Genomic DNA, 64764 nt, shown 5'->3' with positions numbered 1-64764 from the left:
AAGTGACAAAATTTTGCAAATGGTGTGGCTGCATAATGCAAAACTGTTTTAGACGTAAAAGTTTAATACTCACCCAAATAGATTTGAGAAGATCCTAATTTTAAAAGGTTGCTAGATTATTAAACTCTTTACCTGACAGTTCCTTGCAGATATATTTACATACCATGAACATTTGAACACATCATGTTAGTTCAGCGACTGTTTCCCTGCATTCAAAACACACACTTCCTTTTATGGTCCTGCTCATTGAGTTCTCATCACTAGAAAGGCTCCAGGAGCCTGAGGTACCTCGACTGGATTAGCCCGCACTTTCTCCAGGCCTTAATCCCGTAAAAACTCTCTGGGATCAGTTGAGTCGCCAAGCAGCGCCTTGAAACTCTGTACCCCACAACCTCAATGACCTGAAGGCGGCTCTTCGGGAAGAGCGGGACGCAAAGCCTCTGCAGACCATAAGTCATCTTGTGAACAGCAGGAGACGTCAATCTGTAATTGATGCTCAAAGGAACACGACACATTACTGAGACGCTGACAGTTTAAGTCATGGCATATCCTCCGCTGCCGTTGGCTTTTGCTTGAGGGCAGTGTTTCAGCTGAGGAAATCATTGTATGCTTCAATTTAAATGCAGTGTTTTCACAATTTAATATCCGAAGGACTGAAGTGAGTAGCCTAGCCGAGTTCACAGTATTACACAGAACAATCTTTCTTTCAAATACTTTTATTTGTCCTCATGGAAGTTGCATGTTTTTCTGCATTTTCTGTTGTTTACTGATTATTTTATTTGCGTACAAGCTGTGCTTTGCAATTCAGTTGTAAAATCATGTCAAGCCAAGAAGATGTAGGGCTTCGTGCATGTGTTATATGAGAAGTGATCATCTTCAAAGTTATTTTAGGCAGTTTGTACAAATTTTTATTACAGGGAGAGGACACTCTGTGAAAACTTTCAGTATGCAGAGTGCTGCCTGCATCATAAATCATGTCTATCTGTTAACATGAAAGTCTAAGAGCATTTTCTCCCAGACGTTTAAAATAACACAAACTGCATTATGTTCATCCACCAGTTGGTTTTAAACATCATAAGAATATAATTTAATTTGCATTTAAAGCAATACTAGCCAAAGAGCCCTCAAAAATAAACTGAAAATAAAATAAATGAGCATTTCCCAATAATCAATAAGTCTGTCTGAGTTGGCAAAACGGAACAATGGTGGCATGTAAGGAGTGGGGAAAACCAATTCAAAATCACCAACCGTCATGTCTGAGAAGATGCTTCGCTGCTGTCAATACTTGGCTAAATGATCTACTCTCTGCTAAGAGAGAAGACTCATCTGGAACAGATTTCATGTCTGGCTGAATCATCGTGGTCATCTAATAATTCACACCCTGTGTCATCTTCCATGGCTGCTCACAGCAGTCTGGTTCAACTTAGTACAGCGAGAGTTCCTTCTCCTCTGTGTGACAGCCCACTGGAGAGACATCCCAGTTTACTGATGCTCTGCCAACAGAATCATGCACACAAAAAAAAAACACTGGGTGGTCCGAAGACTGCATATGCTATCAGGAGAAAGAAGATGATTATTTTTATTAAGGCACACTTAGCTCTGGATGACCCTATGTTTAATGGCAGAGTGTAGAGCGCAACCTTGTGGCAGCTTGTATCATCTCATCAGTCTTACCTCAAATGCACCACCAGTCTTTCTTCAGTTTTTAAGATTAAGATTTACAAAGACTTTAATTTCTATAAGTTATCTTGTATATTTACAATGAAATATATCTAAAAATATATAATAAATGTAGTGTTTCGTCACATTAAAATCACAAACCAATGTCTTAACTTTATGTGATAGACACAGCAAAGTTCTTTCAAAATTTCTTACAGGTTAACAGGAAAAGTGTGCCAAGCATTTGTATTCATCCTCCCCTTAAACAGTACTTTGTATAATCACATTTATCTGTAGGACCACAAGTACTTAGTTGTTCTTATCCAAATTTAAAATAAGCTGAAGGTTAAATGAAAAGATCCTCAGAGTCCTCTCATAGAGTCCTCCCTTAAGAGTGTTTCAGCCAGCTGCTAAGAATTACTCTGAGCAAGGAGATGACAGAAATTCCTTTCTGGAAACTGTGATTGGTCGATACACAAAACAAAAGAACATACAAAAAAAAAAAAAAAACATGCCCCTGCAGGTAATTGATAGAAATTTTATAATCTAGACCGGATAAAGAAAAGTGTCATGATGGTGAAACGTTGCAAAATTGGGTTAATCGGCCAACATAATAAAATTGTTTGATCGCACCTTAGATACATCTTTATCTGTCTTTCTTTTATTTTTCTTACATATTCATTTTTATTATGATTTGTCATGGCTTCTTGCCAAATATAATCCCTTTACATTTTGTGTTTCCAGTGTAGCAAAATGCGAAGAAATTCTAGGCATGTGAATTCTTATTTAAGGCAGCGTAACAGCATTTGTAGTGCTTTCTCTTAACATAACACAATACTGTTTTATCTCCATCATGATCATAACAAGTACTGACGATGTCTACACTAGTCATATTCCCAACCAAAGAATTGGGGCAAATATACTTTAGAGTGCATTTGAGAAGATGCAAATTAGAGGACAAGGAAATAAAGAACAGAAAGAAGGCATTATCACTCCATTGTACATAGTAACATCTTTATATGTGACTATTTATTTTTCCCACAATGTAATAAAATACGCTCCTGCTGGCACATAGAAAGTATCTTTGAGACTTGTCAAAACACAGCGGGACACAGAGATGAGAAGGTTTCTCTCTTGGTTTCTCACAGTTTCGGTGGTAACTCATGTTACAACTGCAGCCACGCCAGGCCCATTACCACCACGTCCCCCCGGATGAATGTTCAAATTTATATTCCAGCAGGCTGTCTTCATTACAAACCCGTGAAAATCTCAAAACAGAAACCGCGGGGAGTGAGAGTTTTAAGGAATTCAGAAAAATAAAATATTTTATAATACAAAATAACAATGGAGGTAGGGAATGTTATATACCACTGCAACACTTTAGACTAAACCTCATAGAGTTGCATTTAATAATCACTGAAAAGAAATGGCTCAAATAAAAAAATATATATAAGATCTGTAAGTATAACCAGACCAGTCTGTGTCGCCATCTGTTGGCTATTAGACAAATCAGCAGGAGTGTTTCACTGTGTAACTGAATCCCAACCAGCAGGTTTGCAGTAAAAAATGCCAATGCAAATCACAAAGGCCTGGGTGCGTGTCAGAGGAATTACTCTAGCTTTTAAAACCATTGTTTGTTGTTGTTTTTTAGGACGGGCAAATACTCAATCCAATTTAGAGATGTAACTTTTGGTACATTTTCCGTATTAAGCTGGAGGAAGATCCACTTGTTGATGTAATGGACACATTTACTTTATTACTTGAAGAGACAGCAGCCAGGTGGGGGCAGGGCGACTCTACTGTCAAGACTGGACGTGTCAAAAAAGAGAGAGAGAGAGAGACTGAGGTCATGTGACACAAAGGATGGAATTTATTTCTGTTTTCTGTTAGGATTTCCAAACTTATTTCTGTGTGTCAAGTCCAATAACAATGAGAAGTGTCATTTTTGCGGTAGACATTTCTCTTGGTTTATCACTTTCTTGAAAGTTAGAAGGTTACATTTTTCCACGTAAAATGTAAACTTTAGGATCCCTGTAAACAATCAGGAAAGGCTTTGTAAACATCTGCTAATTTATAACATTTTATTTAGATGTAGGATGCGTTATAAGGCTACATTTTTACTGCCCTGCCCAAACCAGGGCAGTAAAAATTTTAGTGTAGCAACTTGAATCTCGTGGGAAATCTAAAGATTATCATGATGGCATAAAGTTTGTCCAACTTCAGAGATTTGGAACTCATCTCCAAAAAGTCCATGTCAAAATACCAAAGATCTGACCAGCAATTAGCTATAATATTAATAAAGATTTTATTATTATTATTATTATTATTATTATTATTATTATTATTATTATTATTGAGAAGGAAATACATAATTCCCAACATACCAAAATGTAGTAAAATATAAACAAAAGCAGATTTTCCCCAAAAACTGACACTCCTTTTACCTTATTTATTAATCTTGGAGAGATTCTTGTCACATTTCCTACATGCAAAGTTCTTGGATCTGTGGTTTAAAATTTGCCTGAAAACCACTTTCTTAAACCAAGAGGAACAAATTCATTGATAAATAAGGTTGAATTAATTTCATCCCTTTCATTAAAAACCTTCAACTTGTTGAGCGTCTCTAAATGGCTGTGCATAAATCTCTTCATATTCTCGTATCCTTCTGTGCCGGCAGTGTTTTCAGCTCCAGCCAGTCACTGATCCCTCAGACAAGCTACAACATGTCATCATTCTGAGAGGATTTCACTGCTAAAAGGGATTACACCATTTGACTTTTTTCCCTGCTAAACTGCTTAGCCAATTTGATTGGGGAAAAAGAAAATAATAACTTGACGACGACAGCAAATCAATCTGTAATATTTTTGGAGGAGTTGACATTGGTTTGATGAGGTTCGTTTGAGGACAGAGACGTAAGCGATTAACAATGTATCACTGAAACTATTACTATCGCAGATGCGACCAACAGCAACTCATCTATTGATCCTGCATGTACAGTTATCTACTGTTGAGTAGCATCAATAGTTACTTAATTTTAAAATAAAATTGTGGATTAGGAAGAACTTGATGAACCTGAAGAGGTTTTGCAGAAAGATTTTTAAAATATAAAGTAAACAGGCTTTCATCACACAGGCATTTTAATATATAACATTATTAGAGACTGGGAGTTTACAACCTGAAATCTGAGTCTCTGAACCTTCTATAATGAATCCGATAATAAATGTTCATCAATAAAGACTTATTTTAAAATAATGTTTTTTTTTTGTTGTTTTTAATAGAGTACTCATACTGAATTTCAACAAATATGGCAGTTTTTCATTTTCTATAAGTCTATCTCATAGAAGAAATCGTTTCCATCCACATGTTGTAACAGTCTTCAGTCAGAGGTCTCTTCAGATTTGTTGCAAGACTGACTGCTACCAGAGATCCTTCGTGTCCACAGCAGCACCATATACAACAACTCTTTGAAAATACTTCTCCAATGTGTGTTATGACAACATTTAATTTTCCCTCTTTAAAGCATTTTTTAATTTAATTGGTTTCACATGAAATGCCCACCATTCATAGATCTTTTAAGTATTTTGGAGACCATGTTTCCACTCTTTTCCACCTCATACTACTTACTTTATTTTTTTGTTAGTTTTTTTTTTTTTTTGTTACTCATCAAATAATACACCAAAGTTTGTGGTTGCATCTTACAAAAGTGAAAAAGTTAAAGATTATCCGATCTTTAGGAGTTATATTAAGTTCTTTATCATCAATGTGGAGGATTAAGAAGAGAATTATATGCTGTGTTTATTTTTGAGTAAAACCTCTCCTTCTTAAGCTGACTGCCCTGGCCAGACTGAAATAATATTTGGATTTTGTGTTTGAATGGAATCTGTTTTTATAATTTTGCTTGGTCTAAGTATTTCTTTGGACAGTTTTGATTCATGTCACCCAACAATTCTCAGCCAGCAGATTCCCTTAGTTGCTTATAGATTCCTCCACCCCACTTCAAGTTTTTAATTAAGGTCATCACACCTATCCTGATATCACTATTATGCACCTTCATAATCTCCAGTCTTTGTGTTATTTCCTGCTTAATTATTATTGGTCCATGTCTCGATATCAGTTTTTGTTTTGTTTTTTTGTTTTTTTGCTTTATTTTAAATGGACTAATCTTCCTCCTGGTGTTTCTGTTGCATGTTTTCTTTTATTCAATCCTCAAACCAACTTTCTTATGACATAATTATCAGGATCCATAATTATTTGGTGAGACAATAGCTATAGTTTTTTATGCGTAGCAACCACAGGAGTTGACTGAAATCACTGAGAATTGAGCTCAATCAGGAAAAGGAAGACGGGGATTTTATCCCAGCACTCCATGGCCTTAATCTGTGGGATTAGGCGACCAGGAAGTTCACTCCAGGGTGTCTGTAGGTGTGCTCATGCGCATGCCAGTGTATGCTTTATTTTCCCCTTTTTCACTACCTTAAAAAGAAAAATATGAGAAGCGGCATGCACTTGCATGCTTTTGTAAACCGGCTACCAGGATGATTGAGTTTGAGAGCTGTGGTAGTCAGAGCCACATGTGTAGCAGCAGCAGCAGCAGCAGCAGGCGAGGAGGGAGGAGCCTGCGGGTTAAGACCTAAAGCCGCTTGGCCCAGATGAAGATGGCTCTCAGGCTTTCTGCCAATCAAAGTGCAGCCAACAACCCACTCTCACTGACAGGGTAGGAGAACAGCGAGTTAGATTAACATGAACGTTTGACGTTTGCGGTGCTCACAGTGCCACAAGCTCAGTCTAACATTCAGCTCACAACTGAGTTTCAAAGGAAGATTCAGTCCTATTTACCTTGGTAGAGTAGCAACAATCCCTAATGAGCCTAAACAATCAAACAGGGAAATCATTTAGACTTACAAATAAAAGTTTTAGAAATACTTCTAGAAAGTCTTCAGTATTTCATTGCTGACAACATTATAAAAACAATGACCACAACATCAACTGAATTGTACTAATGCGGGAGGGGGATGCTAGCAGCTTTTCAAACTAAAGTTTATTTAGAATAAAAGTCCCCTTTTTTATTACAGGTTGATCTGCAGGAAGTGATTCTGTTAGCCTTTCAAAGTAAAGCCCTCAAACTTTTTAAAGTAAATGTCGCGTTTTACGTGGTTTAGAGTTAAGATCAAAATTAATTGTACCTCTGTGGAGGGATATAAAGATGAGGGTGATGGTAAGTAGCTCTTCCATCCTCAGATCAGATACTTTAAGTTAATTACCAAAGAGAAATCATTAAAATACCAGAGGAAACAGATTAAAATATGGTCAATATAATAATCAAGTTTTGACTGCATGTTTGCTGTGTGGCTTTAGGCAGAAGCTTGTTTTACTTTTTTTGTTGCTTTTGTGTTTTGCTTATTTTTTTTAATGGCTACTTGTCTTTCTTCCTTAAAGGTCAGAATATTGGAGCTTATGATTGATAGTTAATGAGACAAGAAAAGATTCTCTCACCTGAGCTGTAGATCTCTGCAGCTCCTCCAAAGTTGCCTCCCCCCTTGACTCCTTTTTTTAAAGTAAAAGTCCTTCATCTCAATGACACCGTTTGTCCAGTAATGATCTCAAACAAACCTCTCATCCCTTTGCAGAAAAACTGTATTATGTACTTAGATTAACGTATTCATAGAGGAAACCTCAGAGAGATGGATGCCAAATAAAATGACACCTTTTCCGGTAGGAAATGTAGAAAACCATGTATTCTTTTCCATTGTGTGAATTATTTTGTTTTTAATTAATACAAGAAAACTAAGTTGAAATTTGAGTTCTTTATTCTAAGTTATAAGTTATTATCTAAGGTATTTTTAACTAATTTATTCAACTTTTTACTATCTACCTGCTTTTATAAATCATCAAACATGACAGAAAAATCCCCCCAAAAAATAAAACATTTGTGGTTGTAGCATAACAAATGTGATAAAGTTTTAAGAGATGAAGATATATTTGTAAGGCTTTGTTTCTCATACTGAGAAATCTCAGTCATCCCAAATCTGGAGTCCACTCTAAGTTTAGTTCAGAGAAAAGTTAGATGCAGTCGATCCCAGGAGGAGATGAATGTTGCTGGTTTCTGTTAGTTAAATGAGCAGCTGTCAAACTGAGATCATCAGACTAGAGATGCATGCAGTTTATGGTGATGTAACATCAAGCAAACAAATAACCACAGATTATAAAAGAAAAAAAAAGCATTTTCTCTCATTTCATCCATTAAATGCCAGTAGTGTTTTGGTCATTTCATCCTTATTGTGAAGCAGGTGGTGTGGATCAGTTGAGCTCAGTAAACATAGGTCAGCGAGATAAATGAGGCTGGATAAATTGCAAATACTTATTCATTAATTCTGCCGGGCGATGTAACTTTGCATTTATCTAATAATGCATTTTCACTGGATATTATGAAGTCCTCAAGTAGATAAAAAATAATCCCTATAAATCAAATAAATTAAGTTTTAGGTTGTTCAGTTTCCCGGTACTGCACTCTAAATTTACTTGTAATGCTTTAAAGCAGTACTAAACATTAAATAAATAAGAAACTTTGGGGAAGTGGCTCCCACGCACTCCAGGAGTCGGCTTGCACTCCCAGACAATTCAGCCGATGCAGGGGGTATCAGTGAGAGCTAAGTTCACTGAGTTACAAAGTGTAGCCTCCAGGTAGTTCACAGATAATGGGCCAAGACCACGAAGATGAGTATAATAGAGAAATGTTGCAATATAGAAAAAGAGAGAGGGATGACCACACAGTGACAATATGCAATACGGTCTTCTGTCTGAAAAGCACATCAAAAGAGATGCTTGATCTGAGGAGGCAGCACTCCGAGATCTGACGCGTATCGTCTCTGCCTCTCAATCCCTCTCTGTCTACCTCTCATGATGAGATGATCGTGACGGAGAGGAAGAGATGGGGGTGGGCGGGTTAAAAACCTCCTGAATACACGATGAATGTAGACACGAGGCTTAAACTGACTGGGAGGTGAGTGGCGCGCAGAGGCTAAGAGCGTGCATGTGAGTGGCATCGTGCACCAGCATCCACTCTCCCCTGCAGCGGCTCTCAGTCTCTCTGGACTCCTCCTGATGAGAGACAGAGAAAATCAGGCACGTTAAAAAAAAACATAAAAAATAAGAAAAAAACACAAAGATACAGCTTTAAAATTTGCACAGCTTTCAACAAAAAATAAACAAATCTGTAAAGTGAGGAAAGAAATACGTGGAGGGACGCAGAAGTCTCATCTTTGGCTCCAACCTGCTGAGAGTTTGTTTCCCTGCCTGCTGAGGAGAGGAGATGGAGAATAACATGACTGACTGTGAAGAGGAAGAAGGGGGACCCACCAGCCAGGGTGAGTGACGAAACCGGTCATGGACTGATGTAAGACGAACATGTGTCACTGAGCCGTGTTGTGGGAGAATCAGTTTGAGCTTAAAGAGTTGCTTCTGTGTGTGAGTTGTGGATTAATTGGACAAGAATCAGATATATAGGACATGCAGGCCAGAACTGGACTTCTCTGCTTCCTTTAGGTGTGTAAAACAATAATTTAAAAAAAGAGCAGCAAACAATTTGGGGGGTAAATTTTAGATGAGTGGAGACAAACATTGATTTAAATGTCACTTCAATGAAGACTCAGTTCGCGTTACAGTACATATATGTAGCTTTAATGGGCACCAGTCTTTTTCCTGCTGCATACATATCATTGGTACTTTGCTTTAATTTTGTTCTTGTAACCTTGGTTTAGGAATTCTTGTGTGTTACTCCCCTTTTTATTACTTGACTTAAGAAGCTCTAGGCCAGAAACAACTCTGTTAAGCCATCTTGTGTAAAATGAAATAAAAAATCCCACCCCTGAGGAATATAAGCCTTTAATTGTCATCCAAAGTTTTTGGAAACGTGGTATAATAGAGTAATAAAAAAAATATGCCGTTATCAACACAAATAGGTCTCAGAAAGTACTTTTCCAAATACTGTTTGGTGCAAAAGCCTTTAGTCATCTCACTATTTCTTTCACTTAAGTTGGATTTATGCAGTGGAGTGATGTTCCAAGGAGTCACAATATATTGTGATTTTATTAAAGCGATCTCAAGAAAAAGCCATTTAGTCTCTCTTTATGTTTGTCACACACTGTGGGTGAGCTGGTGAACCCAAAGAAACACAGAACACCAGAGAAGTGCCAGTACTGAGGGAACTGAGTGAAGGGGAAAGGAAACAGCAATGACAGACAGGGAACTAAACATGATTCAAAAATGACCTAACAGTATACCGAGGGAACCAAATACAACTTCTTCCTGTCTCATGACAATATGCTCCTAGGCACTGAGTTCCCTGCCAGTCAATATCTGTGTGTAAATGTGTTTGTCTGTGCAAATGGGTGAATATTTTCTAGTGTAAATTTTTTTGAGTGGTCAGTATGACTAGAAATCTGCAATAATAAAATAATCCATTGACTGTTTCGCTGAAACGTCATTTAATGTTTAAGTCACAGTTTAAGTCACAGTGATGCAGCTGAGACCACTTTGTCTAACACTGAAGTGTTGTAAATATTTTTTTTTTACTCTAGAAAACATAATTTTTCTATCTCTCATTATGGATCTTTGGACATATTTTTTATTCTATATTTTCCACTCTCTCTTAAAGCTGCAGGAACTTTACCGATTTTTTCGAATGAGATGAACTCATTGTTTTCAGGATCTGTACTTTTGTTTATTTTTATTTGTGAGATGGGCTTTTTTGTGATGTCTTTTTTTTTTCAGTGTCTGTCGTACTCTTATTTTTTTAAATGAAGTTTGTGATGTGGACCCAGCAAGAACCACCTTGCTGGATCCAAGAACACTATAGAAAAAAAACAAAACAAGAACAGAATAAATAAAACTTGGTGGAAAGGTGATCCTTAGCTCTAAGGGGAAACTATTTTTTTCTTTTTTTCCTTTTTTTCTCTTTTTTTACTGGGGAATTAAAGAATTAAAGAAAGTCTTAGAAATTAAATTAAACAGTGATCATTTTTGTTCATATTTTCATCAAAGTGGCTATAACTCCTAACTTGATGCAGCAGCAGACACAGCTGGAAATTACTGGATTATAAAATACTTAACATAATTACTATAACAGTAATTAAAGTCAATTTTAGTAAACAAAGCAAACTATTAAATTTTTGTTTGTGAAAATAAAAAAAATAAAAAAATATATATATATTTATATATATCAGCTAAATATAAATATATATTTAATTCAAATGGCAATTAAATCAATGTGATTAAATCAAATCAGTAAATATAACTAAATAAAAGAAACTTAACACTATAAATAATGAATTAAATAAAAAAAAGATCATTTTATTAAGTCAAAAAAGAAAATGAAAAGTAATTAAACAAAACAAATAGGTTAAATTAAATTCAAATACATAAAATTTTAATACAGAAAAATTATCAAATCTAATCAATTAAACTAAACAAATTGCTTGAAAAAAGAAATAAAAGCAGGGTATGTTGTGGATAGGTCAATTTCACAGGGAAATATTAAGACATACAAAAAATAAATGGCCTAATACTTAAAACTAGGGCACTTTTTCAAATTTAGAAGGCATAATCTACACAATATAAATTATAAAAAATCTTTTAAACCTAATGCTTCTCCAGTAAAGATAGGCTGTGGATGAATTTTGCTTCATACAAACAAGAAAGTACAAAAAAAAAATCTGCTACAAATGAATAAATGAATTTCCTCATGTCCAGTTTTATCCATCAAACATGCAACATCTCATCTGTTTAATCCACATTAAAGGTCAAAGTTAAACTTCAATGGAATTTATGAGCAGGATTAAACTTCAGTTTCTATACAGTGAGAAATAATCTGTTAATTGGTTAGCTTTAACAACACTGTTGGCCATATTTCTGTTAAATGGCCAACAGCCATTTAACAGAATGGCTGTTAAATGGCAAAAAAGCAAATGTTGGCCTGTTCTGCTGAACTTAGTCTGATACATCTGCCCTCACTGAGATGGATTTAATTGGCTTGCCAGATGTCGTCAGATCATCCACTGGTGTTTGAATCTGAATCAATCTGTCTGATTGCCCATACATTAATGAAGATTGTCCACCTGACACATTTGCGCAGCCCGAGCATCGTTCTTTGCTTCTGGGTTACAGTCAGGAACCAGTGTGTTTTGTCTGTGTCGCTGTCCTGAATGCAGAACTTCATTCAGCCTGAACTCAGCTATCACTTCAACATTCACTTGATGCTATCTATTAAAAATATGTTTTGGTCAGACTTTGTATTTGATCGTGTTTTTAAAAATTAACCGTTTCCACACTGGGTCAAAGTTTTAAGCAAAAGGTCAAACTTTATATATTTTAAATGAGTCCTGCCAAGAACAGAGGTCAAATATCCGTCCAGAATTATCATATTTGCTTATTTATGAAAACACAAACATGTGGTCGAAGTGCAACTTGCAAAGAAACACATTTTAGTGGGGATGTGTGGATATATTTCAGCCTTTGTGTTAAAGAAACACAATTAAAAAATTTTAACTCACACACTCAGGTTTTACATTTTAAAAAATTATTGAAGTTTTCTGCTATATCATCATCTGATCCTTGAAAAAGACTAGTGCAGTTGTATATTTTGAAGTCAAAATTACCCTGCCTATCCACAAGTCAGAATTCACACATTTACCTGTTTGCAGATTTTCTTTTTGTTGAGCATATCTAAAACATTCAAAGAAAATGTCGCTTACAAAGTTGAAATACCTGCGATCAATGCTACTTGACATGTCTGTTTGCAAATTAACCAATCCAGGATTATCCTTTCCTTTGCTCTGATTGGCTGTAGCACTAAAGAGCAGGGATAGAAAAGACTGTGAATGTTAGCTTGGCATGGTGAGGTACATTTTGTGTTTGAATCAATAAAATAAACAGTTTTAAGTATTGCCTTCTGTATTTGCAAACTTCAGCTGTTCACAGATAATAATATTTATATAAACAAAAAATATAGAACTGGAGCAGAAAATGATTTGTTCTCTAAAAGTTTACAAACAAACGGTGACATTGTCAAAATCACATAAAATATCTAAAACCAATTTTCAATACAATAATTTCTTTATCCTAAAAGACTCCACACATGCACCTTGACTCGCGCATCAGTCTGGAAACATCCAAGGCTTTGTTGATTATCAGTCAGCTGGAAGTGTGTTCCACTGATTTAGAGCCTTAAAAGTAGACAATGATTTCCCAAATGATGTTTAATGTCATGGGACACAGAATTCTTTCTAAAGCCGATTTAGTGACTATGCTATAAGTAATTTTACTCTTAAAAATCATTCGTATGTTAAAAGGTCACAGATTTGCATCATATTTGCTATAAATATGAGATTAATTGTGTCACTATATGGCAGGATGAGATTAAGTTCAGACTGAACTGAAATTTGACTTGGATTGGACATTTCAGTTTTAATGTGCAGTTCTTGAAAGTGCTGTGATTGCGAAAAGAAAGTATGCCCTCTCAACAGATTTGGTGATTTAATATGTTAACTATTAGATTAATGATCCTGGTTCTAAAATTATTTAAATTTTACCAACAAAAAGGTGATATTTCTTTTGACTGTGGCTAAAATGTTAGAATGTTGTACTATAAATTTAAAAACATGTGAAATATCTTTATTTTTGCTCCAGTTAGAGCTAAAATTAAAAATTAAAAAAAAACTTTATATTTAACACACACAAAAATAGTTTACGTATAGCATAATCCCAAAATCTTTGTGGAAACTATTATTTGTGTCTTGGTTTGACCTGTTTTTGTTCTGTAGATTGCTGTAGTTAAACAAATTGTTTTTAAAATGTGCTTTATAAATAAAATGGATTTGGATTTGCTGAAAATCTTTTTTCTCACTTGGGAGTTCAATCAGCACATAAGAGAAAATGTCCACATATCGGTGGAAACATACTGGTCAGCAATCATAGAAAGATTTTTTTACTGCTGTATTTTGTGATCAAAGATTTTTCCATTGTCTATGGGTATGAATAATTTTAAACAAGCATTTTTTTTCACCAAAATGTTATTAGAAAGAAGAAAATTATTGTTTCATTTTTTTAGTGTTGTTTGAGAGATGCCAGTTAATTTCTGTTCACAAACAAACTTCTTTAAGATTATAATTTTAATCTAAATTTGCCAGGCATTTGGGTAATTGTGGGCTCAATGTCATAATGTGCAAACGAAGGCTCTTGTATTTATGAGAATTGCCTAATTGTGAAGCGAAACAACATTTTAATTATTTTTTTTAATAACATTTGAAAAGTGTGTTTTTTTAATCGTATTCAGAACCACCTTTGATTCCAATTAGTCAGCTTGTCGGTATAGATGGAAGACCATGTTTTGGGGGGTCTGCTGTCGTCTTTCTGTTTTTTTATGATGACTTTAAGTATCTGTGACTTTTTCCTGACCTGCTTGATCTGTCCCTTGGTCGTTATGATGTTGTTGGTTCACAAATGTTCACAAATCTAACAAACCTCTGAAGCCGTCAGATGTTTTTGTTAATATGACGGTTTAATATTGAAATTAAACTACACAAGTGGACTCGATTTATTACATTTGTAACTTCTGATACAGATTGGTTGCACTTGGATTTATTTAGGGATATCAAAGTTTGAAAACCATGAATTCAGAGTGCCACTTAACATATATTCACTATTTGATGTTGTTCTATCACAATAAATACCAACAAAAATAAGATTGCATGTTTTTATGTGTTCAAAAAATACTCTTTTGTCATGTCTACATTCTACAAGGAAGAATATAAGTGAATTTAACTGTACATGTATGCAAACAGTCAACTCTCAGTGATGGGACATAAAACTCTACAATTTCATTGTTGACCAAAGCTGTGTGATGGATACCTAAAATCATAATTCAGAGCTTCATTTATGGAAGTTGTAATTTTTATGATTCTTTCCTTTTCTTGGTTCTGTTTTTCTGAAATCTAACAAGCAGCTCCGTGCCCGTTTTGCCCCCTCCCCCCGCCCCCTCTAGAGGCTGACAAGCACAAACAGGCAGCAGAAGAGTGAGTGAGACGATGAAATTAAATTAAATTAATCACTTTATGGAATTAGCCTTAATTCCTGGTTACAGCGGGTGAGGTGAAAATGAATGTTGGTGTCGCTTTCGCGAAGCTGATTGGTGCTCTTCTCTCACGTGAAGAAGTTCATTTCAGCGTTCCTCTATGGACTCCAGCAGCTGCTGGATAATCCTGCTGAGCCTGTGTCCTATTAAGCTTTAAAAAGCTGGTATGGACTGTCCATTTTTTAATAACCATGTCACATCAAGGGTATAAATCTCCACCCTGGACTGCCTTTCGTCTGCATGATGCGGCCGAACAGCGGCCATGGCATCAGTACAAACATTTCATCTTCTGCAGCAAAAATCCTCTTTATCAGCTGATCTCTTCTTACCATTTTCATACATGAACAACACACCTAAAGAAAGTACTAGGCAGAGTTAATGGTAGCGGGGTTATAGAATGCAAAAGTATAAAATTGTTGAATTTGACTTTAAACACTCCTCCAGTCTTACTATGCGACACACAAGAGATTGTTGCAGAACACAAACAGAACCTTATGGAAACTGCTTAGGTACTGAGTAGCCTTGCTGACACGTTTTTGTCTTGTCTTTTTTTTATCATTTTTGGAGAAATTTGTGGGGGGGAGTTTCTCCTCATATTTCTCCACATCTTAATGATTGATACTTTTGTACATTGATATTTTAGTTGTTCATTACTTCATTGCAGATCTTGCCTGTAAATAAGGGGCATAAATGTGTAAATACCATGAAATTCTTACTAGTGCAGATGAATTTTGTTTCAGGTTCATCAGGTGGAGAATAATTGCTGCGACTTGAACACAAGTCACAGTTTAAAACCTTTATAGTTCAAAGGTGTTCGACATTTGACCGAAAAATAATTGCACTTTTTAAAAATGTAAAAAACTGTTTAATTCAGCTGAATTTTACTGGGTGAATGCCACTTTAAATGTGAAAAGGCTTTGAACTTTTTCACCCCCTTTCAACATTCCCATATTATAACTTGCAAGAATGATCTGAATTCACCTCCATCTACCTTCCCATCAACTCAGACCAGCTTGCCTGTTCCTCCTTTAGAAAAGATTCCAACAGCCTGATGCTGCCACCACCGTGTTTAACTGTTGGGATTGTTTGTATGAAATGTGAGTTTTCAGTCACACAGTGTTCAGTATATAGGCTAGGAAGTTTTTGGGGGGAGTTTTGTCTGACCAGAGTACCTTTTTCCATCTGTTTGCTGTGTAAGAGAAATCCTTGACATAATGGAAGCTTTTGTTTGTCATACCCGACATCTTGGCTGCTGTGCAGCTGCTTTCAATGTAACTTCGGCAGAATGTCGCCAGCTGCTTTTGAGAGACGTAGTTTATTTTTTCATTATTATGAAGAGTCTAAATATGTTTCTGCTGGGCCTTTTTTTTAACCCTTTTATGTAGAAATGGGGTCCAACCGACCCCACACACGTAAAACTTGTATCATTTGCCATAGTCCTCTACGTTTGCTTCAGTCCTCGCACGCACAAGGGTTAAATCAACTCTGCAGAGTTGTAGCTGCGGGTCAGACCATTCCCAACATTGAGACTGCAGTGGGGTGTCATTGAAAGACATTATGATGTCAATACCGCATTGAAGGTCATGGACCCAGAATGGATGACATCCTTAACGTCTTTTATTTAATCCTGTTTTACTTGGATGTTGTGAAATTCATCTTTCTTTCCGTATTTTGATCATATTTTAAATAGTTCTTTTGAATTTGCTTTACAACATGAGTTATTCTTTAATATTTTTTAAACGCCTTTGTTGATTTTTTTCTGTGGTTTAATTAAAGGTAAAAAAAATATTCATTTTTTATTTCATTACATGATATTTTGAATGTGGAGACTTATGTGTTTCTCCAGCATGTAACTTCTGAAAAAAAGAAAAAAACAAGACTTCCATGAGTGCTCAGCAAGCTTTAGGTTATTTTATGAGTCGGTTATGAATTCAAGCTAAAATCCTAGGACAGATGGAGATGATTTTGTATGTCCTCAGGTGATAGACTGAATGACTTCCTTTTAAAGCAAGGATAAACGTCTGCAGGGAGTCAAGTCTTTCTAGCATTTCAGGGCAAAAGTGAGCGATAAACATTGCAATAAAGCAAGACTACAGATCAGGTCTACAGTTAAGTAAAGCTACTTTTAATGCAAAGAAACCCAAACATTTCACCTTTTTTTTTTATTGGAGTTCATTTATGTCAGCTTGTAGGTGCTTCCATATTAGTTAATTTCTTAGTTTATTCCTGCATTTTGTTCTTTGTGTGTTTGAATTTAGCTTCCCTGGAGTCTATTTTCTTTGGGTTTATTGTTTATGAATGTCCTCTGCAGCTTCCCTCGTGTTTATTAGTCTCCCTTCCTCAGCCTGTTGCGCCTTCCCACACAAGTACAGACCTGTTTCCCATCAGCCACCTGTCTCTTGTCAGGGCTGACTTCACAGTTCCCTTTGTGCCACTTTGTAAGTTTTATGTTTTAGTTGTGAAAGGACTTTCATTTCACCTTCTATCTCAGATTCTGTCTGCTATTGGGTCCAACTTAATACCAAGCCATGACATTCTTTGCTTTTTATTTTATTTTATTTTATTTTTTTTACCATTATTGTAAACTGCACAAATTATCATTGTTTGCTTGACTTTGGCTCCTCAAAGATGTGAAGATGTGTAGCTGGAGTTTTGCTTTGTGCCATGACATAAAATACAATACAAAACTAACTTTTGTAATAGCGTCAAAATATTTGCTGTCATTTTAAAACAGTTTTACTATCTGAACAAAACACTTTGCATCTGAGAGGGTGTTTAAAAAGCAGATATGCTTGTCTGGGGACAAAGCAAAGGCTCAGTCCATATGCTTTTGCTGTAATGAAACACATGTAAGTGTGCTGCACAGAGGGATTCTGAGCTGTATTTCACATTATTGGGGTTCTTCACATTAGTCGCTAAAGGGAAAGCTGGTATTTTCTGTATTAGAGGTTGTGGCTTTCAGACAAGCAACAAATGCCTCAAATCCTTCATCCAAATATGATGTCTGGGTATATTTTATAAACATCTTGTTTTTAAGAACGTTTTGTCCTCAGGAGTAGGAAACACAGCATCCAGACGTATTATCCAGTTTTCCATTCAAGGAGCAGAAATACACTTATGAGGTTCGATGGAGGAGGATGAAGGGAGTCGCTTCCCTCTCAAATAAGAGGTGGTCTCAAAAATTTTACATGAATGTACACACAGAAGCTTCTCTACAGTCAATGAAACTTCTACATATAAAAATAAATAAAGAAGTTCCATATTTTCTTCAACTATTAGTGATTGCCTTCACTTTGCAATGATGATTTTTTTTTTTTGTGCTTCTCTTCTGAATGATACCTTTGTTCACTTAGACCAGCTTAATCATTAGCATCTGCACACTCTGGCTTCAGACAACTGGTGCAAATGAACAAATCACTATTGCAGCTGAACCTCATTAACATTTAATTAGATTCTTTGTAAGCGATGGCAATAGCGAACTTACCATAAGCTGGAGTCTATCAGGGGAGAACCCACGCACGCATGGAGTAAACATCTAATCTCCATGCAGAAAGACTCCAGGCCTGGACTCAAAGTCAGGACCTTCTTGCTGCAAAGCAGCAGTGCTACCAACTGCAGCACCGGCAGCCCAGAGGATTCATTTATCCCCTCAAAGGAGATGGATAATTATTCGATATCAAATAATTACTCATGACTCCTATGTGTTGTAGTTCAGACTTTGTTATAAAATCTGAATAAACACACTTAAGGTTTGTCACTTATTCATTTAGCTCATGAGTTCCTTTGATGAGTTTTTAACTTTTGGGAATTTCCTGTTTTTGAACAAGATTTTTTTTACAGGAAATATTGAGTTGACCCTTTTTTCATACATTTTGAGAATTGTGGATGCGGTACAAATCAGTACTGGACAAAAATAACGATTTTGAAGAATAATGCTTGAAAGACAGTTATGGGATAAAAGAGGGATCTATAAAGTTCCATCAGATTTACTTTTCTCTCCCACTCTCATCCGCACAGGCAGCCAACTTTTTAGGATTAGGATGCTGATGGGAATAGGTCTGTTTGATCATTTTAGCATCTTTATAGAAATAAATCTGAAGCCTTACATTTTTCATCATGCAGTTGGAAGGACTTAATTTGACAATGTGTAGTGGTCTGTAATAGGAAGCATTTGCATCGTCAGAAAAATACAATTATAAATAAATAAACATAATATAATGCAGCGAGTGACAAAAGCCTTCACTTTATAATTATAAATGTTTTGAGTAATGCATGACAAATAAATATCTTTCATCTAAAACTGGTAACTCGTCATTTCATGATAATTAAATGAGGCAACACAGATGAGCTAGACCTTCTTTTCACTTCCTGACATGCAGAAAACAAGTTATTTGGTGATGAGATCAGAGACTGGACGTTTTATTGGAAAACCAGAAAACTCCACAAATAGAAACCAAATCCCACCCGCTCATTGTTGTTTCGACTCAAACAAGCACGCAGGCATTTAATAAAGGATTGTTAAGTTGCATTCTTTCGAAAGCAGATTTTATTCAAAGCTAAGAGCAGGGGTGAGGTTAAAATGCAGATTTAGAAAGCAGAGCAGTGTATTGCGGGATTACAGCACACTTGCTCAAAATAAAATCCATTGTGGATCTCGTTACAAAGGGAAAAGCGTCTGTCGTCATGTATTTTTTCACACTTTCGAGAATTATTCTCTTGCCGATCAAAATACTAGAAATGCTACTAGAGTTAAAAAAGTTTTTCAAAATAAAACAAAAAAAAAAACGTTTGACGGGCTATGTGTGTTTTGTTGAACCATCCGTGGTTCACAGGATTACCAGCTGCGTCAGAGCAGTTTGGCTGGCATTTGTCTTTCCCCTTTACTTTAGAGATTAGCGTGTAATACTGCTACAGCTTTGGGAATTCAAGAGGTGACTTGGCTGCGGTCCTGTGAGCGGCCAGATGTTACTCAACTACAAAATGTCAAATGGGTTTTATGAATAAAATACCATTGCACTGAATAATGAGGTGGAATGTCTTATTTGTGTTTTTGTTTGTTTGGGGTTTTTTTACTGGCCATTTTATTAGGTACTCTTTGCTTGTGTCCCTGTTTTGCCTTTTGAACCGTATTCTCTATGATAAAGACTCAATGAATGTGGCTCTGGCGGTCACACAGGCAAAAATTCGGATGTGGGAAGAGTTCAGTGATGTTGTGAAGAATTACTTCTGTATGGTTTCGAGGAGATCCTGGTCACAGACATTTCCTCGACTCCGGATGTCGTGAGACGGTGGGCAGGACACTCCAAAGGCCTTCACAAATGAGCGAAACATAGGGCGAGAGGTCAGCTGCATCCACTCACCTGTAATTAGCTCTTCTGTTTCCTTTGGTCGTTTCTACTTGTCCTACAGCATTCAAGCTCTTCTCTCTTCTTCTTCACTTGCTGGATCCTTTCATTATTCCTGGCTCCATTATTCTGCTGCTCTTGTTTAACCTTTTGTTCTGTTACTCTAATGCCCTCGCTACTGATATGTTTATGCATTGCTCTGGGAAGAAGCAGGCAACAGCAGGATCAGGCAAGGAGCAATTGAAATGAAGGAGTGTAAGCTGGGGAGAGTGATTACTGGGTGGAAAGTGGATGCACTGACAGCAGACGGTCAACAGCTGTCAGGATATCTGAGAGAAACTGATGGGAGAGAACGAGGACAGAACTGAGGAACACCAAAGAGCCAAAGACACAAGAACTCACGCATATACACACAAAGAGCAGAATCTTCACATTTTGTTAGTTTTGCACATTTGAGTGTAGAGTTTTTCAACTCTGCAACTTCTCTGTTCGCAGTGCAGGATGGTTGTTTACAGTGCAGGCAATTTCCAGTAAGCTTCATAATGTCAAATTGGCACATTACATACGTCACGGGCGAGTGTTGGTGATGGGGTAAAATTTGAAACGTCAGCAGAGTCCACGCCTACAGGAAGCTATCATTTCTCAATGTGAAGCGAAATGTAGAGCAAGGATCTGGTTTCACTAACTATTCTACGACTTGTGCTAAAATCCCTTCTGCTCTTAAACCAACGGGCCTGAAATAGCAAATTGACGCAAATTCTGTGCATGTTTATCAACTCAATTGATTCACAGTTATTTTTCATTAAGTCAGTTTTAACCTTCTTAACAATGGGTTAAGTCAAAGCTTTCTTAAAGTATTATGTTATATGTTATCCCATTGTTTAATCTTGAGTCATTTTGGAAGGGACAACTAACTGAAGTGGCACTTTCTAAAACATTAACAGCATTTCTTGTCTCATCAAATATGATCAACCACAGCTGGTGTAAAGCATTGTCACTGATGTGTTTAATATTATGTGGCGTCGTGTTGCATGAATCTACTTTGGTACTCTTGAAGGAATACTTTCTCCAAGGTTTGAAAGTTTGTAGCTACATCCTGCATACCATATAGACTTTTAACAAATTATTAAGTACCTGATTGTATCGCTTATAAATGATGCTTAGAAACAAATCGTAAGCATTTGAGTGGATTCAAACGAAAAGACCATAATGCTTATAAATAATTTTTTTGACTGAATATTCTAGACAGGTGAAGAACATATAAAATCTCTTTTAGTGGGACTTCTACAACAGTGAAAACGCCACTCACATCTCATACTTTGGTATTTCTAAACTGAATGAAGAATCATCCCACATGCTAATGTTGTTCGTGTTTCAGGCGATGGACACCCCAAAGAGAGCAGTCCTTTCATCAACAGCAGCGCAGCCTCTGATATGGAAAAGAGCCAGCAATATGACGGCAAGAGCATGGCCCTGTTTGAGGTGGGGGCTGCTCGCTCTCAGAAATGAGCACAGATTGTTCGTGTAAAGTGAATATTTTCACCCAGGTGTCACTTTGTGCTCTAGGAGGAGATTGATACCAGTCCAATGGTCTCCTCTCTGCTCAGCTCTCTGGCCAACTACTCCAACCTCCCAACTGGCAGCAAGGAGCATGAAGAGGCTGAGAATAACGAGGAGGGGGCCCGGCCGTCTAAAAAACCTGTAAAGGTAGAACACTGCAGCAATATTTGTGTGAATAAAAAAATTTGACTTTATTTAGCTTCTCTTTTACATTTTTTTTTTAAATGATTCATTAGTATTGTTATGACCGTTATTGTACAGTTTAGAAAATATAGTATCTGTGACACAAATTCTGTGTGTGTTCAGATTTCTAGCATCAAACACACGTAGGAATATCTGTCAGTGTTTCCTTATGCAAGGTCTTCATATGAAAGACTAGTAGTTGCTGAATATAGCTAATAGTGCACATCCAGACTTGAAAACGAGCAGTTAAAATAAGTACTTTCATCCAAACAGAAAGTCAGAATTATATGGTCCACATTTGGTTGACCATGTAATATTGCATGAGGCCAGAACAACAAATGTTACAATGTGTATAATGAGAAAGCACTTGACCCTTTACTTTTCCCCTTTGGTCATTGTGATTTGTGCTTCCCAGGCCCCCCAGCTCGGCACTCTGATGGGAGTCTACTTGCCGTGCATCCAGAATATTTTTGGAGTGATCCTGTTCCTGCGGATGACATGGATGGTTGGGATTGGCGGAGTCTTCGGCTCGTTCATAATTGTCTTCATGTGTTGCTCTACGGTGTGTTAAAATTCAAATGTTCATTCTGTGGTTCATCTGTTGTGTGATGGAGATGTTCTTTTAAAGAAAAACGAATTACACTTGGGGAAATACATTTCTGTCCATAAAAATATACATGTTTTTTTCTGACACAGTGCATTAACCCTTGTATGTCGAAATGGGGTCCAACTTACTCCACACATGTAAAACTTGCATCATTTTCCTTAGTCCTCTACGTTTGCCTCAGTCCTCGCACACACAAGGGTTAAACCCACAGATGTCCTTGTCTGGCATATTCATTCTTCAAATCGGAGATATTATTTGTCCACTGAATCATTCGATAGCCAAATAAGACAGTCTGTTTGACTTGATGTTCTTCTTTGTTGTCTGTTGCTGTTTCCAGACCATGCTCACAGCCATCTCTATGAGTGCCATAGCAACAAATGGAGTCGTACCAGGTAAGGGTCTTCCTCCTCTTCCTCCTCACAAAGTATTCACGCCCCTTAAGCTCTTCTACATTATGTCACATTACAACCTTAAACTTCAGGGATATTATCTGCAAAGTAGACCATAAATGTATATTTATAGTTTCAAAAAAATTTTTACAAATAAAAATCTGAAAAGTTCTCCAAGCGTTTGTTCTGAGACCATATTTTACTCTGATACCAAAAGGTGTTACCGTGTACAACCTTTGTCCTCAGACGTTGAAGTCCCCTTGTGTGTAATTTGACTTTAGTATAAACCCAGTTGTTCGGTTATGGTCATTTTTCAAAGAACATTATTGAACTAACAACATCAAGAAGACCTAAAAGAACACATCCCACAGATTAGGTTATAAAGCAATGTCCCAAGTTTCAAAAATCTCTTTAAGATTCAGTCCATCTTTCAGAAATTAAACAAGTTTGAAGCAACTGCAAATATAGGGAAGAAGAGCGTTTTGGAACCCAAGAAACAAAAGACACGTGCAATAATGTGCTTTGGTAAGATAAGAATAAAATGTACATTTTTTCACCTGTCTGGAACCTCCTGTATCTGACACTGCACACATACCCAAACCCACCGTCCCTACCATAAAACATAGTGGTGACAATGTGGGGATGTTTTTCTTCAGCAGGGACAAGGAAGATTATCAGGGAAATTCTCAAAGTCTATAGAAAGTGTGTAGGTGAAAGGTATTTGTGTGGGTCTTGAGGATGAAATCCCAGTAATGTATATTCAAGTTTGGGGTAGTACTACGACTAATGAGAAATACTTATTCAAGCAAGGGATTGTCTTAATGAGTGTGACAGATCAGAACCCTGAATCCAGTGTATGTTTTGACCCACAGCCGGTGGGTCGTATTACATGATCTCTCGCTCCCTGGGGCCAGAGTTCGGTGGAGCTGTGGGGATTTGTTTCTACCTGGGAACCACCTTTGCTGGAGCCATGTATATACTGGGTTGTATTGAAATTCTGCTGGTGAGTGGATCCAAACAAAAAAAAAAAAAAAAACACAACTTTTGAATGTATTTGTGTTAATTGGCAGTTATCTGTTTTGGTGTCTGTTCTGTGTGGTACAATATTCAAACATGTTGTCAAAAACATGTTTGAGGTCTCAGATGTTGACAATCAAACATTCTTTGGTTGAATAGTAGATTTATGAGCTTTTTCAACTTTTGACAAGTTACGTTTGTAATCATATTTTAAAATAATTATTACAATGATGTACACACTACGTTAAAGGTTTATTTTTTTAATGTTCGCCTTTTGTTCTCCAGGCTACTTCATTTGAAAACTTGAAAGTAACTGTCTTGTCAAATGATTTGATGTGGTTCATGTATTTTATTATGAGAACATGTAAACATTTCATTTATTGTTCTAAATATATACACACACGCACACACCCCCCCCCCCCCCACACACACACACACACAGTAAAATAATTTCTTTTGTCTCTACCTTCCTTTTTCCCTCAGATTTATATTGTTCCACAGGCAGCCATCTTTAAGATTGAGGGCCTGGAGGGTCCCGAGGCAGAGATTGCTCTCCTCAATAACATGCGGGTATATGGCACCATCGTGCTCAGTTTCATGGCCATAGTTGTGTTTGTTGGGGTCAAATATGTCAATAAGTTGGCGTTAGTCTTCCTGGCCTGCGTTATCCTATCTATTCTGGCCGTTTATGCTGGAATCATCAATACTGCCCTTGAGCCTCCTGTCTTTCCGTAAGTGACACTCTTGTTTAGTTACTTTACCAATCTCTGCTTAATCTAACGATATATTTAATCGTCTTTTTTTTTGACTTGGCAGTGTTTGCCTCCTTGGAAATCGAACGCTTCTCTCTAAATCATACGACGTTTGTGCAAAGGTCATTGAAATAGACAATGAGACGATCACCACTAAAATGTGGAGGTCATTCTGTGATTCTGATTCCCTCAATGCTACATGTGATGAATATTTCATCAACAACAACGTTACAGAGATGCAGGGCATTCCTGGGGTCACTAGTGGGATCCTTGCAGGTTGGTTCTGTGACACATCGGTACCACAGTTTGACAATTACGCCACACACACTTTATGTACACTCATTCTTCTCTCAGAGAACCTATTTGGAAACTATCTGGAGAAGGGTATGATCTTGGAGAAGCGTGGAATCTCATCCAATGTGGATCCTGAAATTCCAACCACCAACGCCAATCGCTACGTCCTGGCTGACATCACCAGCTTCTTCACCCTACTGGTGGGGATTTATTTCCCTTCTGTTACAGGTGACAAGTCTTTTTTTCTCATATTTAAAGGCATAAAAAGCAGATTTTATAGCAGTAATTATTTTTTGACAGGTTATTCTGAGCAAGAAAATCTATGAAAGATTACGCCGAAAATCTATGAAAGATTACGTCAAATGTTTTCACAAATGTCTGTGAAAACATTTGAGTGATTCTGGTTATCATAAAAAAAAAAGAGGGAAGACAGAATTTTAAGAGTGAAGCTCTAAATGGATTTTTTTTCCCTACGACTCTCAGGGATTATGGCAGGCTCAAATCGCTCTGGTGATCTGCGCGATGCCCAGAAGTCCATCCCGATTGGTACCATCGCAGCCATCACCACCACCTCCACTGTGTGTATCCTTAATTGGTCAAACATTGGCAGGGAGGAAAGAAAGATCAACATGTGCCGGAGGATCGTGAATATATAGACAAAAATTCTTAACCAAGTGGTGTTTCTTAACTTTTCCTTCCTAGATATGTCTTGTGTAATTCTGTTTGGTGCTTGCATAGAAGGAGTTGTACTGAGAGACAAGTAAGTTTGACTGGTTTATTGATTTTTCACTGTTTTTTTAATCATCTGCATCATATGGTTTTAAATTCCCCTTGTACGCATTGATAGAGAATAGCTGAGATTTTGCCTCCTCTCTTCAGGTTTGGTGAGGGGGTTAACGGTAACCTGGTGATCGGCACGCTGGCATGGCCTTCTCCCTGGGTCATCGTGTTTGGCTCTTTCTTCTCCACCTGTGGTGCAGGACTTCAGAGTCTGACTGGAGCTCCACGTCTTTTGCAAGCCATCTCAAGAGACGGCATCATCCCATTTCTCAGAGTTAGTCCAGGAATTCTTACTAAAGCTCAATTTATTTACCTTCCCTTGTCATGCAGAAACAAACACATGAGGATTTAAAGTCTGATGTATGCTTTTTTCTTTTTTTTTTGCGGTTATTGCTTTTAGGTTTTTGGACATGGTAAAGCTAACGGGGAGCCAACCTGGGCACTGTTACTAACAGCTAGCATCTGTGAGATCGGTATTATCATTGCCTCCCTGGATTCAGTCGCTCCCATCCTGTCTATGTAAGAATACCAGGATGAATTCACTGTTAGGCAAAAATAATTGCAATTACTTATTTTCGTCCTTTTGTTATTTCTAACATTTTGTTTTTGTTTTTAGGTTTTTCTTGATGTGCTATATGTTTGTCAATCTTGCCTGTGCCCTGCAGACCCTGCTGAGGACACCAAACTGGAGGCCACGATTTAAATTCTACCACTGGTAAGCCTTTAAGCCCATATATATCATATCAACATTTTTAAGATTTTTTTTTTCTTTTCAGTTGTGTTCAGGCTTGCAACTCACACTAGCTCTGTTCATTTCCATCTGATACGTGAAAATGTGTGAATGAAAACGAAAACAAAGCAGTCAAGATTTTAGGTTTTAGGTGGCTCTAAAATATGACATTTGACCTTTAAATGCAATGGAGAGGACCAAATGTTCTGTAAACAGTCACATACTTTTGACATCCTGTCACCAACAGGGCCTTGTCTTTCCTGGGTATGAGTCTGTGTCTGTCGCTCATGTTCATCTGCTCCTGGTATTATGCCATAGTCGCCATGGGTATTGCCACCTGCATCTACAAGTATATTGAGTTCTGTGGGTGAGTAATCATTACAGCAGCATGTACTTCATCATTGATGGATAAGGTTCTTTAAAATTACAAGGATTCCTTTGTTTAAGGTATATTACTTATCATTGTAGTGTAAATAAATCTGTTGTCAATTGTTGTCATGATTTAAAACAGAGCTGAGAAGGAGTGGGGCGATGGCATTCGAGGAATTTCGCTCAGTGCTGCACGATTTGCTCTGATGAGGCTGGAGGAGGGGCCGCCACACACCAAAAACTGGAGGTCTGTTTAGTCATATGATTTGTATTTGAACATATGGAAACAATTCGCCAACTTGAAATCAGTTTGCTTTTTCCTTCTGATAATTTTTCCACTAATTTGTTGTGGTGTTGTGGTTCTCTGCTTGCTGTCAGGCCTCAGATCCTGGTGCTGGTGAGCATGGATGCTGAGCAGAATGTGGAGCAGCCCCGCCTGCTCTCTCTGACCAATCAGCTTAAAGCAGGCAAAGGCCTGACCATTGTAGGTACTGCTGTTCAAGGAACTTTCCTCGACAGCTATAGTGAAGCCCAGAGGGCAGATCAGGTATCTTGCTTCCCCTTGAAAGATACACAGCTTTTCTACCCACATTTTCAGTTCCAAAGTGAAATTTCCAGTTGTGCATCTTTGTCTGCAGTCTTTGCGCAAGCTGATGGAGACAGAGAGGGTGAAAGGTTTCTCTCAGGTGGTCGTCTCCTCTAACATGAGAGATGGGACATCACACCTGATCCAGGTTGGAGGACTTGGGGGTTTGAAGCACAATACTGTGATGGTGAGCTGGCCTCAGAACTGGAAGCAGCCCGAGTGCTACCAGCAGTTCAGGAACTTCATTGGTAAGGAAACTGTTTACAGTCTCGTCTCCATGTCCTTTTAGTAGGGCTATATTTGCAAAAAAAAAAAACAAGATATTGTCATTTTATAAGTTGGTAAGATTGTGCAAATCTTTTATTGTCTTTTTTCCTCTTTCTCTTTGCAGAGACTGTAAGAGAGACAACCATAGCTAGTTTAGCCTTGCTGGTTCCTAAGAATATCTCCAGCTATCCGTCCAATGGAGAGCGCTTCACTGAAGGCCACATAGACGTGTGGTGGATCGTCCATGACGGAGGCATGCTGATGCTTCTGCCCTTCCTGCTCCGCCAACATAAGGTGAGAATCAGCACTTTGTGCTCTTTTTTATTTCACACATTTACTGTGTAGTGAGAAATAATCCATCTAGGTTAGTGATGTGAATTTAAAGCAGCATATTTATGGAACATCAGGTAACTTCAGTGCATGTTCAAGTTAATGTTTGTTGCCTCAGGTGTGGAGGAAGTGCAAAATGCGCATTTTCACTGTGGCACAAATGGATGACAACAGCATCCAGATGAAGAAAGACCTCATCACTTTCCTCTATCACCTTCGCATTGATGCTGCTGTGGAAGTTGTGGAGATGGTGAGAGATTCGTCTCAGACTTGCATCCGCCATTATTTTATTTTTTATTTTTTTGCTCAGTGTTTCTAAATAAAACCTGTTCCTACGATTATTGTAATCACACAAACATCTGCTTTCCTCTCAAAGCTTGACAGTGACATCTCAGCTTACACCTACGAGAAGACACTGGTAATGGAGCAAAGATCTCAGATCCTCAAACAGATGCATCTGACAAAGAATGAGATGGAGAGAGAGGTAAATTAGAAAACACTTCCACCGGAAGAAATGAACACAGGAAACATTTCATGGGTTTTGTTATCCAGCGACATTAATCTAATGATCAGAATTTTGTCTTTGTTTTCATTTTAAAAACTGTGTTGATTTGCTTTGCACCTCTTTATGTTGGTTTAACACATAAGATCCCAACAAAATACATTGAAGTTTGTGGCTATTATGCGTCAAACTGAAAAAGTATCAAGCGGTATCACAACCATTTTTCTACCAATTTGGAACAAACTACAGGAATTAAAGGGGGGCTTCCTGTTCCATTTCTGTAGATTCAAAGTATTACTGATTCTTCCCGTGGATCCATCCGTCGTAAAAACCCGCCAACCTTGCGGTCCCAGCACAGCACAGAGGAGGGAACCAGCCTGGCAGAAAAACCAGAAGATAAGGTAAACTTTTAAAACATCCCTTGTCTCTCTCGCTCTCCCTCTCTCTGTTGTTCATTTTCTTTGCCCTCTGTTCTTTTGTGAAATGGGGTTGCTTGATCCCAGAAGTTGTTATTGTTGCAGTGCGCAGCCCTTTTCCTGTAGTGGCTCGGTGAATAATCACTTTCACTTTTACTGACAGGTGTCTCTTTTCATCCTTTCACCCTGTCATCACACGTGTTTGTCTCTCAGTCTGAGGCTGTCTCCAACCCAAAACAGGTCCGCCTGATCCAAAGTAAGAACGCAGCCACACCCACCAGCCCAACAAGCCCCACTTCACCTGCTGCCACGCCTGCAGGGGGCGCTGTCGCCTGGAGAGACAACAAGGGCCCAGATAAAGGGATGACGGACTCAGCAGCGACACCAGGGGCAGGCAAAGACCCCCTTAACATGAAACCGTAAGTCACCTGGAACCTAACTTCAACTCATGAGCCTATGAGGTTTATATGAAAGACCCAGCTTTACAAACCAGATCAAAAACGTTCCAGGAAGTTTTCTTCATTTCTATCATGCATCTGGGCATAATGTCTTGATGTAAATTTTTAGTTCTAATCTGAATAAAAACAGACACCAAACAAAGCCAGTGCAGCAGTTCAGTTATTTTTTTTGTCAAACTAAACCTAAGATTTAGTTATTGTTTTCATACATGATTTTTATTTTTTTTAGATACATGACTTTTTGTGTCATGTTACTCTTTGTCTCTTGCCTTTTTGGAGGAATAACAACAATTTCCCCCAAAATTAATTTGTGAAATCTTGACACATATTAGTATTTTGTGCGTGTACTTTTTCCAAAAAGCCAACTTTTGAACATTTTAATCTCTCTAAGTAAAATACCTTCGGGTCATGTGTTAAACTATAATTTTACTTATTATTAAAAAAGAAACCTATTGAACTTGTGACAAATGCACCTAAATGTCAGCAGCTCTTTGAAAAAATATTGCTATGATTTTGTTTGGGTTTTTTTTAACTCACGCTTCAGGGAATGGGAGAGCTTGTGAGTATTCACATTTTCTAATCAGTTGTGTTTCCTTTCTGATTGGAGCATCTAAAAAGCTGTTTTTCTTTTTCCAGTTGTGAGTTGAATTTCTCTGGTTTCAGGAACCAGACGGATGTGAGGCGCATGCACACAGCAATGCGACTCAATGAGGTCATCACAAAGAAGTCCAAGGAGGCAAAATTAGTCCTGCTCAACATGCCGGGACCACCAAAGAACCGAGTGGGCGACGAAAACTGTATCCTTCATTTTATTCCGTGTGCTCAAATTAAGCATTAGACAAAAACAGCGTAGACTTCATATTATTTCATGTGATAATCCTTCACTTGGAGTGTCTCTCAGATATGGAGTTCCTTGAGGTTCTCACTGAAGGTCTCAACAGGGTTCTCCTAGTGCGAGGAGGCGGGCGAGAAGTCATCACCATCTACTCCTGAGAGGCTTAAAATAGCATCTAAAAGAACTTGTGAGTTCTTCTGCTTCTCTGTGATTCCAGGAAAATCCTCCCTCCAGCCCATCGCCTGTCCACTCACCTGGCAACCAGACTGCAGCGTTTCCGGGAGCGTCGACCCATGACCTAACTCCATCTATTACCTCCAAACCATCTGAGCTCACTTCACCTGATAACGTTTTGGAAGAACTTTCTGATTTATTCTGGATTTTTCCTGCTCATCTGTAGGAAAAAATATATTCCTTTTTGTCTTTGATCTGTCATTTGACATCTGTGCTATTTGAGAGTTTGTTCATCCTAAACCATCTTGGTTTTTGTCCGTGACTGTATGAATGACAACACCCAAGAGGTAATTTAAATGATTGAATGGATGGAGGCAACTATTCTGTGTTCATTTAGATAAAACTAGTGTGTAAAGGCATCTAAGGGTGGGTTCTTTGTTATTTTAACACAAAGAAATAGCATTCATTCAAATTGCATTTGTTCAAATTCATGTTTAGAATATTTGATAGAGCTTTAGATCTAAGAAAAAATATCTTATAGAAATCATGGCCGTAAATCTGGTCATTTTTGCATTCTTTTGAATTGTTAACCACCTAGCAAAATTGTAGAATTAGTATTCAAGTATGTATGAAAATATTTTTAAATAAATAATTGAACAATTGTCTGTGGAAAAAGTAAAAGTTCTAGATGGCATCTCTTTTTGAAGAGCAATATCACAATACTGTAGATGACATTACAGAATAGAAAGCAATGAGCTTCATCACAATGTATTTGCTTTCTGCTGTGTCAGAGACATTTTTATCTAAAATATCCACAAGCTAGCTTATTTTTAGAGACAAATTCTTTATACTAATGCTCTTATTCAGACGTTGTTTTTCTTTTTTCGAAAGGCAGGGTTGTGCATGTCAGCTGAATCTGTTGCAGCTTGACTTCATAAATTGGTCAAGCTTTGCAGCGCTAAATAGACAAAGCGTCTCACTCCTTCGCAAAGACCTCCGTCAGTTTTTATTGGTCAACTTTGTGGTCTGATTAAACCTTTATGGGGGGCCACATAAAATGACATGGCGGGCCACATGTGGCCCGCGGGCCTTGAGTTTGACACATGTGTGTTAGAGGAACAACTTTGCATTAGATCCAAATTTAAAAACCGTTAAAAAAAAATACCCTCTTAATTGAGAGGGACAGCAATATATGTGGTTTAGAAACATGTTTACAGGTGCAATTTAGTCCTAAATGAGATTGCGATGGAGAAATGTTCTGGCACTTTTTTATTAGCTTATTTCACAAGCTGCAGTTCTGAGAATTTCTGACATGTAGAGCTGAAACATGCAGAAACATCTGTTCAAAGGTAACCCTGTTGACTAAAGGTCACTCACTAACTCACAGCTGCACAAAACCTGCGAAAAACAAACACAGACACGGTGAAATGTAGTAAAAATGAATTTCAGAGGGTGACTGCTACAATTTTGAGATGACTTTGTTAATCAGAAATTACGAGGGTGTATATGTTTTCATGATTTATTTAATTCTCCAGCTTATTTTATGTTTTTATGTTTAGTTTACATTGCATTAGCTTTTACAGACCGGCTAAAATGGTAAACCACAAATATTTGTTTACCTTTGGCATCAAACTTCATCAGATAACTGTGGAGGAGATTTAGGCCTAAAATATCCACATGTCATAATTTATATTTTATTCATTTTGATAAATGAGGAAGGAAAAAATGGAATCCTTAGATTTATTCACACCCTCCCTATGTAGCAACAACTTCAAATCAAAGTGTTTGAATTTGAGTTTATTCTGTATAAAATAGCTTTGATTTTTAAGCTCTTGATTTGACTAAGTTGAGGACTTTCACTTGGCTTATCTAAAACTTCATTATTTCTTTTTTTTTTTCTTTTTTTTTCTTTTTTTCACATTTTGGTTAAAAAGCTTTTGCATTCATGGATCTGATGTTATTGCTGGTGGATTGCTTTAACCATAGTTCTATTAACATTTACATTGTTGTACAGTTCTGATGCAGCTAAACAGGCCCAGATCATGATATTACCAACATGCTTTCCAAATAGGCTGCTCCTTTCCTGTTAGATTGTGTTATTTAGTGTTTTTGTTTATTTTTTACATTTTTAACTAAAATAAATATCTTAGTGTTTTATTTGTCTATATATTGTTTTTTGTATTGCCATTAAACTAAACTGCGAACAAGCGGTCAAGTTCCCTTTGGAGAACTTCATCTGTATAATTTACACCACTGGAGGTCAGTGTTTATCCACATTTCTGACTCCTAGTGAGAAAACTGTTTAGCTGCTTAGATTTTACGAAGAGCTTCTTGGTCGTGTGTGTTTTCAAAGTTTTATTTTAGTTGAACAGTCAAGGGAAGAATATCATTGGTATTAAAGTTTCATTTATTTGTAAATGACAGCCAGTTCATCGTCTTATGACCCACCGTGAAAGCTACTGTGCTTGGCGAGGGAAAAAAAGTGAGGCAAACATGGCAGTATATCCACTAAAGAATGGCTGAAAATTAAAAAGAAGAAAGTCCTCAGCCTAGTCCAAACCCAGATCTTTTTCTTATTGACACTGAAGAAAAGTGTACATCAAACATACCCCTCAAACATCTGAAAAGTGAGGAGACTGATATCAGAGGCTCAGGCAGATGACAGAGACTGATAGACAGCTAAAAGAAGCATCTCACTGATGGAGGCAACATCAGTTAAATGGCTGGGGTGTCCTAACTTTTTCTTCAGAATATACATTTTTGCTTATCGTTCTTGTTCCTAGACTGAAACAAGTTTAATAATTGTTAAGTGCAGTTAATTATTTTCTTTTTCAGACAAAGAAATAGATTAGCGATCAACATGTGGGAATTTCTTGATAAGAGACTGTATATTAATGGGGCATACCAAGTTATTTACATTACTGTATGTTTTTGGTCAGCAGTTTCACCGCTTGGTGTCACATAACTCATAAGTCAGAGAGTGTTTCCAATACCCAGAACATGTATAGATTATCTTTATGAGATGGACGGACCTTTGTGATTAAAGTTTAATGACGAAAGCCCACTTCCCTCTCTATCTACTATTACCCAATCCTTTCGTATAGGACTCACTTTGTGTTTTAATTTTCTCTCATCTGTATTATACGGTAGCATACAGTTTGCAAACCTTACCTCATCCTTAATACAGTAATATATTGCTTTATTGAATAATGTTTGTACAGAGAAGTGTTTGCTTTATGTTACTGATAAAGGTGGGGGCAGCAACACCCCCTGCGCATGTACTGGATGTTATTTTACAGGTGATACATACTGGTTCCTACTTTACACTTCTTGCAGACTGTGCATGCCGGGTTTGTTTTACAGTAAATGGTATCTTAAAGACACAAAACTTAACTTAACAGCGTTGACCGGTTTAAGTTAGGAATGTGTTTAAAACTATTGCAGCTTTATACAGCATTTGGAGTTGGATACAGATAATAGTTTGAATGGACTGTTTTTATGTCTGCACAAAATGCAATTCATTTTAAAATTAATAAAAGTTGGAAATATGTGGACTCTTTTCTGATGCGAGCTTATTTTACGTTTTTCAGTAATAAGAAAGCTGTGTCTGCTGAAGACGTCCAACACAGTGTCTGAAGGTAATTCTGCCCCTCGCATGAACTTGTGATTCAAACTACCACTGACCTTGTGAAGGAGATATGAACAGTACATGACAAAGATAAGAGACCAAGCTGATCCCCTTTACTTTGTTCTTTGTTCTTGGTCGTATGCAGACATTGGCTCTAGGAGAAAGGTAACAATTGTACTGTGAATCCAAATCAAGGAGTCAGAATCTTCATTGTCCAATAAAAAGAAATCTTTTATTAAAAAGTGAACTTTGAGGTTTTTCACATTTTGTCAGACAGTAATGAACTTCACGGTATTTTATTGGGATTTTATGCGAACACAAAATGGTGCATGATTGTGAACAGAACCCCTGAAAAAAAATCTAGTGCAACCAATTGCCTTCAGCAGTTATTTAAGTGCACCGTTGTGTACATGTGTTCTGTATAGATGTCAGAGATTTTTTTTTTCAACTACAAAACCCAACAATACATGGCTGTTTCCCTGAAAAGGCCGAGCAAAGAGTGTGTTAATCAGGTAAGCAGCCACATCTACAGTAACAGTGGAGAAGCTGCAGAGCTCCACATTAGACGTGCACTTTACAAATACAGCTTTTGTGAAGAAGTGGCAAGAAGAAAATATTTTGGGGAAAAAACCTTCAGAATCTTTCTTTCCAATTTTCCACAAGGCATGTGAAAGACAATGCAAACATGGAGAAAGATGCTCTGGTTAGATGAGACCAAAATGTTACTTTTTGGCTTACATGCAAAATGCAACCTGCAGAAAACTAGCACTGCAGCTCTCTCTGAAAACACCATCTCCATACTAGACCATGGAGGTGGCAGTATAATGCTGTGGGCTTGCTTTTCTTCAGCAAGCCCACAGCTTGCCAGAGCTGATGGGAAGATGGGTGAAGCAGAACACAAGGCAGGTCGGAGGAAACCCAGTCATTTGCAAAAGTCTAACGTGATGCTCTTCCATCCAGGACCATGTGGACATACAGCCAAAGCGATTGTAATGGTTTGAGGGGGGAGAGGTGCCGATTTATGTGTTCATATCCACCTGAATAATATGTAGTTGCGACCCTGCCTAAAGGTCAAACTTTTCACCTTGAGGTGTTTATATTGTTTTTCCTTTGAATTACGTTGGTCAAAACCTTGGACAGAATTTGGAATTATGCAAAAAAAATATATATGTATATTATTTGAGAGTAAATCGAAACAAAATCGTTTTAAGGTAGAGTTGAGAAGCTACAATACAAAAATAAAATGCAATTTCAAAAGGGAATATGAAACTTTTTCAACCAAATCCAGCCGCCTCACATCTAGCTACAACGTGGCAAAAACGTGAATAAGTTTAAGATGTGTGAATACTTTTGCAGGGCAGTGTGCATTAGAAACTGAAAAATCTTTCACTTAGCCTTGACCTTTTGGTCAAGGCTAAGTGTTACACGCAGAGTCACTCTGTCTCTTAATATTTGTGGCACTCCAGTGTTTTCTTTTAGGAACAAATATAAGAAGAAGGAGCCTGCAAACTGCAAACTCAGCTTCCCCTCCCCCCATTTCAGTGATAAGCTTCCTTGAATAGTTCCCACGGTTTTACATAGAAATAGACATTGATTATAAAGTCTGTCACTGGGGACAGAGAGTGCAAGTGTTGTGGCTGCTGCTGTAACACAGATGTTGTTAGGAATTCCAGGATAATAATTTTTTTTATTATTATTGAGGCACATTTTTGATGAGCAGATTATGATTCAGCCAGATACAGGTTTGCTTTTTACGTTCCACTTCACCACATTTACTTTGGAACAGGAATTCAGAGATAAATGTAATAAAATACTGAAAAAAGAGCTGAAGAAAAACTGCTGACATTTCAGAACTGTTTATTACGACAGACAAAGTCCACAGCGCTCCATTCTTCATGCAGAGAAAACAGTACAGTTATTGTCTGACTGAGGGCAGGGTTGACCAATGTTTTTTTTTTACCTATCTTGTGTAAACAGAGAGAGTGCAAGCAGCAAAAACGAATACTGTTAATAGCACCAGACAGCTGCCAGGATGAAGAAGCAGTCGACTAACCTTCGAGTGAGATTACCCGTTTTCCTGTTTGTATCCCAGGTGATTTTTGTTGTCATTTACTTTGGCTTTGTGACCTATGACGAGCACGCCGATGCCCGTTTTCAGACCAATCAGACAAATCCAATGCACAACGCCGTGTACAAGGACTACCCCTTCTTCACAGATATACAGGTCATGATTTTCCTCGGCTTTGGATGTTTGCTGGCATTTTTCCGACTCTACGGCTTCGGTGGGATGGTTTTTAACTTTCTGACTGCTACCTTTGCCATCCAGTGGGCCATCCTGGTGCAGGGCTACTTCCAGTTCTATCATGATGGGAAGATCCACTTTGGAGTTATCAACCTCATAAATGCAGAATTTGCCTGTGCTGTGGTCCTCATCTCTTTCGGAGCGGTGCTGGGGAAGACCAGCCCGCTGCAGCTGCTGGTCATGACTCTGTTGGAGGTGCCTGTGTTTGCGGTCACAGAGTGGGTCGTCCTGAAGTATCTGAGGATCAATGATGCAGGAGGGACTATTCTCATCCATCTCTTTGCCTGTTATTTTGGACTGGGTGTGACGTTTGTGCTGTACAGGTCAGGTTTAAGGGAGGGTCATGCTAAGGAGAACACCAGCTACCACTCAGACATCCTCTCTGTGATGGGCACATTATTCCTCTGGGTGTTCTGGCCCTCATTCAACTCAGCACTGACCCTTAAAGGGGATGACCAGCACAGAGCCATCCTGCACACCTTTATTGGCCTCAGCGCCTCCACACTGACTGCATTCGCTCTGTCTGCAATGCTGAACAAAAAGGGAAAGCTCACCATGGCAGATATTCAGAACGTGACCCTGGCTGGGGGAGTAACAGTTGGGGCGTCTGTGGATATGATGATATCACCTGCAGCTGCATATGTGCTAGGGATGATGGGCTGCACTGCCTGCATGCTGGGCTACAAGTACCTGAGCCCATTCTTAGCACAACGCTGCAGGATCCAGGATCAGTGTGGGATACACAATCTGCACGGACTAACAGGACTTATATCATGCGCAGCAGGGATATGCGCTATTCTGATGGCTGATGAGGAAGTTTACGGCCCAAGTTTGTATGAGATCTTTACTCACAGAGCTCCAGTGGAGGGGGACCCGAAACTGCAAGAACTGCAGATGCTGATTCCAGGTTTAAAACCAGGATTGGGAAGGACTGCAAGGGAGCAGGCTCTCTTCCAGGTTGCAGCTCTATTCTCCACGATAGGACTGTCGGCACTTGGGGGCATTCTGACAGGTTATGTGTTGAAGCTGCCATACCTTGCAGCTCCCTCGGATGATCTCTGCTTTGATGATGTGGTGTTTTTTGAAGTTTCCCCAGATTACGATGCACCATTTAAACTCAGCTACAAAACGACTGCAGAGGATTCTACAGATGTGCAGGAGCAAAGAGTTGTCATTCAATTAATGGACAATAACATGGAAAATAAATGTGCCTGACTTGGTCTTTTGAAGTGACTGGAGTGAGAATATGTTGGTGTATCTCACTAATAAATACATGTTTATATTCAATACACTCTAGAATTCTTGTCATTTCTATTTTTGCAATACTTTTCAGTAACTTTGTTGATATAATTCATGCTCCACAAAAACAGAGCTGTCAGCTGCTACCTGCAAAAAGTAATTGTATTGTCAAACACTAAAATTAATAAAGTACTGAATACTATTTTGTTATGCAATTGCTTAGTTAAGTCCCAACATACCCCAAAAAATTCTGCCAAAATTCGTAATATTTTTTAAGTATATAATTTTAATTCTAAAATAATTACAAAATATGAATAGAAATAGAATGATGTTTTTTTAATGTACAGATTTAACTATTACTAATAGTAGAAGTTAAAAACTAAGGAAACCAATATAAATCTGGCCATCCCTTTGTTGTAGGCTAGTGCAGAGTAAATACATAAGACTTTTTGTTAAATGTATTTGGATTCTATCTCTACAAGCTAATTTTAAACCTTTGAAAAATAGACTGCAAACATATGCCATTTAACACTTCAAATTTGTCATTCTTTGTCATTCAGTGAATGCAAACGTCCGCATTTTATCGGAATTTTACGTTACAAATCATTTTCCAAAATAAAAGCACCTAGTGTTTTTTTTTTCTTATCAATGGGGGCAAATAGATTTTTTTGAACTGCAGTTCTACATATCATTTCAAAAAGTCTTAACGAACTTACAGATAAAATATCCAAATCTTCAGTCTGATTTTCACAAAATACGCAGCCATTAATAAGTCCTTTAACTTTCAACTTGATATAGCAGTACAAAAAAAATCTCTGTTGATCTGAACGCTTAATCCCTTCTAGATAGGACATAAATATACACTTAATGTATACTTAGAACCAGCAGGTGGCAGTAACGGTGTAATTTTTCATCACTAAGCAACAATCGAAGAAGAAGAAGACGAAGGAGACGGAAGGAGACCGTAAAGCCACGACCTGCCTCGAGTAGCTTCTAACAGCAGAAGAGGAAAAAGAAAAGGTTACATAACTTCAAAACGTCTTATTTCTCTGCTGCTGTCTGTGTTTAAGAAGGGGAGACCCGCCGACGCCAATCTCGTCAGCAGCATATTAGCCGTGGTATTCAGACTTTGGCCCAGCATATCCTCCATTTCAGACGGTAACGTCATTGTTTGCCACATTCAGCTCGCTGCCGCGGAAACGCTTCGAGTCAGAGTGGCCATTTTGGCACCCTGAACTAAAACGCTTGTTTTATCCACCCAGACGCATTCTGCGGCCCTGTAACCGTTTCTAAGTAGTTGAGTATTTTTATTTATTATGCTGACTGGATTATCTGTTTATCGAGAGTCTCATTTGTCTGTTTCTTAAAGCTTAGTTTTAAAAACCTTGGTTAGAATTAAACTGACGGTAAAGTGGTATATAGTGGTATATATAGCTAAAGCTATAGCTAATTAGCAATAGCTTGAAGCGACGTAAACCCCTGCGTGGCTTGTTTTAATAGTGTTTAAACGTTTTAGCAGACCGTAGTTATTATGCGTAGCTTCACAATTGGCGCCATTATCCGGATACTAATCTGAATATATATGTGTAAATGAAAAACTAAATGTTTTTTTTTCATACTGTAGGAGCACCCATCATGTCTAAACCGTCTACCTCTCTCCTTCTTGAATCGTTTCGTGTGTGTTTGGGTGTTTTTATTTTATCAGAAGCGGTTTTTTATTTGTTTTGTTTTTTTCTGTTTTTTTTTTATTTGCAGGATCGAAATGGCGGATGATTTTGACGTCGAGGCCATGCTGGAAGCGCCTTACAGAAAGGTGAGTTGAGAGTTGAAGAAATGGGCCTGTAAACTGTTTTAGTCCTTGTTTTGCTTAGATCTTAAATTTTTGTTGTTATGAAGAAGTTCACTTGAATGTTGTGTCTGGTGATTGAGTTATTTAAAAACGCAATACAGAAATATAAATAAATCCACATCTATCTCTCTTTATAGACTTCCCTAATGATATCTCACCTCTACTCCCATGAATTCATCTTTGATTCCACTGTGAACTGTGAAAATAAAGGAAGGTAGTTATTGCGCATATACTGATGTACTGTGGTTCACTTTAGGACTAAAAGAGATTCAACCTAGAACCATCCAGTCCCAATTCGGTTCCAACAAGGTGAAAGCCAATGGTTGTTGAGCCCATCTTTATCTGTCCAGCAAAGGAGGCAGTATTCAGATTTACAATTGGCTTGTTGACTCCCACCCCCCTTTGTAATGTGCATTTAATTGTGGATATTCATAACATTTCACTGTGTGGAGAACATGTTTATATTTTTACTTGTATGCACTTCCTCCAATATTTGATTACTTGATTGCACTAGGACTTTTAATGCACTTATTCCCCTAATCATGCCAGTTATGCTGGTTGGTTTAGATGAATATTTTTCTCGTAAATATGAATACTGCCTCTTTCAGCATCTTGATTTAATTGCATGCTACACAAAACATATTACCATGACATTTTAGTGAAATGACTGTAAAATACAACGTATTTAGTGTAATTGTTGTTTAAGAAAACCTTGTATTTTCAGTAGTTGTTTTTCTTAAGCCAAACAATTGTAAATATTCATGCAATCTTCAGATAATTTTAGTGTTAAAAGGTGGCTTTTTTTGATCATTTTTATTTATTCTTTGGGCGTCAGTATTACTAAGAAGTGTGAATCCCTGTTTGCTTCAGGGCAAGATGTGTGACAGAGGTGGCATCGAGCTCTTACAGTCCAAGAACGAAAATGGGTGAAGATCACTGGACTGACACCAACCACACAGGATCTCTTTTAGTGGCCATGGGCCATGCGTGGTCACGTGTTTAGGCACAAATAGTGGCATTGGTACGACCTGCTAGGGGAGGGGGGGATGGTGGAGAGGACCTCACAGTTATCAAAGCTTCCTGAACTCTGCTAATATGTTGGACATCCCTTTAACTTTTTCATTGTAGCATTAAGTACTGACCAGCCTTATAATGAGGGGGGGAAAGGGAGGTATTGGGGTGGTGGAAGAACTGTCCAGATTTGTTAGAAAGTATGAATTATTATTAATTAAATATATTTTTGCATTTTCTCTTCTCACCCCCAACCCCCTTTACCTTGACGACTTGAAATGTTTCATCTACGTCCTCATGATGTTCTTCTATAAACCTTGCTTAGGATGAGAACAAGTCCTATCATGCAAATGGACACGATGAACACGGCAAGAAGTAAGTGTTGGTCATTTCTCGTTCACAGAATTTCAAAAAACAAAAAAAAGTGTTGTAATTCACATCATATTAATACATTGAAATTATCTTGATCAAGTAAAGTTTCACGCTTGACAAAAATGTTGCTTGTGGTAATCTTCCTTCCTGGTTGTGATGTGCCTCAGGAAGAGAAGGAGTCGGAGTAGGAGCCGTAGTCCAGGCTCAAAGAAGAAGAAAAGCCGTAGCAGGAGCAAAGACAGGAAGAAGAGCAAGAAAAGAAGCAGGAGCAGAGATAAAAAGCGCAGCCGCAGCAGGGAGCGCCATCGCAGCGGCTCCAGAAGCAGGGATCGGGCTGGGCGCTACAAAGCACGCAAGAGCCCCATGTATGTAGCTCATCAACTCTTAAAGTGACACATTCACTCAGCCAGAACAAAAATGTTCTGGGAACTCTATGTTTGATAGGATGGTTAGAGAGACGGCGTTTAAAGTGTAACATTCAAAATAAAAACTGACCCTTTTTTTTTTTTATTTATCTTTTTCTGTTCATTATTTTAGTCGAAAACGTTCCAGAAGTCGAAGTCCCTTCAAAAAAGAAAAGAGTCCTGTTAGGTAAGTTCAGCAAACAGTTCAGCTTGTTTTCATGCTTGGGTATGAAAGTCAAAAGCTTTTCCTGTTCTCATGTTTGACATCAGAGACTTTGTTTTAAGCAGATATTTTATGAGCATGTTGTTGGACTTTCAGCAGAATTGTATTTGACCATTTTTCTTTCTGTCAAGGCAACCGATCGACAATCTGACACCAGAGGAAAGAGATGCCCGCACAGTTTTCTGCATGCAGCTTGCTGCTAGAATCAGAGCTCGTGACCTGGAGGATTTCTTCTCAGCTGTTGGAAAGGTCGGCTCCGTTAGATACATTTTCTGACTGATCAGCTTTAATTTGGAAATGATCTGATGTCTTTTTTTTTTTTCTTCTCACTTAACTGCAGGTCAGAGATGTGAGAATCATCTCTGATAGAAACTCTCGGAGGTCAAAGGGTATTGCATACATAGAGTTTGTGGAGTCGTCTTCTGTACCTCTGGCAATTGGACTAACTGGTCAGAGGCTTTTAGGTGTGCCCATCATTGTCCAGGCATCTCAGGTCAGTTCAGCTCAAACCACCAAACGTAGATGCTTTAGAGACATTAGTCTGATATCAGATGTTGGTAAAAGCTTTACTAGAAGATAAACAAATTAACTTTATGTGATGTAACATTATTAAGGAAACAGTATTTATTGTATAATTTCTTTTCAGTTTAATTAAATCGTGTTCATTTATTTCCAGGCAGAGAAAAATAGAGCTGCTGCTGCAGCCAATAACCTACAGAAGGGCAGTGCAGGTCCAATGAGACTTTATGTGGGTTCACTGCATTTTAACATCACTGAAGAAATGCTGCGAGGGATTTTTGAACCTTTTGGAAAGGTTAGAAAGATGATTTATGTTTCACGGTGCATGTTCATTTCATGTGCTTTGATATTCATCTTTTCCTGTTGGGTTTTCGTAGATTGAAGGAATCCAACTCATGATGGACAGTGAGACTGGGAGATCCAAAGGATATGGTTTCATATCGGTAACTGAAGCTTTGCTGTTAGAACCAATGTTCTCTGCCAGCTGAAGTCTTTAGACTCTTTATTCTCTGAAGTTTGCAGATGCAGAGTGCGCAAAGAAGGCGTTGGAGCAGTTGAACGGGTTTGAGCTGGCAGGACGTCCCATGAAGGTGGGACACGTCACAGAACGTTCAGATTCTTCCACGGCTAGCTCTTTCCTGGACAACGATGAGCTGGAGAGGACCGGCATTGACCTTGGCACAACAGGCCGTCTGCAACTCATGGCTCGGTTGGCAGAAGGTTTGTCACACATGCCGATGTGTTTGTTTTCAGGCTTAGTTATGAATCAATTTTCATATTAAAGTTGTAAAATGTTCCTCTTCCTCCATAGGAACTGGCTTGAAAATCCCCCCTGCTGCTCAGCAGGCTCTGCAGATGACTGGATCCATACCTTTTGGGGGCATACCTCCTCCAGCAGGTGAATAGCAAAAAAAGTAACCCCACCCTTCCCTCAGCCTTACCTCACCATGCAAATTTTAACAACAGATCTGTATTCTTCTCATAGTTCCTACTCCTGCACCAAGCCAAGCCTTGAACCTCCCATCACAGCCGCTGGCCACACACTGTCTGCAGCTGTCCAACCTGTTTAACCCGCAGGCGTAAGAACAGTTTCTTAAGTTTCCTTTAAGTGTTTAGTTGCCGTTGCGTCCTTCTGTTTTATTATGTATTAAGTCACTTTGTGAAATATTTTTGGTAGCAAAGGAGTAAAAAAACATGACTATCACCATGTATATCACCTGGCACGATATACTTTATTTTTTTTTTCCTATTAGAGAAAATGATCCTAACTGGGCCTCTGAAATCCAAGACGATGTGATTGACGAATGCAACAAGCACGGGGGAGTCGTTCACATCTATGTTGATAGGAACTCTCCTCAGGTAAATTTGTAGTCATCCAGCAATGTTCTATAGTCTACAACAATCTTTCATATTTTAATCATTTGTCTCTTTTGTGCACAGGGTAATGTGTATGTGAAGTGTCCCTCAATACCTGCAGCAATGGCAACAGTAAATGCACTTCATGGACGCTGGTTTGCAGGTATGTTAAGTAGCTGCTGCAGCAGTAAATGGAGACTTGTAACCTATGAATTACAGTTTTTTTTCCCTCCCCTTCCAGGTAAAATGATAACGGCTGCTTATGTTCCTTTACCAACCTACCACAACCTTTTCCCAGATTCAGTAACGGCGAAGCAGCTTCTAATGCCTTCACGTCGATAGTCTGAGACATGTTTCGGAAAATCTGTGTAAATAAATTTGTTTGCATTTCATAAAAATCTCAATTGAAGCAAAGATCCATTGGAATTTAGTTGGCTGTGTACTGATGAAGTGGCCTCACATTTATCAAGGTTTTTTTTTTTTGTTTGTTTTGTTTTTTTTCCCCCTTTTTTTGAAGTTGCTTTTCAGATTTTGTGGTTTGTGTTGTAAACTACCACTGAAAAGTAATCTGCAGATATCTATTGGTCTGTACATTTTTAAATATTGTCTTATCTGCTCATTAAACTCAGCCGTTTTAGATTCATTACCTTGAAGTTACAGAATACTGTTGGGTTAATTGACCTAAAATGCTGAAAGTATATTGATGTCAATTGTAATCCTTTGTAACTTTATACAGCCATAATTTCTTTTGTATGAAGGCTTCCAATAAATCTGGCAAACCTCAGTTCATTCTTTGGTTCCCATTTGAGTTTGTCAGGCCAGGTTCAATTTGTGATTAAAGTCTTAATAGCAGCATTGGAGCCTATGGTTTTCTTTTTACTGAGGACACCAGGAACTCACATTTTATCCATGCATGGTAAGTGAATTAGCAAAAATTTGAAATTTACCTATAGATAAAATGTTCACAAATGTATTGCTGATATACTAATTGCATGGTGTGAGTGTAAAATACACTTCATTTACACTAATATTGTAAATCACAGCACATAATTATCAAGTTTTTTTGTTTTTTTTTACCATATTTTTAGGCAGTTTCTAAACCCAGGCTAAACTTTGCATACTTGATGGATTTAAACCTAACGGGTGATGTGGCAAGAGGAAGGATGTGGCCTAACGAGATCAACACTGTATCAAGGTGTGCAGAATTATTAGGAAACTTCTTAACATGGCCAAAAAATGTAACACTAAACAGCCAAGCACTCTTTAAATTCTTAACATTATTGCAACTTTATCAGCAGGATCGTAATAAACTTGAAAAATGCAAATAAGAATATAGCATGAATCTACCATAAATTATCTTCCAGTTCTGTCATATTCCATAACTACAATTTACCTTAAGAGTCCTACAGGAGTCATCAAAAAGATTCGTTTTATGCAGGACAACGGTCCATCACTTGCATCCAAATATGCTGTGGCTAACCAGTAAAGAGATTCAAAATAAACTGAGTCTCCTTCCTCACTGTTCTTACAGTAAAGGAAAACGGTACAGCTCTTTGAACTGTCTGCACTGAAGTTAAGAGAACTGTCACCTTTGCAATTGTTAAGCAAAGTCCATTCAATTTTTATTAGAGTTGCCACATAGATTTATCCAAGACTGGAGACGGCCTCAAATCTTACCTGATGCCGTCAGGTAAAATGGCTAGAGGGTTTGGATTGTTGCACTTAATTCGAAGTCCTCTTTTCAGATTTCATATAGAAATCAAGATCCCTAATTTCTACAGCCAGAGATGATTCAGGGAGTCATGTCATCTGCTGGTCCACTGTTTTGTCCTGTCCAACATGAGGACAGCTGTTCACCAGGTTTGTTTTTAAAGTACTTCATGATTTCCTCTGGCAATAAACCTTGAAATGATCCTGATTTCATTTTCCAGCTGGACTTGGCACCTGCCCATACTGCCTAGAGTACCTAATTTAACTGTGGCACTTGATTTGATGTAAACTACCAAACCTAAACCCCGAGACAGAAGTCTGTCAACAGGATGAGAAAACAGACCAATGTAATCAGATTAAGGCTGCTATGAAGACACCTGGGCTTTGTTATTCATTTCAGAGTGACAAGCAGTTTGTCCCCATTGATGTAGCAAAGCAAACCCTGACCTAGTAATGAGTACATACACTGTACAGTACATGCTGACAATGAATTGTCAGCATGTTCGGGGGGGGTGGGGGGTGTTGTAATTTTTTGGGAAGCTGATTTTTATGGTCATTAGCTGTTAATTAATATTCTCAACACCTAATAAAACTATACAAGTTTGACCATTTGACCTGGGCAAAGTAAATTCCAGTTTACTATGATGCACTTGTAGATGAAGCAATAGACATCTCAACATTCTCACATCTTGGACCAGCTCTGAACTCTGGTCCATTTATGTAAATTGATTAAATGTAAACCAGGGGATGAAATGGTATAGAAGGTATTCACTTCTGATTTTAATAAATGACACGACACAAATTTAATGCATATTCTGGAAACTTTATCTTCTAACAAAAGTCACTGCAACAACAAAATAGCTTGAACTTCAGAAACATTTCACTATCATTCTAAACATGTCAAGAGTTTTATTCTTTGCTCTTTTTCCCAAAATCCATACTTAGAACCTTTTTTCTCCTCTAGAACAATGTTCACACCTGGGAAAAACAAAACACACATAATTAGGTCTTTGTGCTCATCTACCTGGTAAAATTATGGCATGAATAAACTATTCATTCATGCCAATTTTTAGCTGTTAGCTGGTGAATAATCTTTCCAAAAAATAAAATCCAATTAGTTTGACATTTACTCAGATATATTGTGTCCAACTATGCATCTAGAGCTAGAGATTATTTCCATAAAAATCGCTACATAAAGCAGAATTTTAAAACCCCTGCAACTGAGAAGCACAACAAATAAAATGTATCAAAAGCTACCAGCAGTTAAATTTTGAGCCGATTTAAATTAAATGGAACATAAATAGCCTTTATTGTCCCACAGACAATAAAACTGGGGGACAATCCAGGTGCAACAGCAGCCTCAAGATATGTAGGTTCACTCTAAAGATCAAAAAGTGTTAAATATTTTTTGAAAAATTAACACCATTAATTAAACCTGTACTACTTTTTATAGCTTGAATTGTTAATGACTGAAGCACTAGCACTAAAAAGATTAAACGGTCTAAAATATACCTCACTGTAGCAAAAAACAAAAATGCTGCCACCCATTTTGTTCTTATGAACAAAATGCTGCAAATGCAGTTAAATGATTTAAACCTGACCTTAAATCATTTCACTTTTTTGGAGAACACTCTTTTGCCTTGTGAGCCTGCAAGACAGCGATTGCCTCTTCCACCTGAAAGAAAGAAACATGACAGAGATGAAAAGAACATCTTAACTCCCAGATTCCTCTGGATTAACAAGAACAGCATCAGTTTCAGTAGTGTCCTCTGCGGTCGGTATCCTACATGTTTTGTTTCTTTCCCTGCTTGAATACACCTGAATCACATGACGGTTCATTAGCAGGCCTCAGTAGAACATTACAGCTACATTCACACTGCAGATCTTGATGCTCAAATCTGATTTTTTTTTTTTTTTTGCATGGTCATTCACATTACTTTTAAAATCTTGCCTACATCTGAATTCAGTGTGAACTGTTCGATTTCAAACTGACCGGCATGCACAAAAGAATGATAATATCTTGCAATGTACTCATTGGTGTGGAAAACATGAAGGAAATGTGTATTTACATTTCTAAAGTGTCCAACACAGATTGAAAAAGAGTGAAATGTTGTCCATCTTGCTCATTACTAACACCTCCTGCTGGTGCACAGTAATGGGGAACGACAATGGAAAGTGGCATCAAAGTCACATCAAAACCACTTTGGTAGGTCCAACTGAAATCACATTCAAAATGATTGAATTTACGTCAGGCAAAGGACTACATACAGAAGTGGCTCAAATCTGACAAAACAAATCAGATGTGGGCCAGATCTGAGCGTTACACTTATTTCAACAAATCTAATCTGGTCACTCAACTTCAAAAAAGGGAAAGAAAAACAATCAGATTTGGACTACATTTGCAATGTGAACATTGATATGATCAGGAGGTAGATGGACATTTAAATCATGTATTTAGTCTCTAGTCCCTTGAGGACTAGAGCTGGACACTCATAAGTTGAGGACAAAAAAAGTAAAAAAAATAAACTATGCATCTAATTCTCCTCATTGAGAATAAACATTAAATTCACCAAAACAAGAAAGAAAAATGGGCAAATCAAAAATATTTCACTATATTTTGCCTTAAAATCATCCTTGTATCCACAAAAATGACTGCAAGTGTTATTTATGCAACTTTGGGATCAACGCTATTTGATACTTAATATATTTTTGTGGAGGTATGTACTACACAGTCTATGATGACAGTGTGTCCTAATAAAGATCCGTAAATTCTGAAGGGACTGAAAAAAAATTAATGTGCCTTAGAGTTCAGGGACTCCGGTGACTCCAACATGTGCAGCAGCTCTGAATTGTCAATCTCTAGCAGCATCCCTGTGATTTTTCCTGCCAGGTTTGGGTGAAGGGCGTGAATCAATGGATACAGTCGCTCCCCTGTGTGTCACAGCAAAGAGAAGGAGGTATAGAAACAAATACAAACAGACGGCTTGATAAAGGGAAAGGATAAACTGAAAGAAGGCAGACCAAGGAGTTGTTTCTGATCCATGAGTGGAGCTGCAGCCAGGATTGAAGCGGTGAGGGGCTCCGGGCCTGGAATGTGGACTGCTGGTTCAGCCACAGGCGCAGGAGCAACCTGAGATTGTAAGCGGTCGCCACATTCATTATTGTAGTTTTATTTTTCCTAATCACAGATAAAAAGCTCATAATGTTCCCACATACACACCCTAATGCTTTGATGTAAACACCACAACACAAATGTCAGACTTGCACAGATCAACTGACATCTTTTAGGTGAAAACAATGACAATATTTTTTATTTTTTTAAGCATATCATTTTGAAACACATCAAAACTCCGGTTTGAAGAGTTAGAACATTGTTGCTATTGTTTAAAATGCATCCGATTGGCTCCGTAAATGGAAACACCACAATTGCGAAACTGTTTGTTTTTTTCCTTTCTTTTACATTAGTGGTCTACCAACAAAGTTTTCACACCATCTCCTAAAATATTTAAGTTTGTTTCTCAATCCAGTTTATAAGTCACATAATGGAGGCCCAGCAGCTGTACCTGTGGTCTCGTCATGGGCGCAGGAACCGTAACAACATGCAAAGGGTTCCTCACTCCAGACGAATACTTGTACTGATTTCCTCTGGGCACTCCTCCAGTCTGCGTCCCTATGTTATCTGAAGGAAGAGCTCCAAAACGTCAAACAGTAAGACTTCAATTAAATCATCTAGAAAAAAAACTTATAGTTTAGGTACTCGTCTTTTGTGAGGAGGTTATGATGCGTGGAGCCTGAGTGGAAGCTTGTCGAACTGTAGTGATGGTTGGTGAACCACGCCGAGGAAGAGGACTCCCTATATACTGGGCTGAGTAAGGTCCTGGATGCATGAACACTTATTTACTTTTAATCAAAGAAACAAAAAAAAAAAGCAAAAAACATCTGTTTCCTTTAAATAAAGAATTGAAGAAATTCACCCTGGGTTCTGGGCGGCTGCCCCATCCAACGAGGGACTGGTCTCAGGTTGCTGACAGCACTGTGGTTGTAGAAAGAGCGAGTGGGAGGCTGCAAGATAAGGGTTTGTTTTGACTGAATGGAAAGCACATAAGGCCACTGGATTATTTCAAATCCCTGAGACTATGAACAGGATTAAATAGGAAAAACAGTTTAGATGGATAGAGTTTTCAGGGCAGAAAGTCAAAGTTTATAAAAAGATTTATGCAAATTTGCTGTTTTTAAGCCAGCAAAGGTAGTTACACCACCAAAGAGTTTTTTTTTGTGTTTGTTTTGTTTTTTGTTTTTTTTGCTTGACAAATTCAGTAACATTTTATTTGAAGGGGGTGAATAAGACTGTCATGACACTGTCATAAACATGACATAACATGTCATGAACATGAATAAGCCTTCATGAATATTTGTCTTGTCAAAGCATCATTCGGTAAATTATGACACTTTTAATACAAAGTTGACATTATTCAAAATGTCTTTGATACGACAGCTTGACATTAACCAAGAAATCATTACTGTTTAAACTTTACCTTTAATAACATAAAGTTGCCTCATTTTTAAAGTGCAATCAGTAATACTTTTATAAAAAATTTACATCAGTAATGATTTCTTGGTTAATGTCAAGTTGTCATAACAAAGACATTTTGAATAATGTCAACTTTGTATTAAAGGTGTCATAATTTACCAAATGACGCTTTATGACAACAGTCATAAATATTCATGAAGGCTTATTCATGTTCATGACAGATGTTTATGACAATGTCATGTCAGTCTTATTCACCCCCCTTCAATTAAAGTGTTACCACAAATTCTATAGGCCAGATGATTTATATCAGACAAATAATCATGTTCATAATTCTCTTAATAGTCCAAATATTCATACCTGTGGTACGGTCATGTAGTATCCCGACTGGGGGTACGAGTCGATGATGGGGTTGCTCATGGTCCTCAGGGTAGCCAGTCTCTGCATGTACTTGTTAGTTAGAATAGCTTTACGCTCCTCCCTCCTCTGTGCCAGCGCAACATACAGTGGCTTGGTCGCAACAATTCTCCCGTTCATTTCAGTCACTGCTTTGGTTGCTTCCTCTGGAGACGAGAAGCAGACGAAGCCAAAGCCCTTGCTTTGGCCACCTTCAGTCATCACCTGCAGTAAATGAGAGAATAGGTTAAAAAAATGAATGGTCAATGCACTAAACTGTCATATATATATATATATATATATAAAATCTTTATAGCCATCTTTGAGTGGATTTTGCAGAAATATTACCTTAGCACTTGTGATTGTACCATAAGGAGAAAATTCCTTCCGGAGTCTTTCATCATTTATGCCATCATCCAAGTTCTTCACATACAGATTCACCCCCTAAACCATGAAAAAGAGCATCAAATTATTATTTGTTCCTTCAGTCATTCACATTTAGAGACGCATTAAACATGTCTGGGGAATTCATTTATGATCAAACCCTGAAACTTTAACGTCTTTCAAGAGAATGTTATAAAAACAACATTCTCCTGAAAGACACTTCAAAACATTTCTGAAGTATCAAATTTGATCAAATCTACACTTCTGGTAATCTGGGGTCAAACACAGCCACACCTGATAGCGTTGGATGCGATCCTGTTTGATCTGGTCAAACTTGCGCTTCAGCTCCCCCTGGCGCTCCAAGCGCTTCTGAGCGCGACCTACGTAGATGGTCTTCCCATTAAGCTCCTTTCCATTCATTTCATCCACAGCCTGGGAAAAAAAGCAGACGGAGCAAACAATTAATCGACTTACAATTAATTTTGATTAATGGTTCATTAGATTAAAATGAGTTCCAATTGATTATTAACATTCACTTAAACCCTCCAGTGTTGTAGTGTGGCCAGCATCCAGGAGAGGATGCCAGTGGTCATCCTTAAGGGAGCCAGTTGATGCAAAAATAAAGACAACGGAGGAATCCCAGAACAGGAAAGTGAAACAGTCCAAATGGAGTCTAGTGTGGGATGCTAGATGCACTTCATGTTGTTCCATTTTGAAATATCAACACTGAACAAGCTCCTTAAGTTTCACCTAAATACCGCTCATTCGGCTGTTCTGGCAGAGTAGCAGGAACTTTTCAATCATAACTTGTCATCACATTTTCATTACGAAGGCAAAGATGGGATGACAGAAAAGCAGAGGGTTGGCACATAAAAATTGTAACATGAACAGTGAATGATGACGAATTAAAACCTGGCTCCATGACACATTAACACTTCTAGCAACCTATTTAGAGGCATTACAACAAAAAGCAGGGCTTAAAGTAAAAAAAAAATCCTGAGCCTGAAACTTATAGTGGTGACAGAAATTAACTATACCGTTGCTACTGCCACAGTTTAATAAAAAGTGTCTTTGAATAGTGCAAACAATTGCTTCCAACAATACAATTAATACAATTACAATTAACAATACAATTAGCTAAACACTCAAACTTAAATAAGACTTCAGTACATTTCAACTCAAAACAAAATATAAAATATCTGTGCCCTAAAGGTTAGCCTTACAGGCAAAAATCCCTCAACATTAAATAAGAGTCCTTTCAGTCAATGTTTTTGCTAGTAATTTAGAACATGCAACATTACCAACTAAATCAGTCTCCCCATCACATATCCAGGTCCCTCCCCCCCAACCTCCCACCAAAGAATTTGTAGGCTACTTTGCACTGACTATTATTTTATTATTAATATTACTGTCACTATTGTAGATGTTTTGATTTTTATGCTTGTTTCTGTATTTATCAAAATAATTTCCCAGAGAACAAAAAAGCCATGGAAATAGAAATTATTTTCACAGGTGTCTAAGAAAAATGCAATGAACATTCAACTTAAAATCGGTAGGCCTAACAGCAGCCAATCAGAGTGGAAATTATATTCTTATTCTTTGCCATTTTCTAGTTATTAAATATTCCACAAAGTGACGAGATAAAAGACGTACAACAATGCCCGTTTAAACTTTGATCTATTTGCAAAACGACTGAGCTCTGCAACATTAAAACATGGATTTTTTAATGTTGCAGTTATGATTAACTACATTAATCATAACTCTTCTTCTCTTCAGTGTTTCTGGTGGAGCAGATCTGTGCTGCCTTCAGGAAAATGGGACATCAGAGTATCATCCATAAAATTTCACCCACATGGCATTTATTGTGTAAACCAGAGCTTTCAGTGGAAAAAACAAAAGTTCCAGGTCCTTTTAATGCCATACAAATATGAGACAGAAACATGGATTATATCTTTATATAGACCTGTCTATTGATATATAGATTAATAGTTTTACTGGACAGAAATTACAAAGAACAAATCTGGTTCTTAATCAAATCCTAATGAATCAAATTGAAAGCGTCATGGAGTCATCAGCCTCATGACATTAACACTGACATGAAAAATAATATTGAAGAAATAAATATATCAAATCTAATTAAAAACATAAATAAGTGATAAGTTCTTTACTGTTATGGTCTCTAAGATATATTTATTCTCAGGATTAGATGTGGTCTCAACAAACCCATGGCACTTCAACAATATTATTTTACCTTTTATCTGGAAATGGTGTCCGTTTATTCTTGCCATACAGTCCTCTGTATTAAGTTTTGATCGAAAGGTCTTGCCATACCAGTTCATTCCTCTGTATTTACTTTAGTTTCTTAGTTTATTCTTGCATTTTGTTCTTCATTCATTTCCATTTAGTTTCCTTTGATTACTATTATCCTCTCGGTTTATTGCTATGTCCACTTTAGTTTCTTTCCTGTTGCTAGATTTATTTTATCATTTATTGACGCTCACCATCAGTAATCTTCACTCATCACCTGCTGCGCCGCCTAATCGTCATGTTTCACATCATGTGTTAATTTTTCACTGTTCAGCGTCGGATTCTGTTTTTATGCCATAATTCACATCTAGTTCGTCGCTGCTTTTTATGTCCCGCTTCTCCCGTGACAAAAGAAAAGGACTTTGGCCTGATCGTTACTCCTTTAGTAACCACAGATAGCGTCAGTATTTAATTTAATACATTTAACTAATACCTCCACCAAGGTTAGATGGTTTTATTCAAGTATAAACTGTTCAATATGAGTGACTGGGTTTATATGTGCCAAACTTAAATACAGGGAAATTTAAATTGAGACAACTGAAAAAAATGCTGGGAAAATTGATCCATTAGGAGATGTTAATTATCCTGTCACAAAATTTCACATATGGTTCAGTGTCAATCTAAACAGAGCTGTGTCCTTAAAAGGGCTGCTTTCTGGGGTATTTTCTACCCTGGTAATAGTATTGGTTCCCAGAAAACTACCTTTTAAGATAAGTTTATATGAAAGTTCAAATCAAAGTTATTATTTCATTTGGACATCAAAATTATTAAGATACTTATACCAATAGCCACAGTACAATGTTTAAAAAAACAACTGGTTTATAGTCAGTCTGATAAAACAAAGCCAACTGGCATTTTCTACCTTCTGAGCATCCTCATGGTGAGCATAGTTGACAAACCCAAACCCTCTTGATTGCCCCTTCTCGTCCTTCATCACTCGCACACTGAGGGTCCTCCCTGAAGGTAAATGGGTTAAAGATCTACCAATAATAAAACACATTGCTCTGGCAGATCCAGTCATCAAGAAGAATCTGAATTTCCTTACCAAAAGCAGAAAAAACCTCCTTCAGTTTCTCGTCAGTGAAGTCCTCTCCAAAGTTCTTGATGTAGACATTGGTAAACTTCATAGCTTTGGACCCAAACTCAACTTCCCTTTCCTTGCGAGACTTGAAGTGGCCAACAAACCTGGAGACAAAGCCAAGAAACCCAACCAGACAACAAATTAAATATGACAAAAATATGTCAGATTTACATTTACAACATTTTTAATCATGCTGAGGTTGGATTATGGTTCAGTATTGACATTTTGTGGTGTCTAGACCAACTTGTATTAGATTCGATTCAAAACATAATCCAAAGATTTTAAAATGTGGATTGGATTATTTACATTGAATACAGATTGTTTAATAAATTTTTTGATAACTTTGTTTATAAAAACTTGAAATAAAACTGTCAATGATTTTTTTTTGTTTTGTTTCGTTTTGTTTTTTAACTTAACTTTTAAATCTTAAAATTAGGCATGATTTCTGGACACCCAATTTCCATACTTTTCCCACAAACTTCAGCATACTTTACTATATTATTTTTAGGTGACAAATCAACAATGCATAATTGTGAAGTGGAAGAAAAATAATGAATGGTTAAAAAGTGCCATTACTTGTATTCAGGCATCTTCAATACCCCTAAATAAAAGCTAGTGCAAGTGCGATGCCTTGTCATGTGCACTAAAATTGTTAAGACTTAAAATGCTTAAAAGACACAGAAATCAGCTAAATACTTGTGATTCAATTTATTATTAAATTAAAGTGAAAGAAAAAAAAAGACAGGTTAATGAAAAAAATACAATCTGCTACAGCTAAAAAAATTCCATTTTATGATTTGCCTGTAAAAATCATGCAAATAAATATTTTTAAAAAAACGTTGTCTGCATCAATCACCTATGTTGGGAGACTTATTTTGTGCCATTTGTGAACACTGGTCAGGGCCATACAGAACCGTACTTTGGACATCCCTGTCTTGCAGTCTGACTCACCACTAGAGGTAATTACAGCACAAGGTGTTTGAACACTGCATTTACTGAAGAGAGTAGATTTTAATTTATAAGAATTTTAAAAAGTATTCATCACTTTCCTTCCACCTCTTAGTTACCCACTAGTTTGTGTTTAGGTCTCACATAAAATCCCAATAAAATACGAGGATTTTGGTTGTAATGGCAAAATGTAACAAACAATATCTCACTACAACACTTAAAACTTCAGCTTCAGAATTAATATGGTTTAATTAAAGTTTTCAAATAGTTTGTGCATCAGTTTTACCTTCATGACTAATTAAAATACAAACATGAACAACAAACCTAGACAAAGATCCTACCTATTTGCTGACCTAAGCTGGGAGAACTGACATTTTTCCCACAGGAAACGGTCCTTTGGGTTGACAATACCAGATTCCTTTTTACCCATCTTTTGACTGAGCAAACAACAACAACAAAAAGACACATGGAGAAATCATCTGCAAAAAGTCTTTCTTAAAAAAAGCAGCACAATTAAAATCTGCTCACTTCTTTGCCTGGCCTCAGGTTTAGACAAAGGGCTCATGTGACTAATCTAGTCACACATATGACAAAGTCTTTGGAGAACAATCACCTTTTTCTCCTTGATTGCACTGGTGCGCCTAACTTTTTGCATTTCTGTTCAACTGTCTTCCATGCTCTCATTCAAGGTAAAACATCAACACCAATCAAAACGTCCCTTAGATATGACACTTTCTACTCATAAAGTAAGGTGATTATTTGTCTCTCCAGCCACAGGTGAATTTGGACCTCATCTCTATGCATATTAATTCAACCTAACCATACGACATCATCTAATGACAGATTTTCACTAAGTGAATTATGAATGAGAAGTGAATAGCATCCTAACTACTCTATTTCTACAGCTTATATTTCTTTAATGCACCATGGATGGTATTGAAATACATATTGTATTGACTACAAGGGAAAAGCACCCAACGCTAGAGGATTGCTCTGGCGTTGGTAGCGCTATGCATCTTCTTTAGACCACAAAAGGTACACATTGTGGCCTTTTTAGGTCGCAATGTGAACATTTTGGCAACTCTGTATAGCCCAGCTTACGGGCCTCAGACACACACAAAAAAAGACTGCCAAAATGATGCATAACAACCAGCCTGGCTGGTAACAGCATCTCAAAAGGCACTCAAGACAATCATTCCTGAAGCAGCACCACTAGAAAGAGAGAGGACAAACTGAGAACTTAGATGCACTTCAGTATTGTTGTGGTGCTGCTCACTGAAAAAGAAAGTTAAGTGCCACCAGTGCAACAAGTGAGTCTATAGCCCTCAGATGGACTTATTTGCAAAAAGCAGTTTCAGTGAAAGTTTACTCACACTTTCCTGTCATTCAGAAGCATCCCATTCATTGTTTCAATGGCCCGATTTGCAGCCTCCTGAGTCTCAAAGTGAACAAAGCCATAGCCTTTTGATCCCTTCTCATCACAGACAACCTACAAAAATCCAGATAGTTTGAATCATGCTAACAAAAGAAAATGTATACAACAATTTTCAAAGAAAAAAAAAAAAAAAAAAAAGGCCTACCTTGCAGGATAAAATATTGCCAAAGGCAGAGAAAGTATCATACAGCGCCTTGTTGTCAATGGACTCATCCATGTTCTTGATAAAGATGTTTCCCACACCGGACTTCCTGAGACCTGGGTCACGCTGAGACCACATTATCCGAATGGGTCGACCCTTAATGACGTCATAGTTCATCGTATCTAAGGCACACTCCGCTAAAAATAATTTTAAAAAAAATTAAAACATGAAGGAAAAAGCATCAAAAATAAGCCACAACTACACATCAAATGCAATACTGTACTCTCTAGCAAAGGTTTTCTAATCTACAGTCTGTCTTTGCTCAGTTTAACAAAATAATTAAGGGCATCCATGTATTAAAGCATAAAAACAAGATTTCTGATGAATATTCATATTTTCTTTAAGTTATTATACATCCAGGGGATTTTGAATCAACATCCAGCTGTGTTTATTCACATTTCTGTAGATATGGATTAGCAAGTCCATCACCCTGCAACTTTTAGATGCATCATTTCTTAAATGAATGGCTCATTATCATGCCTATGCAGAACTGATGATATGCTGATGAAGGAATTTGGCTATAAAAGCTTAAGCAGGTAAATCTCATAAAATACAGAAACAGCAATATGAAAAATAGTAGAAATATAACTTCTTTGCTAAAATATTTAATTGTGCCACTGTTTTGCAACAATAAATGTGGGTGTACCGTCAGCTGGCTGCTGGAAGTTTATATAGGCGTATCCTAGGGATCTGCGGGTGATGATGTCCCGGCACACGCGGATCGACATGATGGGTCCAGCAGGAGAAAACTTCTGATACAGCATGGCTTCTGTAACATCAGGGTGCAGGTCCCCGACATACAAAGAGGCCAGAGGATACGCTGGACCGCTGCCATTCATGTTGCGTACCAGCTGGATGAAAAATCAGTAGGGGGTTATGGAGAGTAGAACGCATTGCTAGTTTACTTTAGGGAAACTATTGCATGTTTTACTTCTACTTCAGTATTTCGTAACCTTACACTCAGTGACATTTTCACACCTGCCATTTCTAAATTAGGTTTGTTCAAACATTTGAGTGCTTCCAAATAGAGATTATCTTAGCGAAAGGAAAACTAATTTCATCTAATGTAAATTATGAAAACTGGGAGTTGTGTTTCGCTTAGAAGACAAATATTTCAATCCTAAAATAAGTACAGGTGGACCTCAAGCTGGAGCGTCTCCAAAAATGTCAATTTTGGTCATTTGAAACAATAAGAGATGCTCACACTGAAGATGCATTCATCATTACATTTCACACATTTATTTCTGCTAATTTGGGCCATTAAGGAAGAGCTGCAGTCTTGACAGGAATGTGAAGAAAACCTTATTTAACTTTTTAAGTAGAAGCACTTAAAAAGTTAAATAAGGTGAAGCACCTTGATTAGTCAGTGCTTCAGGAGGAAACAACTCACAGATGTGTTCAGGACGTGGGGAACAACTGTTATATTTCTTATATTAAGCCACTCCTAAATCTCAAGATGTCAGAGGGGGGAAAAGGATGTGGCTGTTGCTCGGTTGTCTAAAGTCTGCTTTTGAGATAAAAAGTTTTGCATTGCACTTGAAAGTTAAGGCCCAGGAAACTAGAGGAAGAGCAAAAAAGCACAGAACCCAAGTTTTGCTTAAACTTGTCTAGTTTAAAAGGTTTCCACACTCAGTGGAAACTTTAAACATGCTTGTGTGAAGCCACTGTTTTTTCTAAAGTCCAAACTCGGCAAAGATTTCTACCACGAGATCTTACATCACCTCATACTTTCCATCGAAGATTACCTTTATGGAGATGCTAGACGTGGCATCTGCACACACTGTCAAACACACCAAGGTTTATTAAATATATAGTTGATTAATAAGCAAAATGGTCTTACCCAATAACTCATAGTTTACTTAATTGTTTTTGTTTAATGAATGAGATATTTCTAAAACTTATATTACCACAATGTGTAGATGTTTTAATTTGCTACATTTTTAAAATATAGAACTAATACATATTTTAAGACAATGAGACAAATTTCTGACCATACCATCCACTGAAAACATGTCAGATAGAGCAGCAACTTTAAGAACATGCCTTGAGTAGCATATTATTATGGATTAAGACAAATATTCTGCCAATTCAGAATACAGATTGTTTTTCATCTAGTAGTGGATATTTCATACCAACCATGTATTCATTCTAGGGGTGCACCAGTAAATTAGCCCCAATTTTCTTAATTTTGGTAGATTGGTGATCAGTGGATACATGTAAAGACAATCTTATCAACCACTGTCCTTTTTTGCTCTGCTGTGAGAGAGGTTTGTCTGACAGACCTACTCACCAGTTCATGTCTGCACGTTTGTAGTTGACAATGGTCACCCCACTGTTGCCAGCTCAGTGAATTTGCTATATTTAGCAACATTTCAGACACTAAAAATTTAGGAATTGGCGGCCAGGCTTCTTAAAAATCAATAATAGGCCAAAAAACTGCAATCGGTGCACCTACAGCGACCGATCTCCTCCTGAATCCATTCTGCTGCATTGATGTAATTCATGCAGGACCAGATAGTTAGTGCATATAGCTGCACAGACACATCCTTTCAAAGGGCCAACATTTCGGTATTGATATCCTTTGTTTAATTTGGCTTATATGATTCCTAAATATAAAGTTTTTATTGTGAGCCTTAATCAAAATAAAACTATGTCTCTGTGTTAAGTGGAAGCTTAAAACAGAGTAATCTAGATCTATAAACTTTTTTTTTTTTACTGAATTGCTGGAACAAATTAACTTAACTATATTCTCACTTATGTAGACACCTCGGTATAAATTAAATCTAAAGAGAATTCACAAAGATTTGTTGAATGTAGACTTTTTTCCACTCAAAATTAGAAACGTTTTGGTAACATTAGGAGGATTTCACATTAAAACGTAGAGCGCTAAAGAAGCAATCTGATACTCCGTAGTAGTTAAACAGTGGAAAGAAGATCTCCAGCTTAAATGTTGATAAAAATATTCTCTTAACATAAAAACGGGGAAGCAAAGACATTTAAAAATTTAATGATGTAGCTAACGGTACAAGCAACAATCATAGAAAAAACATTAAGCTAAAACAGTCGTTAGCTAAATTTCGTTACCCCGCGTGCGCATCACGCACTGAAAGAAACTAGCAAAGTTCTACAAATAAATACAGCTTAACGTTACAAACTAGATAAACTTACATTTAAAACGAGGATGTCTTTTTATTCAGCGCAGCAGTTTGTGAACAATTTCCACGTGAACCTCAGCTTGTTTTGATTTAATTAGCATCTCCGAACACCTGCACGCTTGCTCCGCGCAATGTAATTTCAATTAAGACGTGAGAAGGCACCGACAGAAAGGACGTCACATTCCGCGACAAAAACTAGATCTTAGCTTAGTAATAAAAATACATGCAGTTGAACGAGTCCATATATTAAAGCCACGTTTGATACATTTAAAAAAAATTAACAGGACTTTGTGAACAGAAATAAAGACGTAATTTGCCTCTTATCTTAAACGAAACTTTATTTCACTGAATGGTCTTTGACACTTTCCTATTTCTTACATGTATAGTGAAACTAGAATGGTTTTAAGATACATAAACACAAAGCTAGAATTACACCAACCATTGTTTATCTCCATTTCATCACTGCTTTTTTAATAGCTATTCTAAATTTTCACAACCACGTGTGTGCACTGGGTAATAGACTGTTACAGAAGCAAATTTTAGCCATAAGACTTGTCAGTAAAAACAAAGCAAGTAAATACCTGATATACAGACAGGCTTCGTTCCACATTCACTAACTGCATTTTCATCAAGCAAAATAATGAACTGACATAATTTTTTTTATTTTTTTCCCCCCAACAAAAGATTTCAATTTATTGGAGCATTGTCAGAGTAAACAGACCGCCAGCTATAACGTGGAATGGTGTCTTCAACTACAGTAATGTGGAATGTAGTGGTGATACATGGTATTGTGACACTGAGCTTCTTTTCACCTTCTAAAACCTGATTTTTAGAGGCAATTATTCCCACCAGCTATCTTTAACAGCCGAGAGATTCACCTGGGTAAAAACTGAGGTCAGGGTTTATATTTTTGTGGTCTAACTCGTTCTATGAGATTTTAAACAAGCAGATGCTGCTACCTTAAAAGGGAAAAAATTGCAGGAGGCTGCAAGAGAAAGCCAGGCACAAAAGCTTTTTTGGAGAAAACAACCGCTTTAAGAGGAATATTTTGCAAGCAGGGTTGATACAGTGTGGCAAGACATTTTCAATTAACATCAATAAAAGGTTACTTTAGGTTTTACATACAGATGATAGTCAATCTTGCAAAATACATGGAACCACATTTACGCATACAATTTTCATTGTACTGAGATCAAGCAGCACCAGAACAGTGAGAAAACTACAATGACAATCTATACTTAGTTCAAAAAACAATAAGGAGCACTGCTGTTTTCAAGATGCCTAATAATGTGGAATGTCTTATGTCTGAACAAACCTATTATGACAATTTACGGGGTCCCTTAGAACTTGAAAACTGAATTTGTGAACATGATCAAGGAATATTACACCAAGATGTCAGTGTCACAATACAGCCTGCCTCCTTTCTGTATGAGCCCACAGCAGAATTGCAGTTAACTGAATATAGGATCGTACGTGTCTGGAACAAAAACAAAAGAAAAAAAAAAAAAAAGAAAGAAAAAAACTATTTTGACGGTTGTGAAGCAAATGGAAAGCCTACCATCACAGTGTTTGGTGGAAATCAACTGCCAGTTTAATTACCATACAATAAAACCTGTAAATATCATGAGGAATCACAAATAAGAAAAGTAACAAAAAAAAAAAGGGATGAAAAATGCACACCAAACTAGCTGGGACAAAGGAAGTTGGAAGGACGATTCGAATTCACAACACCCCCCTCCCCCCCCAGAAACACACACACGCGCAATCATTTCACACTCGCACTTTCACGCTCACTACATACAGACCTACACACGAAGCTGACAAAAACAACAGCAACATGGACTCACTAATCAATACAACATGTTTCCACAAAGTGACTGAATCTGCTAACAACTGAAAATTACCCTGTCACCTCACAGTGAACTGAGAGGGGTAAACTAGTTGGTCAGGAGCAATTCAGGCTGCTTGTCATACAGAAGTGGGAGGGGCTGATGGAGTGGAGGGGGGGATGTATATAAGCTGTCTGTGTTTAAGATAAGAGTGTAGGTGGATTAACAGTGCAATTCCATTAGTTTTCCCCATCTCCGGTCTCTCCCTCATCTGCCTGGTTTTCTGATGTCCACAGCTGAGGAAAGAAAGCAAGAGAAAAGTTATAGTAATATTTGTCGGGAAAGACATCAAGATCACACAGGATATCCCAAATATGGAACTCACAGTCAGGTTGTCCCTTAGTAGTTGCATGATCAGGGTGCTGTCTTTGTAAGAGTCCTCGTTCAAAGTGTCGAGTTCAGCAATTGCTTCATCAAATGCCTGATAGAAAAAAAAAATAAAAAAATCCACAAAAACAAAACTTAGACTTCCACAAAGACAATAGCTGGTCTAAATTCCTCTGATTTATATACCATCTCCAAAATGTAAAATTTAAAACTGATCGTCAATCAGTTTGCCATAGTCTTAAATAAAATAAAAGACTAGAAGTAGATTGTTATTAGGGTTTGGCACATACCGTTTTAGCCAGGCTACAGGCCTTGTCCGGGTTGTTGAGGATTTCATAATAGAAGACTGAGAAGTTGAGGGCCAGGCCAAGCCTAATGGGGTGTGTTGGCTGCATCTCCCCCTTGCTAATGTCAAAAGCTTGCTGGTACGCCTGCTGGGAGTTCTCCACTGTATCTGTATTAGCAGAAAAAAAAAATGAAATTGTCAATTATTCACAAACTTTTAAAGTAGACCTGAGAGCAGCAAAAAAAGCAAAGAAACTAATATGCTGTCTAAGCACAATACTCTAAAAAGTTTACATAAAAACATCTCAAACGCCAATGTAGTATGCAACTCAAGTTTTGAGACGTTTTGTGTTTTCCTTTGATTTCTGTTAAGGAAATATTACCAAAGTAAAAAAGTGACTGAATTTTGAAGCAGAAAAGATTCTGTTAAAAGAAAATTTCCAGTTTGACAAAAAATGCAATTGTTCTGTTGAAACAGACTTTTGAGAATCAGGATTTTCAAGAGTGTTTTAATCATCTTTCAAATCCCTATTTTCAAGTCAGGTTAAACATTCTTACACATAGCAATGCTGAAGTAATATAATTACCCTTCTTAGACTCCCCAGATGCAACCTCAGAAAGGTATCTATAATAGTCGCCTTTCATCTTCAGGTAGAACACCTTGCTCTCAGCAGCAGATGCGTTGGCAATGAGATAGTTGTCCAGTAGCCCCTGAAAACAATACATGAGATAACCAGTTTAGAAACATCCCCTTGAACACAAGAAAGGGCACAGTTCTCACAATTAAACGCTTACAAGCACGTCATGGCAGATTTCTTGCAGTTCAGCTTCTATCTTCTCCCGGTATTCACGTGCCATCTGCTGTTTTTTGTCATTGCCCTCAGTCTTCTGCTCGATGCTGGAAATTACACGCCAGGATGAACGACGTGCCCCAACCACATTCTTGTAGGCCACAGAGAGAAGGTTACGCTCCTCATTCGACAGCTCTGCGCCTTGCTCTGTCACTGACTTCATGGCTGCAGCCATGTCATCGTAGCGCTCAGCCTGCTCAGCAAGCTTGGCCTTCTGTACCAGGTCGTTCTTATCCATTTTCTAGACTGGAAAAAAAGAAGAAGTAATGTCAAGAGCTAGATATGGGAACAGTACACATGGGTAATCATATTTTAAGGTGGACAGTTCACATTTCTATGGAATAATTATAACTTTCTGTTGAAATTAAAACAATTTGCTAACTCTATAATGGTAGAAATCATTATGTTTGAACTGAGCCCCCTGGCAACTGGGTCAGCCATACACATCACTAGCTAAGGTTTAGCTGTTAGCTCGTTCGTAGCGCTCCCCAATCTTGACTCTTCTCTTACATCCCTAACCTGATGTCTGCTCACTCGTCAACATGCACAGGTGTAAGGTGCTTATATTTAACACTCGTGACTGTTTTATTGGGTCAATATATTTCAAATTAATCAACCCAATCTACAAAACCAACCGAAGCTTTCCCGAGTCAGCCTTTAATGCCCTCCCCTGAGGTTGCTAGTAGCGCTAGCGGGCTGCCGTAGTTAATGGCCCAATATTAACACCATTTTGACAAATACGCCAGAAGTGGTTTAAGTTTTCTATTAGATTACATTTAAGGGTGTGTCCTTAATTGACTAGAGGACGCGCAGAGAGCTAATCTGTCGTGATAACGCAAAGCGAATGGAGAAGCTAACAGTTGGCTAGCTACCGTCGCCTGGCTGCCGCTGCCTTTCGCTAGGCCAGTGGAGAAAATTTCAACGGCCACGTTAAATTATTTAAAACAAGAACGGGACAGCAATGATTCTTCTTGTGGAACTGTTAAACCAGACGAGAACAAATCGTGGCAATTCGGTGAGCTGCGTGAACGTTTTAGCGTATTTTCCCCAGCTGTAAGACTCGGCCCGCCCAGGCTGCCGAGCCTGTCAGAACAAAGTGTCATGGAATCCGACCGTCGGTTAGCAGCTAGCCTAGCCTCTCGGTTATGATGGCTTCTCAACAGGATCCAGCCGCACACGATGAAAAACAGCTCTTCTCCCGCCGAATTACCAATGAAAAGGTAGTGCTATCGTACGATATTCAGACGCTCTAGGTAATTACACTTACAAAATTGGTGACTTTTTATCCTGCTTTTTTTGTCGTTTTTTTCACTCTCTGGACGATTCAGCCTCCGTCCTCCGTCTCGCTCAGCGTTCAGGGCAGTACCACTTCCGCTACACTGGCACTTCTGTTTCCTCCTTTCTCACCACACATCTGCCTTACGTAATGCAGGCGCCGCTTTTCTGCCGAAGATAAAACATCGTTTACGAAGACTAAGTTAACTTATTTCCGTTTCAAAACGAGTATATTAGCCTGTATGTATGTTTTTAATGTTTTCATACTTCTTATATAATATGTTATAGATCTTCTAGGCCTCGTATTGAGATAGAACTGATTTCTAACTTCAGAGTGTGATTGCAAAATTTCTCTAAGCATGAAAGTTTGTTCAAATCCACATCATTAAAGTCTGTATGTTATTAAATTAGACTCTTCTCTCTTCTCCTAAAGCGTCACCATAGCGAACATATCATGTGTTTCTATTTAGTACTGTCTTCTGCATCCTCTATCCAAGGTGTCCAACCTGCTCTAAAGCCGCAGATGGCTTTTTGGGCACCATACAATGGCTCTTAACTTTAGCTAAAAATGATAAAGAGTCAAGTTAATGCTTTTAAATATAGATATAATAACAAATGCGGCTTTTTGCAGATTTTCAGGTTTTTCCTTGAATAATTTAATTGAAATTTCACGACATATTGGCACTAAAAGTACCAATATTTTTACTTT

At 37.7% G+C, this 64764-nt stretch overlaps 5 protein-coding genes across 8 annotated transcripts; 3 read left to right on the top strand and 2 right to left on the bottom strand.

Annotated features, from left to right (window-relative positions):
- The first annotated feature begins 8246 nt into the window (after window positions 1-8246).
- Window positions 8247-31073, top strand: slc12a5b (solute carrier family 12 member 5b). The gene is made up of 26 exons (XM_014972996.2): window positions 8247-9023; window positions 21509-21612; window positions 21697-21837; window positions 22289-22435; window positions 22818-22872; window positions 23742-23872; window positions 24370-24617; window positions 24703-24914; window positions 24993-25160; window positions 25416-25514; window positions 25635-25692; window positions 25812-25986; window positions 26113-26231; window positions 26329-26427; window positions 26690-26809; window positions 26954-27058; window positions 27190-27358; window positions 27450-27645; window positions 27789-27958; window positions 28113-28244; window positions 28371-28478; window positions 28781-28897; window positions 29126-29331; window positions 29915-29929; window positions 30034-30167; window positions 30272-31073. Exons 1-26 carry the CDS (start codon window positions 8969-8971, stop codon window positions 30361-30363), a joined length of 3375 nt encoding a protein of 1124 aa, XP_014828482.1. The 5' UTR covers window positions 8247-8968; the 3' UTR covers window positions 30364-31073.
- Window positions 31074-35896: 4823 nt separating this feature from the next.
- On the top strand, window positions 35897-37600 carry rh50 (Rh50-like protein). Its single transcript, XM_088007263.1, has one exon. It carries the CDS (start codon window positions 36040-36042, stop codon window positions 37522-37524), a length of 1485 nt encoding a protein of 494 aa, XP_087863389.1. The 5' UTR covers window positions 35897-36039; the 3' UTR covers window positions 37525-37600.
- An 844-nt stretch (window positions 37601-38444) lies between these two features.
- rbm39b (RNA binding motif protein 39b) lies at window positions 38445-44137 on the top strand. The gene is made up of 15 exons (XM_088007262.1): window positions 38445-38568; window positions 39304-39361; window positions 40734-40783; window positions 40948-41145; window positions 41318-41371; window positions 41539-41656; window positions 41748-41900; window positions 42084-42221; window positions 42304-42369; window positions 42442-42646; window positions 42738-42824; window positions 42912-43005; window positions 43180-43285; window positions 43367-43445; window positions 43524-44137. The coding sequence occupies exons 2-15, from the start codon at window positions 39311-39313 to the stop codon at window positions 43622-43624; spliced, it is 1500 nt and encodes a 499-aa protein (XP_087863388.1). The 5' UTR covers window positions 38445-38568; window positions 39304-39310; the 3' UTR covers window positions 43625-44137.
- Window positions 44138-45794: 1657 nt separating this feature from the next.
- On the bottom strand, window positions 45795-59602 carry LOC106907348 (embryonic polyadenylate-binding protein B-like). Of its 4 annotated transcripts, none has more exons than XM_014973002.2 (17): window positions 59442-59602; window positions 56920-57124; window positions 56217-56410; window positions 56010-56125; window positions 54978-55073; window positions 53653-53792; window positions 53470-53564; window positions 50595-50732; window positions 50265-50360; window positions 49881-50141; window positions 48967-49054; window positions 48750-48869; window positions 48556-48683; window positions 48014-48122; window positions 47793-47923; window positions 46594-46667; window positions 45795-45970 (listed from the first exon to the last, which is right to left on the bottom strand). In XM_014973002.2, the coding sequence occupies exons 2-16, from the start codon at window positions 57110-57112 to the stop codon at window positions 46605-46607; spliced, it is 1968 nt and encodes a 655-aa protein (XP_014828488.2). In that variant the 5' UTR covers window positions 57113-57124; window positions 59442-59602; the 3' UTR covers window positions 45795-45970; window positions 46594-46604. The 4 variants fall into 4 exon arrangements, with proteins under 4 accessions (XP_014828488.2, XP_014828489.2, XP_014828490.2 ...); XM_014973003.2 differs by having other exon boundaries at window positions 48556-48671; XM_014973004.2 differs by lacking the exon at window positions 54978-55073.
- Window positions 59603-59748: 146 nt separating this feature from the next.
- LOC106907349 (14-3-3 protein beta/alpha-1) lies at window positions 59749-64195 on the bottom strand. The gene is made up of 6 exons (XM_014973006.2): window positions 64048-64195; window positions 62725-63026; window positions 62517-62640; window positions 61935-62098; window positions 61643-61738; window positions 59749-61553 (listed from the first exon to the last, which is right to left on the bottom strand). Exons 2-6 carry the CDS (start codon window positions 63016-63018, stop codon window positions 61497-61499), a joined length of 735 nt encoding a protein of 244 aa, XP_014828492.1. The 5' UTR covers window positions 63019-63026; window positions 64048-64195; the 3' UTR covers window positions 59749-61496.
- Between the last annotated feature and the right edge of the window lie 569 nt (window positions 64196-64764).

Source organism: Poecilia mexicana, unplaced genomic scaffold (assembly GCF_051168715.1).
Source record: "Poecilia mexicana isolate PSO_F unplaced genomic scaffold, ASM5116871v1 scaffold_7, whole genome shotgun sequence".
Taxonomy (NCBI): Eukaryota; Metazoa; Chordata; class Actinopteri; order Cyprinodontiformes; family Poeciliidae; genus Poecilia; species Poecilia mexicana.
The sequence above is the reverse complement of the archived record's forward strand: the minus strand, read 5'-3'. Positions and strand labels throughout refer to the sequence as shown.

What these genes read in the sequence shown, in the direction of transcription:
- LOC106907349 (XM_014973006.2), bottom strand. Translation starts at nt 63,018, where the DNA reads ATGGATAAGAACGACCTGGTACAGAAGGCCAAGCTTGCTGAGCAGGCT. An exon ending in AAATCTGCCATGACGTGCTT is followed by an intron (nt 62,641 to 62,724) that starts GTAAGCGTTTAA and finishes TATTGTTTTCAG; the next exon opens with GGGCTACTGGACAACTATCT. An exon ending in TACTAAGGGACAACCTGACT is followed by an intron (nt 61,554 to 61,642) that starts GTGAGTTCCATA and finishes TTCTTTCCTCAG; the next exon opens with CTGTGGACATCAGAAAACCA.
- slc12a5b (XM_014972996.2), top strand. Translation starts at nt 8,969, where the DNA reads ATGGAGAATAACATGACTGACTGTGAAGAGGAAGAAGGGGGACCCACC. An exon ending in CTTGAGCCTCCTGTCTTTCC is followed by an intron (nt 24,618 to 24,702) that starts GTAAGTGACACT and finishes TTGACTTGGCAG; the next exon opens with TGTTTGCCTCCTTGGAAATC. An exon ending in TCCTGCTCCGCCAACATAAG is followed by an intron (nt 27,959 to 28,112) that starts GTGAGAATCAGC and finishes TTGTTGCCTCAG; the next exon opens with GTGTGGAGGAAGTGCAAAAT.
- LOC106907348 (XM_014973002.2), bottom strand. Translation starts at nt 57,112, where the DNA reads ATGAATGGCAGCGGTCCAGCGTATCCTCTGGCCTCTTTGTATGTCGGG. An exon ending in GGATCAGAAACAACTCCTTG is followed by an intron (nt 47,924 to 48,013) that starts GTCTGCCTTCTT and finishes TGTGACACACAG; the next exon opens with GGGAGCGACTGTATCCATTG. An exon ending in CGGAGTCCCTGAACTCTAAG is followed by an intron (nt 46,668 to 47,792) that starts GCACATTAATTT and finishes TCTTTCTTTCAG; the next exon opens with GTGGAAGAGGCAATCGCTGT.
- rh50 (XM_088007263.1), top strand. Translation starts at nt 36,040, where the DNA reads ATGAAGAAGCAGTCGACTAACCTTCGAGTGAGATTACCCGTTTTCCTG.
- rbm39b (XM_088007262.1), top strand. Translation starts at nt 39,311, where the DNA reads ATGGCGGATGATTTTGACGTCGAGGCCATGCTGGAAGCGCCTTACAGA. An exon ending in CATGGCTCGGTTGGCAGAAG is followed by an intron (nt 42,647 to 42,737) that starts GTTTGTCACACA and finishes CTTCCTCCATAG; the next exon opens with GAACTGGCTTGAAAATCCCC. An exon ending in TTGATAGGAACTCTCCTCAG is followed by an intron (nt 43,286 to 43,366) that starts GTAAATTTGTAG and finishes TTTTGTGCACAG; the next exon opens with GGTAATGTGTATGTGAAGTG.